This window comes from Podarcis filfolensis (assembly GCF_964270895.1).
Source record: "Podarcis filfolensis genome assembly, chromosome: 8".
Taxonomy (NCBI): Eukaryota; Metazoa; Chordata; class Lepidosauria; order Squamata; family Lacertidae; genus Podarcis; species Podarcis filfolensis.
This window is the reverse complement of record NC_139611.1, coordinates 83,819,098-83,880,609: the sequence shown is the minus strand read 5'-3', so window position 1 is coordinate 83,880,609 and position 61,512 is coordinate 83,819,098. Positions and strand designations below refer to the sequence as shown.

The 61,512-nt window shown below is 46.9% G+C and overlaps 2 protein-coding genes across 3 annotated transcripts; both read right to left on the bottom strand.

The window, feature by feature from the left end:
* Window positions 1-925: 925 nt before the first annotated feature.
* Window positions 926-27,332, bottom strand: ECH1 (enoyl-CoA hydratase 1). The gene is made up of 10 exons (XM_083627747.1): window positions 27,169-27,332; window positions 25,070-25,250; window positions 23,464-23,552; window positions 21,305-21,429; window positions 21,172-21,220; window positions 18,818-18,882; window positions 15,361-15,431; window positions 14,551-14,622; window positions 6,250-6,400; window positions 926-3,156 (listed from the first exon to the last, which is right to left on the bottom strand). Exons 1-10 carry the CDS (start codon window positions 27,299-27,301, stop codon window positions 3,052-3,054), a joined length of 1,041 nt encoding a protein of 346 aa, XP_083483873.1. The 5' UTR covers window positions 27,302-27,332; the 3' UTR covers window positions 926-3,051.
* Window positions 27,333-29,254: 1,922 nt separating this feature from the next.
* On the bottom strand, window positions 29,255-46,814 carry HNRNPL (heterogeneous nuclear ribonucleoprotein L). Of its 2 annotated transcripts, none has more exons than XM_083627330.1 (13): window positions 46,501-46,814; window positions 40,949-41,067; window positions 40,596-40,833; window positions 40,135-40,220; window positions 38,803-38,899; window positions 38,086-38,158; window positions 34,538-34,609; window positions 34,165-34,445; window positions 32,971-33,092; window positions 31,869-32,070; window positions 31,417-31,474; window positions 30,984-31,079; window positions 29,255-29,589 (listed from the first exon to the last, which is right to left on the bottom strand). In XM_083627330.1, the coding sequence occupies exons 1-13, from the start codon at window positions 46,522-46,524 to the stop codon at window positions 29,531-29,533; spliced, it is 1,527 nt and encodes a 508-aa protein (XP_083483456.1). In that variant the 5' UTR covers window positions 46,525-46,814; the 3' UTR covers window positions 29,255-29,530. The 2 variants fall into 2 exon arrangements, with proteins under 2 accessions (XP_083483456.1, XP_083483455.1); XM_083627329.1 differs by lacking the exon at window positions 46,501-46,814 and adding an exon at window positions 46,169-46,424.
* Window positions 46,815-61,512: the final 14,698 nt, after the last annotated feature.

Sequence of the window (61,512 nt, the reverse complement as noted above, 5' to 3'; positions counted from 1 at the left end):
ATTAGGTCCAGTCGTGGCCGACTCTGGGGTTGCGGCGCTCATCTCGCTTTATTGGCCGAGGGAGCCGGCATGCAGCTTCCGGGTCATGTGGCCAGCATGACTAAGCTGCTTCTGGCGAACCAGAGCAGTGCACGGAAACGCCGTTTTCCTTCCCGCCGGAATGGGAGCTCACCCCGTCGCGGGGATTCGAACCGCCAACCTTCTATGATGAGAGAAAAATTTTCAGTTTATTCCCTACACTGACTGGCTCCAATTCTCCAGGGTTTTTCCCCCAGTCCTGCCAAGAGATTTAGCCAGGGTCTGAACTTGGGATCTATTCTATATGCTCTTCCGTTGATCTATATAGACCTTCCCCTTGAACTAACCTTTAGCCTTTATTGCTTGTTTGCTAAGCCTCAGTTATCAGCCGCCCACAAACGGCGATTTCAATCTGCCAGAGGCCAAGGGGTGCGGTGCCAGCGGAACAGAACCTCTAAAATCCATGATCGAGGGTTATTTTTGAAGGTTCAGGCGCTAGCCTGTCACTGATGGGTACAGAGATTGCAAGATTGTGGGGATATTACCGTCCTAGTTCTGGGGGCAGGACTGGCCGACGAACAATGAATTTTGACGTGGCCCTCCCTAATATTTTAGGTCTCAGTTCTATTCAAAGATCCGTTTCCTGGAGAGTTGGTTCAGAACCCTGAAAATGCCATGGAAGCTGCTGCAGAATCAGGCCATTGGTTTGGCCTAGCCCACTATAGTCCACTCTGAACTCTAGGAGTAGCTTTTCAAGGTTACAGATGCTTTGAGATTCAGCCTTGAAGTTCGAAATTCCCATGGCTGAACCTTGTACAAGAACCAGCAAGGGGGAAACTGGTTAAGGCAGTAGCTCACAAGACTTTTCTTTCTGAGCCATACTTTCAGAATAAAAATTGGCTCGCACCACACTGGATTTTTTTATTGGCAAGAAATACATTGGAAAACAAGCAACAGCTCCTTGCTGTGCTTGATTTGTAACACAGAACACGACTGCTTTATAATATGATCACGGGACACCGGGAAAGTATAAAACAACGCAGCTACATAAGAATAGGAATCTTTCCCAAAATATAATGATAAACAAATCTGTTATATATGTATCTAGTATGCATGCAAACTCAGTGAGAGATGTGGGCTTGCTTTGTGCTGGGTAACCTCATCTATATTAGGTCTAATTTGAGACAAGCAAACTCCCATCTCCACATCGGCCCAAAGAAGCCTATCTCTATTTCTGATATCCCACATTTTGTCAACTTCCATATTTGTCAGCTGAAAATTCCTGTTCACATCAATATGTTGTGGAGAATAGCTCTTGCTCTCATTCTGAAGTTACCGATCCACATTCCACAAACAGAAAAATTAATTCTGATCCCAAGGGCAACAACCCATTGACACACGTCCAATTGACGCACGACGCAGAAGTGACTAGAAAAGGGGGCATCGCACACAAATCGGGGGTTGCTGTATACTACCCTGAAATGTTTAAATGTTTCTTTCATTGTCCTTGAATCTTCCCGCCTCTCACACCCTTTGAGAACCACTTGATTAAGGAGTGAGGGGAAGAGAGCCAGTGTCTCTCTGGGTATTATTGGACTCCAATTCCCTTCAACCCCAGCCCCCAATAGCCAAGGGTGATGGGAGATTGCATCAAGCAACACTTGGGAGAATCAAAGGCTCCTTGCCATTTGCTGGATTTCTCTGGCACACAAAAGGTCCCAAATCTCAAATTTGAAATGAACTGAGAGTCCCATGGACTGCAAGAAGATCAAACCTCTCCATTCTGAAGGAAATCAGCCCTGAGTGCTCACTGGAAGGACAGATCCTGAAGCTGAGGCTCCAAGACTTTGGCCACCTCATGAGAAGAGAAGACTCCCTGGAAAAGTGGAGGGCGCAAGGAGGAGGGGACGACAGAGGACGAGATGGTGGGACAGTGTTCTCGAAGCTACCAGCATGAGTTTGACCAAACTGCAGGAGGCAGTGGAAGGCAGGAGTGCCTGGCGTGGTCGGGTCCAGGGGGTCACGAAGAGTCGGACACGACTAAACAACAACCGCTTCCCGAAGACCAGCTGCTTCCCGTACTCTCAGAATTCCATCTTCCCCGTTCACAGCTACCAAAGAGAGCAAGGGAAGACTTTTGGGCAGGTCTGGGTGCCTTCTTCGATTCTGGACCAGGGTAAGGCGGTCTGGGGAACGCTATGCGTTCTGTCAAGGGCTGCATTCCCGCAGGGGCACTGTACACAAGGGCTGCAGGTGTGCAAAATTTGGCACAGGGTGTGCACGACTCAGCGCCCTACAGAGCACGCCGCCTAACTTCTAGTTTTCATGGATGCAAAAACAGGATTAGGTTGAGAGGTTGCAAAATAAATATCTGCATGCTCAAACTGCGATGTGTCAAGCCACCAGACAGACAGCACAGCAGAATTTTGATGTGTATTATTATTCCGCGTTCAAGTTTCAACCTGGTCTTGAAGACAGACCGGTGGGATCTCAGGGAAAGGAAGAGGTCAGCCTCTTATTTACTCAGGCAGAGGGAAGAGAAGGGCAACCTTCACTTTGTCATACACTTTTATGAATATATTTCCAGCTTATTTGTTTACCGATTTTTTTTTTACCTTTTTATTTGCAAACAGAATTAAAGCGGTACACCAATATAAGTAAGCAAACTGAGCTGAGAACCAACATCCTGGCTGCGGCGTTAACTGAAGCAGGGGTTTATTCTCTGCAGAAATCATCTCCTCTCCTCCCAGAGCGCTGATTGCGTTTTAAATGTTTATTTCCGGTTCTACCACTAACCTTCCTTTGGGTGGGGAAAGCACCATTTTTCAGAAGAAAGGCCTCTCTACCCCTCCCTAAGTCTTTACGTGCCACAGCCTAAAAGCTGCATGGCTGAGCTGGTATCTGAAGGCACTTGCTGCCCCCCTTTCTCTCGCAGGGGGGCCTGGAGTCCAGTCTCGCCCACGGCCAAAGCGGCAACCCACCCTTACTGCTCTTGGTGGGGGCTTGCTGCCTTCTGCTGCAAGCGCAGAGCAGCTACAGCTTGGAGTAGGTTATCTGCCTGGTTGTCTTCTTCTCCATGATGCCTTGGGCTGACTTCAAGATGTCTTCTGTCTGAAGCATGCTCATGTTCCAGGTAGCCTGCAGGGCAGAAACAAATCGGGCTCAGAAGAGGCCTGAGCGACAGCCTTAGCTGTTTGTTCTTTATGCATGGGCGCACCTCTTAAAATAAACTACCGCATTTTTCGCTCCATAAGACACACTTTTTTCCCTCCTAAAAAGTAAGGGGAAATGTGTGTGCGTCTTATGGAGCAAATGCAGGCGGGAGGCAGGCGGGAAAGGCCTCCAAGAGCCGCACACATGCTCCGCGCGGCTCTTGCGGGCTTTTCCCCAGGAGGGAGAAGGGCCTGACTGGCCGCGTCAGTCCCTTCTCCCTCCTCGTAGAAAAGCCCGCAGGAGCAGCGCATCCTTTAAAGAGCGCGCGGCTCTTGCGTGCTTTTGTGGGAGGTGGGGGAAGGGACAGAGGGCAGCCCCTCAGGCCCTTCCCCCATCTCCCGGAAAAGCCCCCAAGAGCAGCACTCCCTTTCACTAGCCCCGTGGAGCATGTGTGCAGCTCTTGGGGGTTTTTCTCCCTCCTGGGGAAAAGCCTGCAAGGGCCGTGCAAACGCTCCACGCGGCTTGTGAAAGGGAGCGCTGAGCAGAGCCTGGGATGCATTCAGGCTCTGCTCAGCGCTCCCTTTAAAGAATATTTTTTTTCTTGCATTCCCCTTCTAAAAACTAGATGCGTCTTATGGAGCGAAAAATACGGTAATCTAAAGAAAAACAGAGGAAGAAAGAAAAAGGCAGAGTCCTCTTTCAAAGATAGACCTTAACCCTTATGTCACACAGAAAGGTGTGGACCCTCCCAGCTCTTAGTTGGCAGCTTCCCATTCTCCTCCCAGCCTCTCACCCAAGACCCTTTGCCAACCACCTGTCACCTTCAGGTGTGTACAGTTTCAATGAAAACCCAGAGCAGAGGACACCAAGAAAAGGGGGAGGGGGGAGAAAAAGGAAGAAAAACGGAAGAGAGGAACAGAAAAAAGAAAGACAAGAGAGAGATCAAAGGGACTTCTGATTTGCATTTTTCAGTTATATACAAAAAATTATTCAAAATATTTTCTCTCAGCTAACATCCAGTTATTCTGCCTTCTGCTAAGTGATACTTACCCATCCTTCAGACCTAAACATCTCAGATTCATACGTTACAGTCAAACCTCGGTTGTCGAACATACAGTAGTACCTCAGGTTAAGTACTTAATTCGTTCCGGAGGTCCGTTCTTAAACTGAAACTGTTCTTAACCTGAAGCACCACTTTAGCTAATGGGGCCTCCTGCTGCTGCCATGCCACCAGAGCATGATTTCTGTTCTCATCCTGAAGCAAAGTTCTTAACCTGAAGCACTATTTCTGGGTTAGCGGAGTCTGTAACCTGAAGCATGTGTAACCTGAGGTACCACTGTAATCCGTTCCGGAAGCCCGTTCGGCTTCCGAAACGTTCGACAGCTGATGCGTGACTTCTGATTGGTTGCGGGAGCTTCCTGCACTCAAGCGGAAGCCGCGTTGGACATTCGGCTTCCGAAAAACGTTTGAAAACTGGAACATTTAACTTCTGGGTTTCCAGCGTTCGGGAGCCGAAACATTCCAAAACAGAGGCATTCAATAGCAGAGGTTTGACTGTATATGGACCCCGCTCAAGAACTGTTACAGGTGACACATAACCCTTGTTCCACATTTGTCAGAAATCTGTTTTTCAGTGGGGCAGCACTTGGGGGACTCCCTGCCTGCTCACCCCAAGCAGGGGCCTTCACTTTTCCCAGTCCCTGCCGAAAACCTTTTAACTAGAAATGTTGTTGTGGCTCAGAGCAAACCCCCCCTTAGCATTCAAGATTAACTCAGGCCCATTCACTTCACTGGGCTTGATCTGAGCAGAACTTGGCTGGACACATCGCTGAAAGTCAGCTGGGCACCTTGGGGTTTTCCGTGGCACAGCAGGAACAGCTGTCTGAGTGCAAAAGTCAGAGCCTGGAATTCCGCAGCCTGGCAACCATGTTGTGCAAATCACTTTATTGCTTTATTGCACTATGCTTGCTTCTGCTGGTGCCAAATCCTAGAGACCAAGGGCGGCTGCACCTTGTTCCTGTTGCAAAACGGGAACAAAGGGCGAAATGCATTTATGAGTTGCACGGAGCCAGTTGAGGTCTTCCTGCAAAGTGCTGTCTATCTCAGGGATGGGGAATGTATTTAAACCTGTGGGTTGCATGCTGGTGATGGGCGGGGCCAGAGGCAGAAGTGGGAGGAGCAACCCATGCAAATTTTGCTTTGTTAACAGTCGGCTAGTTTCTGCGCACAACCCTCTCGATCCTCCAGCCAGGCTTCACCCACCCAATAGGTACCGTATTTTTCACTCCATAAGGCGCACCTAGTTTTTAGAGGGGGAAATCAAGAAAAAAAAATCCCCCCCCAGCCCCAAAGAGCAGCAGACAGGCTGCGCTTCTCCCAGAGCTTCTGGGGCTGCCGGGGGAAGCCCGGGTTCCCGCCCCCCAGTCCCAAAGAGCAAAGAAGCCAAGACAACGAGTGGGATCCATCCCGCTCGCTGTCTTGGCTTCTGCCATAGCCGCGCGCAGCCTCTCCCGGCCGGAGGGGCTGCGCGTGGCTATGGCAATACTCCCACCTCCTGCAAAAGCCCACAGGAGCCGCGTACCCTTTAAGGAGCGCACGGCTCCTGCGGGCTTTTCTACGAGGAGGGAGAAGGGACTGACTGGCTGCGTCAGTCCCTTCTCCCTCCTGGGGAAAAGCCCGCAAGAGCCGCGTGGAGCTTGTGTGCGGCTCTTGGGGGCTTTTCCTGCCTGCCTCCCCTCTGCATTCGCTCCATAAGACACACACACATTTCCCCTCACTTTTTAGGAGGGGAAAAGTGTGTCTTATGGAGCGAAAAATACGGTACTGTCAGACTTGGAGGACATATTCCAGCCTGGCAAAAACAGGCAAGGGAGGTGTGAAGAAAGGCTGGTGAGGGGTGCAGCCCGGGGAAGAGTCCTGAGGGCCAGGTAGGAAGACTGGAGGGCCACTCTTAGCCTCTGGCTTGGCAGTGACTGCAGCCAAAGGCCTTTGAAATCTCTGCTCTGTTTCTTGGAGGGTCCGGGCGGCCAACCCGAGACCCCCTACTCTGCAAAGCCCCTGTGCCCCACGACACTCACCATATACTTCAGGCCTTCAGACACAGGGTGGTCCCTGGAGTAGACCAGGTTGACTTTGGTGCCCTGCACAGCAACCGGACTCTTGCTGGCAATCTCAGTGGCCAAGTCGAAAGCGCTCTGCATCATGGTCTCCTTGTCTTGGAAGACACGGCTGAGCAGGGGAGGGAAGAAGAAGAAGAAGAGGAGCTTGGATTTGATATCCTGCCTTTCACTCCCTTTAAGGAGTCTCAAAGCGGCTAAAATTCTCCTTTCCCTTCCTCCCCCACAACAAACACTCTGTGAGGTGAGTGGGGCTGAGAGACTTCAGAGAAGTGGACTTCCGGTTAGCGCCAGCGCTTAATGGCGGATCTCACCCGGAGCTCCGGGAGAGATCTGCTTCGTGGGTTCAGGTCCTGTCAGCTACGGCGAAGCGGGGACCCTCAAAAATCACAGGCGCGTTGCCTGTGAACCGGAGACTCGGCGGGCACCTTTGCGCCCCCCCGACGCTGTGAAATAGCCTTTTTAAAGGCTGCGGAGCAGCGGAGGGGTTTTGGAGCGGTGCTGAGAGTCGTCTTCACCCAGCCTGTGAAGCGAAGCCGCGTCGCCATTAGCAGAGAGCGCTGATTTCTTCCGGTGAAATTGGATTAAAAGAACAACTACCCGTGAGTAGGATTGACCGCTAAAATATAATTGGACACTAAAAGTAAAGAAATTGGGCACCGAGACGGACAAGCACTAAAAAGGAAGTCTGCTTTCCGTTCTGTAGCAAGATCAAAGCGAAAGGCACTCTAGCTGTAACTGCTTGAGAGGAAATTTGTGGAATTAAGAAATCCACCACCAAAGCAAAGAACTCCCTCCCCGAAGGCAGGAGGGGGGGGAAGAAGATTTTAAAGTGTTTCCCTGCCAATTTAAAAGAACTGAGTTAAGTACCGCTGCTCCTATACCTGGGATCGGACTGCCGGAGAAAAGGAACCGGCTAAGGACTGTTGCTATAAGAAGGCTAAAAAGTATCTTTAATTGACTTTGGCTACTCCCAACTTGAAACATTTATTTTGTTGCATTGTAAAGTTACTTACAGGACATTATTGATTGGGATCCCCTAGAAAGAGAAAAGAATAATTGGAAGGGACTAGGAAAACTTTTGTTTATTTTTTGAAGAGTGTGGGACTATTTTGAGAAGTAAAGAATTGACTCTACGCCCTCTAGAGGACTTACAAATTGTTTCAGCAACAAGTGGAGTTTAAAATCTGAGAACTTTTGTTTGATAGCTCAAGAGTGTGGGAATGACCTTGACTAAAAGACTTTGTTATGGCAGATGGTAAAGAGAAAGGGGATTCACAAGAAACAACCTTGAGATCTGGCAGACAATACAAAATTGACCCTTTCATGCAAAGAAGGGCTTCTGTAACAGGAGCCTCTGGAACTACAGTTGTCGCAAAGTCAAAAGTGAAAGCAATGTCTACAGAAGAATCATTTGCTAAGGTACTGGAGAAGATAAATGACTCTTTGGAGGAACTAAAAAAGCAAGGTGCAGAGACTAAACTACAAGTTGCTGAAACTAAAGTACAAGTTGCCGAAACAAATAAAAAAATTGAAGAAATCTCTGGGAAAATTGACTTAAATACAAAAAGTATAACTGACCTTGGGAACAAAGTGAACTCAAATGCAGAAGCAATTGGGAAATTATTGGAAGATTCATCTACAACACGAAAGATAGCCGAGGAAGCTAAGGAAATTGCAACTGCTGCGGAGGAAAAATTTCCACCAGTTTACAAGAAACTGGATGAGTATGAGCTGGCACTCTCTATGCAGGATATGCAACGTAAGGAGAGGAATTTAAGGATTAGACTTGTGCCGGAAAAGGAAGGAGACAACCTGGTGGACTATTTGACAAAAGAATTTTCTGATTTTTGGAAGCAGGAGTTGGAGAAAGAAGATTTCAAGATAGAAAGTGCATTTAGATTGGGAACAAGGCAGAAGAAGAATCGACCCAGAGATTGTCTTATAACTCTAAGATCGAAGGAGGAGCGAGATAAAATATTGAACCTGCATTACCAAACAACCCTTCGAATTGAAGACTTTCATATTGAGATCTTCAAAGACATTCCTAAGAGTATTTTGGACGCAAGAGGACACTATAAGGACCTGGTGATATGGCTGAAAAGGAACTACATACCATTCAGGTGGGAGTTTCCCCAAGGCTTGTCTTTTAAATACAAGGGGAAGAAGAGAAGAATAAAGACTGTGAGTGATAAAGACAAGTTCCTGGGAGAACACGAAGAAGACCTACAGAAAGAGACATTTCCAGGACAAGGGCATCCGTCACTGGACACGGACACGGTACCACCGACAGACGAGGAACAAAAACAGGGAGCTGTAGGAGGAAGGAGTAAATAATCCCATCATGGCTCTGCAACTTCTAACCTGGAATTGTAACGGTTTGAACATTCCCAGAAAGAGAAAAAATATATTTCACGCCTTAAAGAAAGACCAATTGGACTTGATTTGTCTACAAGAGACTCATGTGACAAGAGCACATAGAAAATTATTAATAAACAAAAGATTGGGACAGGAATTTATATCTTCAGACAGAGTAAAAAAGAGAGGAGTGGTGATCTATGCAAAAGAAAAGTTGCAACCGAAACAAATTTTTAAAGATGATCAAGGAAGATATTTGGCAATTGAAATTCAATCCCAAGGAGAGAAGTACTTGATAGTGGGAATCTATGCACCAAATGAAGGGAAAGCTGAATTTTTTAAGAAGTTGCATGAAATTTTGATGGACCATATGGATTACAACTTAATTTTGATGGGAGATATGAATGGAGTAGTTTCAACAAATATGGACAAAGCACAAAGACAGGTAATAACAAAAGATGGAAGACTACCAAAGACTTTTTTTGAAATGACTGACAATATGGACTTGATTGATATTTGGAGAACAAAACACCCATTAGAAAGAGAGGGAACCTTCTTTTCTGAAGCCAAAATGACATGGACAAGGATTGACCAAATTTGGGTGACTAGCAGTATGGCGCCGAACATAAAGAAAGTAGAAATCTGCCCAAAAACTTTCTCCGACCACAATGCAGTAAAGATGGTGATGAGGCAAACAACAACTGGTTCCTTCAGATGGAGAATGAATGACACCTTATTCAGAGATGAGGAGATTTGCAAGAAGGCCCAAAAAACTTTGAAAGACTACTTTGAAATCAACTTAAGGTCTAAAGTAGAAAAAAGAATAGTATGGGACGCAAGCAAAGCCGTGATGAGAGGGTTTTTGATTCAGCAAAATACATTAAAGAAAAGAAAGCAAAATGAGAGGAAGGAGAGAATTTTGGAAAAGATAAAAGAAGGGGAAAAACAATTAAGATCGAAGCCAAAATCCCAAGAGATTTTAAGAGAAATTAAATTTCATCAAACACAATATATGGAACTGATGAATCAAGAATTAGAGTGGAAAATTAAACAAATGAGACAAAAGACTTTTGAATCTGCTGATAAATGTGGTAAGTTATTGGCTTGGCAAATAAAGAAGAGACAAAAACTCAACACGGTAACAAATATAGAGGTGGAAGGAAAGAATATAAGCAACCCAGCGGAAATTAGGAACTGTTTTCAGAACTACTTTAGACAACTCTACACACAAGGGCCGCAGAATGAAATGGATATATAACAATTCCTCGAGAAAAATGGGCTGAAAAAGGTTTCGCAGGAAAGTAAAACAATTTTAAATCAGGAGATATCAGCACAAGAAATAGAAGATGCCATTCAAGGCATGACGCTGGGCAAATCCCCCGGGCCGGATGGACTGACTTCTAAATATTATAAAGTTTTGAAGGAAGGACTGATACAGCCTTTGAAGGAAGTCTGTAATGAGATTATGGAGGGGAGAAGGGCACCTGATACGTGGAGTGAGGCCTATATCACACTTATACCAAAGACAGAGACTGAAAAGACTCAACTTAAAAACTACCGACCCATCTCGTTATTGAATGTGGATTATAAAATCTTTGCTGATATCTTAGCAAAGAGACTGAAAAGAGTTTTGATGGAGGAGATTCATGGGGACCAAGCGGGCTTTCTCCCGAAAAGGCATTTGTTGGACAATGTAAGGAATATAATTGACATTTTGGAAAAGTTGGAAGTGAATATAAATACTAAGGCGGTTTTGATTTTTGTGGACGCCGAGAAAGCCTTTGATAACATTTCTTGGAGTTTTATGTTGAAGAACCTCCGGGGGATGGGGGTAGGCCAAGGGTTTGAGAATGGTATAGGTGCAATATACTCTGAACAGAAAGCGAAACTAATTGTAAATAATGTGGTTACAGAAGAGTTCAAGATTGAAAAAGGGACACGTCAGGGGTGTCCTATCTCCCCACTACTTTTTATATCGGTCCTGGAGGTTTTGCTTAATATGATTAGGAGGGACCAGTTGGTTAAAGGGATTCAGGTCGGAGCTAAACAATATAAATTGAGAGCATTTGCAGATGATTTAGTACTTACATTGCAAGAGCCAGAAGCTAGCACGAAAAGAGTTTTGGAAATAATTCAAGAGTTTGGTCAAATGGCAGGATTTAAATTGAATAAGTCAAAGACAAAGGTTTTGGAGAAAAATTTGACACAGGTAGAAAAAGAAAGGTTTCAGAACGAGACAGGGTTGACTGTGGTTAAAAAAGTGAAATATTTGGGTATAAATATGACAGCTAAAAATGTGAATTTGTTTAAAGATAATTATGAAAAAACTTGGAGAGAAGTGAAAAAAGATTTGGAGATTTGGTCTAATTTAAAGCTTTCCTTGTTAGGCCGAATTACAGTTATAAAAATGAATGTATTGCCAAGAATGTTGTTTTTGTTCCAAGCATTGCAAATAATGGATAAAATGGATTGTTTCAAGAAGTGGCAAAAAGACATATCTAAATTTGTCTGGCAGGGCAAAAAGCCCAGAATTAAATTTAAGATATTAACGGATTCAAAGGAAAGAGGGGGGTTTGCCCTGCCAGACTTTAAATTGTATTATGAAGCGGCAGCTTTCTGCTGGCTGAAAGAATGGCTGCTTCTTGAAAACACAGACATTTTGGATTTGGAAGGTTTTAACAATATTTTTGGGTGGCATGCATATTTGTGGTATGACAAGGTTAAAGCACATAAAAGTTTTAAAAATCATATTGTCAGAAAAGCACTATTAAATGTCTGGGTTAGATATAAAGACTTGCTGGAAAATAAAACTCCAAGGTGGCTGTCGCCAATGGAAGCTAAGGCAGTTAAAAAGTTAAATATGGAGTCCAAGTGGCCAAGATACTGGGAAATTTTGGAAAAGGAAGGGGACAAACTGAGATTGCAGAGCTTTGAGAAATTAAAAGGGAAGGTGAGAGACTGGTTGCACTATCATCAAATAAATGAAGCGTTTAAACTGGACAGTAAAATTGGCTTCCAGGTGGAAAAATCAAAATTGGAGACAGAACTGTTAGAATCCAGTACTAAGAATTTGTCAAAAATGTACAATTTGCTGCTGAAATGGAATACACAAGATGAAACGGTTAAATCAGCCATGATTAAATGGGCTCAGGACATTGGTCATAATATTTTGTTTGCTGATTGGGAAAAGTTGTGGACCACCGGGATGAAATTTACGGCATGTAATGCCTTAAGAGAAAACATTATGAAAATGATATATAGGTGGTACATAACCCCAGTCAAGCTTGCAAAGATTTACCATTTGCCTGACAATAAATGTTGGAAATGTAAAGAAACTGAAGGTACATTTTTTCATCTTTGGTGGACTTGCCCGAAGATTAAGGCATTCTGGGAAATGATCTATAATGAACTTAAAAAGGTATTTAAATATACTTTCTCCAAGAAACCAGAGGCCTTTCTCTTGGGTATTGTCGGCCAAGGGGTGTTAAAGACGGATATAACTTTCTTTATGTATGCTACAACAGCAGCTAGAATACTCATTGCGAAGTACTGGAAGACGCAAGAGCTACCCACACTGGAAGAATGGCAGATGAAGGTGATAGACTACATGGGCTTGGCAGAAATGACGAGCAGAATCCGAAACCAGGGAAGAGAAGCAGCGCAAGAAGAATGGAAAAAATTTAAGGACTATTTAAAGAAATATTACAAAGTTAATGAAAGTTAGAATGATGTTGGACTGGAAAGTAAACGGTTACTATTAGCAATGGTTAAGATAAGGAGAATAAGGAAGATTAGTTTAAATCTAAATTAAAATAAGGGAAGATTTGCTGAGTAATCGATAAGAATTTGGAATACAGAAAAGGGAGGCATGAGGAAGTCGGGGAAGTAAGGTACAAGAAATTAGGATATGAAATGGTACATGTTTTTTGTTTTGTTTTTGTCTTTGTATGTTTATGTATGTTATGTTTATATGAAAAAATTCTCGAATAAAAATATTTAAAAAAAAAAAAAGAGAGACTTCAGAGAAGTGTGACTGGCCCAAGATCACCCAGCAGCTGCATGTGGAGGAGCAGGGAAGCGAACCCAGTTCACCAGATTACGAGACTACCGCTCTTAACCACTACACCACACTGGCTCATCCTGGAAGCAGGATGGTGTGATTAAGCAAAGGGGGGGGGTCCTGACATTAGAATAATTGGAAGGGACCCAGGTGATCATCTAGTCCAACCCAGGGCAATGATGAAGGAGGGCATCATCTCACTTAGTTCTCCATGCCAAAGGTGGGGGAGTTAGCAGAAAACACACACACATGAAGTTGTCCTTCTAAAAGGGGAAATTCACAGACACCTCTTTTCAGGGAGGGGGCGTTATTTATAAGACATATTCAACACACTCGGAAAGTATTTGTAGTCAGTAACCTCCGAGGTTCCTTTTAGGAAGCGGTTCTCAACCTGTGGGTCCCCAGATGTTGTTGGACTACAACTCCCATCATCCCCGAGCTCTGGCCTTGCTAGCTAGAGGTGATGGGAGTTGTAGTTCAACAACATCTGGGGACCCACAGGCTGAGAAAGGCTGCTTTTAGGCATAACGGTTACTGAAAAGGGTCTCCTGTGAATTTGCCCGAGCCGTCCCTAAAATCACGTAAGAGAGCAGCCGTGTAAATCACAGCGGAATAAAGCAATTAACGCTCTTGATTTGTCGCCCTGCATCTCTCTGCTGCGCTCCTGCTTAGCTGCCTGAAGTTAACAAACCCTCAAGCACACTTCTTCTCCGCAGGCCAAACCCCTCAGCGCCCCACCTGGATAAATCCTCAGCTCATGAAGCTCACACTGGGTGACCGTGGAGCCAGTGGCTGCCTCCCAGCCAAACATACCTCGCAAGGATGTTGTGGAGATTAAATGAGGGGGAAGGAGAACCAAGCGTGCCACCTTGGAGGAAAAGGTGGAATATAAAAGTCATAATAAATGTGATCTTCAACTGTGGCCAGAGCTCCTGCTTACCTGGAGGGGCGAGAGTCACAGCCGTTGCCCCAGACATGCAGAATACGGCCTACAAGAAAACACGGTCCCTACCCACCCCGCTTGCCAACCCATCACCTTGCCAACAAAGGTCTGTATAGTTAAAGCTACTGTTTTCCTGGTAGTGATGTATGGAAGTGAGAGCTGGACCATAAAGAAGGCTGATCGCCAAAGAATTGATGCTTTTGAATTCTGGTGCTGGAGGAGACTCTTCAGAGTCCCATGGACTGCAAGAAGATCAAACCTCTCCATTCTGAAGGAAATCAGCCCTGAGTGCTCCCTGGAAGGACAGATCCTGAAGCTGAGGCTCCAAGACTTTGGCCACCTCAGGAGAAGAGAAGACTCCCTGGAAAAGACCCTGATGTTGGGAAAGATGGAGGGCACAAGGAGAAGGGGACGACAGAGGAAGAGATGGTGGGACAGTGTTCTCGAAGATACCAACATGAGCTTGACCAAACTGCGGGAGGCAGTGGAAGACAGGAGTGCCTGGCGTGCTCTGGTCCAGGGGGTCACAAAGAGTCGGACACAACTAAACGACTAAACAACAACAACCCACCCCGCTTCAGTTTTTCCTCCTGTTTCACCTCGTTCAAGTGGTTCTTTGTTCCGGATCTTTCCTGGCTCTATAAGTATCTTTTTTCTTTTTTGAGATGTGGGCAGGAGATTTTGCATGGCGTTAGGGCCATTAGCCACTCTCATTTGCATCCCCACCCCCAAACCCTTCCCCTAATAATTGCCAGACTCGTGACTTTGCTGGGCACAGGCCACGAAATGAAAAGGGGAACCTGCCTCCGTCAAAAGAGGGTTGTGGGCCAAGGAGGAAGTGCTGTTATCAGCCCCACACAATTATGAATAGGCGGACTGTCTGGGGGAATGTGCCACATACCTGACCAGGCCGCTGCTCTCGGCTTCAGGTGCCATCATCTTCCTGGCAGTGAAAGCCAACTCGTTGACCAGGCTGGGAGCAGGAGGAAAGAATCAGGAGGTCAGGAAAATTTCTCCTTCATGGAGAAGGAAGTGGGGCATTTTTCCCTGCAGGGCAAAGCCAAACTGTCGGCTGAGCTACCAACTCTTGTGGTTTTGTAAACCGTTCTCCAGTTGGATGGGACACCAAGGGTTTTATTATGCATTTTGCATTCCCATTTTGTCTTTCTGTTGTAGGGTGGTATAGTAAAGGTAAAGGGACCCCTGACAGTTAAGTCCAACTGCTCTGCTGGCTTCACAGCAAAGCGGGAGAAGGGATGGAATAGGTCTATATTTTTTGTTGTCACCCATATGCCGAAATATTTCATCTTTTTTTTTTTTTTTGATCTGCAACCCTGAGATTCTTCGTAGCTCACTTTTTTCTTGGTTCCCCATATTTTTAACTAATAGATTCGTTTTTTAATACTTTATCTTAAAGCCAGCTAGGTGTCCAAATTCATTTACACATTCTATTGCTCTTGGGATATATTCTATAGGATTTTCAGTAGTGGTGATCAAATTGTCCGCGAAGGCTCTTACTTTATACTCCCCCCCCCCATCACAATCCCTTTTAGAGTCTCATCTTTTCTAATTTTATTCATTAATATCTCTAACGCCAATATAAGGGGCTCGCTGTGCCCCAAATCAACGTCACCAATGCTATTACCTCCCTTACAAGCCATAAGAGGGAGGGAGGGAAGGAAGGGAAGTTGAAAGAGAAACAAACACTGACCTCCGATTTCCGACGATATGAGGTAGCCGTTGCAGAACGCCGACGTCGGCTGCCAAACCAACGTCCACTTCCTGGAGGGAGGAGGAGAGATGGGTTCAGGTATCCCGTGACACAGAAGGAAAAGGTCAAAGCACTTTGGACAGAGATAAAGGGAAGGGCTGTAGCTCGGGGGGTAGCGCAGAAGGTTCCATCCTTTGACACCTTCCTGGCAGAGCATGTTAAGAACGTAAAATGATCAGGCCATTGGCCCATGGAACCAGCATCCCCTTCTCACGGTGGCCAACCAGATGTCCTGTATACCTGAAGGAGCATCTCCACCCCCATCGTTCAGCCCGGACACTGAGGTCCAGCACCAAGGGCCTTCTGGCGGTTCCTTTGTTGCGAGAAGTGAGGTTACAGGGAACCAGGCAGAGGGCTTTCTCGGTAGTGGCACCTGCCCTCCCAGATGTCAAGGCAATAAACAACTACAGTGGTGCCCCGCAAGACGAACGCCTCACAAGACGAAAAACCCGCTAGACGAAAGGGTTTTCCGTTTTTCGATGCGCTTTGCAAGACGAATTTCCCTATGGGCTTCCTTCGCAAGACGAAAGCCCATAGGGAAATCTCCAGGACAGCGGGGAAGCGCAGCGCGTCTTCCCCACTGTCCTTGGACCTCCTCCGAAGGCTGGCGGCGGGAGGAGGTCTCTCCGCCCCACCGGCAGCCTTCGGAAGGCTGCTCCGAAGGCTGGAGGCGGGAAGAGGTCTCTCCGCCCCACCGGCAGCCTTCGGAAGGCTGCTCCGAAGGCTGGCGGTGGGGCGGAGAGACCTCCTCCCGCCGCCAGCCTTCGGAAGGCTCCTCCGAAGGCTTGCGGTGGGGCGGAGAGACCTTCTCCCCGCGCCAGCCTTCGGATGGCTGTCCTGAAGACTTGCGGTGGGAGGAGGGTTTTCCTTCCCACCGCCAACATTCAGAATGCTGTTCTGAATGTTGGCGGTGGGGAGGAAAAACCCTCCTCCCACCGCAAGCCCCGGGAACAGAGGAGAAGCGCTGCGCGCCTTCCCCTCTGTTCCTGGACCTGTCCTGAAGGCTTGCGGTGGGGAGAAAAGCCCTTCTCCGCACCGCCAGCCTGGCAAGCGGTCTCCATAGGAACGCATTAATTGATTTTCAATGCATTCCTATGGGAAACCGTGCTTTGCAAGACAAAAAACTCGCAAGAAGAAAAAACTTGTGGAACGAATTAATTTCGTCTTGCGAGGCACCACTGTATTTTACTTTTAAAAGACACCTGTTTAGGGAAGTTTTTAATGTCCGACGCTGTATTGTTTTTGATATTTGGTTGGAAGCCGCCCAGAGTGGCTGGGGAGACCCAGTCAGATGGGCGAGGTATAAATAATAAATTATTATTATTATATAACCTGCAAGCAGGACACAAGCAGCGGAGACCTCTCTCCGCCTGCGGTTTCCAGCAACTGATATTCAGAAGCGTTCCTGCCTCCGGCCACAGAGGCAGAGCATAGCCATCGTGGTTGGTGGCTGTCTTCTTTTAAAAGCCATCCAATACGGTGGCCATAATTGCTTTCTGCAGTAGCGTGTTTCATAGTTTAATTACAGACTCTCCAACTGTACACTAAGAAATATTTAATAAACATATATTTAAGTTGCAAAAAAACAAAACAAAACAAAAACCCTACATACTCTCCCAGTGTTCTTGCTTTCCAGGGACAGTCTTGAATTTACAAAAGCCATCCCGGTTTCTGATTTGATCCTGGAATGTCCTGCTTTTCCTTAAAAAAAGGTAAAGGGACCCCTGACCATTAGGTCCAGTCACGGCCAACTCTGGGGGTTCAGCGCTCATCTCGCTTTATTGGCCGAGGGAGCCGGCGTACAGCTTCCGGGTCATGTGGCCAGCAGGACTAAGCCACCTCTGGTGAACCAGAGCAGCGCACAGAAACGCCGTTTACCTTCCCGCCGGAGCGGTACCTATTTATCTACTTGCACTTTGACGTGCTTTCGAACAGCTAGGTTGGCAGGAGCAGGGACCGAGCAACGGGAGCTCACCCCGTTACGGGGATTCGAACCACCGACCTTCTGATCGGCAAGTCCTAGCTCTGTGGTTTAACCCACAGCGCCACCCGCCTCCCCTGTTTTTCCTTAAGGCGTCCCTATTTTCACCCAAGAAATGTTGGGAGGGTATGGCGAGACATCCCTGTTTTTATTGGAGAAATGTCGCGATGGTCTGGAGTTATGCGACCCCCCCCCCAAGACAAGTAACTATACAAACCTTCAAAAGACAACTGAAGGCAACCGTTCAGACCCTCCAAGTTTCCCTATTTTCCAGGGACAGTCCTGGATTTACAGAAGCTGTCCCGGTTTCTGATTTGATCCCAGAATGTCCCGCTTTTCTGTAGGATGTTCCTGTTTTCATTGGAGAAATGTTGAAGGGCATGGAGTTATCTGATCCTCGCAGCCCTTGTTCAGGGAAGTTTTTAAATGTTTTTATTAGGCTTCTAGATATGTTGGAAGCCGCCCAGAGTGGCTGGGGCAACCAAGTCGGGGGGATGGGGTATAAATAATAAAATTACTATTAGTGCTGTTGTCGTTATGGAACGCCACTTCCAAGCTGGAAAGGAGGTGGGGTTGCGGGCTCACCCCCTCCCCACGCATGCGGGGGCTGACTCACAGTCCCTGCGAGAACGAGGGAATCCTCGGGCGCGTCATCTCCCTGTCCAGCCAATCGGCTGGCCAGGGAGGCGTGGCCCGGGCTATTTAGGGCCGGCACGACCGAGGACCTCCCTCTCTGCTTCGTTCCAGCTGCTCTGGATGGGGGGGAAGGAATGAGAGGGGGGGAAGGAAGCGCCATCACCTGCCCCGCATATTGAAGGGTAGTCCGGCAAAGGATTCCGGGGGGCGTTGCCCTGTCCGAAGCCTACGGAGGTGTGGGCCTAAGGCACGCCCCCGAGTGGTGACCCCGGGGGGAGATCCTAGTTGATGTACATCAGCAAGACTCCCCCTACTGGTGGTTAACCCTTGCCGGCCTTCATGCAATCAGGCTGAAGCCGGTTAGTCGACAGGACCAATGCCTAAGCCAATACTGCTCAATTCCTGCAATCAATAAAGTTGTGGCCTTTCCCGCCCATTAACCTTAAATATTGTGTCCTGTGTCTTTATTTTCCAAGGGGGGAGGGGGGACTTGCCACGCAATAGGATGTCCCTCTTTTCATCAGAGAAATGTTGGAGGGTATGTAACTATGCACTGAAATATTTTCTTATATTTCTTCTGAATTTTCCTGAATGTCCCTTGTCTGGAATCCTGGAGAGCTTCTGCTGCTGTCAGTCACTGTAGTTAATAATGAGTTAGACAGACCAAGGCTATGACTTGGTGTAAGAAACCTTCCTCTGTTCCTAAGGGGCTTGGAGCAAGACTATCAAGCCAGGCAGGTTTCCTGGGAAAGAAAGGTGATAGGAGCTCTCACAACACACCTTAACCTGGAACCAGGCATCTTGAGTGCAGTAGCGGATATCGCAGGCGGAGATGAGATTCATACCTGCAGAGGGAACAAGAACAGATAAACAATGCTGTTCACGTCCCAATAGAAGGATGCTCAGCAGCTGAACATTCAGCACGTTTCCAGATCTAGGGCCAGAACATTTATACAGTCATACCTCAGGATGAGGGATGCGGGTGGCGCTGTGGGTTAAACCACAGAGCCTAGGACTTGCCGATCAGAAGGTCGGCGGTTCAAATCCCCACGGCGGGGTGAGCTCCCATTGCTTGGTCCCTGCTCCTGCCAACCTAGCAGTTCAAAAGCACGTCAAAGTGCAAGTAGATAAATAGGTACCACTCCGGCGGGAAGGTAAACGGCATTTCCGTGCGCTGCTCTGGTTCGCCAGAAGCGGCTTAGTCATGCTGGCCACAGGACCCGGAAGCTGTACTCCAGGTCCCTTGGCCAATAAAGCGAGATGAGCGCCACAACCCCAGAGTTGGCCACGACTGGACCTAATGGTAAGGGGTCCCTTTACCTTTACCTCGGGATGAATACGCTTCAGGATAAGCATTTTCAGGTTGTGCTCCGCGGTGCAGAGCACATTACTTCCGGGTTTCGCTGCTCGTGCATGCGCTCAAAATGATGTCACGCGCATGCGCGGAAGCGACGAAACGCGACCTGTGCAGTCGCATCTTACGTTCGCTTCAGGATGCGAACGGGGCTCCGGAACGGATCCCGTTTGCATCCAGAGGTACCACTGTATAGTTTACATGCTGATTAATACGGCAGCGAATCTAAATGGTTCACATAAAGCACGCTGAATGCAAAAAACAAAATTTTATTTTAATTTTTATTAGATTTATTTACTGCCCTTCATCCAAAGATCTCAGGGCAGTTCACAAGATAAAAGCACTAGATAAAAGCACAAATAAATAGTTGAAGTACAGTGGTGCCTCGGGTTAAGAACTTAATTCGTTCTGGAGGTCTGTTCTTAACCTGAAACTGTTCTTAACCTGAAGCACCACTTTAGCTAATGGGGCCTCACGCTGCCGTTGTGCCGCCGGAGCACGATTTCTGTTCTCATCCTGAAGCAAAGTTCTTAAACCGAGGTACTATTTCTGGGTTAGCGGAGTCTGTAACCTGAAGCGTCTGTAACCTGAAGCGTATGTAACCCGAGGTACCACTGTATTAGAAAAAGTCAGCAACGTACTGATAATGTGATACACTATGCAAACCACTTGGTGTGGTTTTTTTTTATTACAGTCAAGCGGTATACATGTTTCGTTAAATACCAGTATATAAGTGTGCTGCAATAATACTCAGCAGAACTTCGTAAAAACCGAGGAAAACTATTTATGTAAAACTGAGCAAGGAACACACGCACCAAAAGAAATTAAAAAAATAGGGCTGAGAGTCCAGGAAAGCCTGCGTTATATGTTTTAAACATTATATATTTAATATGTCTGGGAACCTGCAACCAGGTGCAGACCTGATTCGCTTCAGCTGTGTGACATCCTCGGGTGCCTTCAGATTACACCCATTTAAGAGAAAGGAAAGTTGATTATGTAGCTGAAGTGTGGATCAAGTGCTTTTCAGAATGGTTTTTAAAAATATATTTATATTTAAAAATAATAAACGTTACAACACTGCCCTCTGCAGTTGGGATAGCTGAGGGAGTTTAAAAGACACAAATTAGAAGCAAAAAAACTTGTCTTGATGAATTGGAAGAGCTGCAAAAAGATTCCATTGAGCACATGGATTGATAATATGGACAGATTAGCTACATACGAACGAATTGCATGTCGAAGCAAATTAAGAATGGATGAATATGAAGAGATCTGGAATGAATATTTAAGCGATAAGACGGATAGTGGTGGGAAGTAGGGGGAGGAGAGAGAGGTGGGAAAACATTGTTAAAAAGGTGTAGTCATAGGTATTCAAATTGGAGGTCCGTTCTTAACCTGAAACTGTTCTTAACCTGAAGCACTGCTTTAGCTAATGGGGCCTCTCGCTGCTGCAGCACCGCCAGAGCTTCTCATCCTGAAGCAAAGTTCTTAACCTGAAGCACTGTTTCTGGGTTAGCGGAGTCTGTAACCTGAAGCGTATGTAACCCGAGGTACCACTGTATTTAATAAAAACTAATGAAAAAAATGAAAAAAAAACAAGATCAAAATACATAATAAAGAAAAAAAAATAAAAGCCGCTGCTGAAATGCCAGATTTGGCCCACGGTTACCTGTTGCAACTTGCAACATCCACAAAACTACTGCAGTTGTGAGGGGGAATGGTGGAAGCGGGGAAGAGGGGGGGTTGTTTCAGGTTATTTATGACGCAAGTGTTGCAGACTCACCTCCTCCAATGCAGCCCCCGTGGACGGCAACAATTACGGGCTTAGGGCACTAAAAGACAAAGGAACGGTTAGCCGTGGATGGAGATGGTTTCTCATCCAAGGGTGGGGCCAATTGCAGGATCAGCCCACTCACCTTCTCCAAGACTGTGAAGGTTTCTTGGTACTCCCGGATCTTCTGGCGGATGTTCCAAGCCTTCCGGGCTGTGTCGTCTCCTGGTATCATCAGGAATGTGCTGCCCATCTCCATCAAGTCAATACCTGCCGGGCGAGAGCATGGGAGAACCAGGACGGTCCACATTACTCCCAAACAAGTGACACCCCGTCTCAATTCTGTGCCGCTGCTTTGCTCAAAAGAAACTTCCTGGCTTCTTCAGAAAACCTGTTTGTTTATCCTGATTCGCTTGCACAAAACTTACGCAGTGGTTAGGCTGCCTAAGCTTTACTGAGCATCCTTTTGTATATGGGACAGGTTATGAGACAATAAGCACTCATCCTCTCTTGCTTACATGGTGTTTACCCATTAATCAGTCTCTTGTAATAATAAATAATAATAATAATAATAATTTATTATTTGTACCCCGTCCATCTGGCTGAGTTTCCCCAGCCACTCTGGGCAGCTTCCAATCAAGTGTTAAAAACAATACAGCATTAAATATTTAAAACTTCCCTAAACAGGGCTGCCTTCAGATGTCTTTTAAAGATAAGATAGCTACTTATTTCTTTCACATCTGAAGGGAGGGCGTTCCACAGGGCGGGCGCCACTACCAAGAAGGCCCTCTGTCTGGTTCCCTGTAACATCACTTCTCGCAATGAGGGAACCGCCAGAAGGCCCTCGGTGCTGGATCTCATTGTCCAGGCTGAATGATGGGGTGGAGACGCTCCTTCAGGTATACAGGACCGAGGCTGTTTAGGGCTTTAAAGTTCAGCACCAACACTTTGAAAGCATGTCCCATGCTTTTGAACGCATTTCGTGGCCACTTTCCAAACGGCAAAGTCTTCTTTTTTAAAAGTGGATTTGTTGCGCTAGGGTGACGGACTCCTTTAAATTCACAACGCTAAAGTTACAGTATACGCATGAACTCCTAAAATTGCGGCAGTCTGTAGGTACCCAACGTTTTGTTCCAAAGACCTCCACGTTCTGCGCTGTGCAAAACGGTTGCACAACAGACACTCGTGCATGTGCAGTTTTAATGCTCCCCATAACAGTCAGAAAAACTGTTTTTGTGGTTTTTTTAAACGTACGTCTTTCACACGCACAAGACACAACAGACTCTGCACAAACAAAAGGACACACTTTACATCTCAAGTACTTTTGCCAGGCTGGATTAGATCCTTGCACTCCTTTTGTGTGTCAGGATGGAGAGGGGTGTGTGAGTGTTTCCAGCAATTGCCCTCCAGCCCATTTTCCCCTCTGCCTCCACCGACCACTGACATGTGGCCCTGAGAATGTTACCTGGAAGGGAATGAGGCCCTCCAGAGAGAAAAGGTTCCCTGCCCCACTTTGTTGTTGTTTAGTTGTTTAGTCGTGTCCGACTCTTCGTGACCCCCTGGACCAGAGCATGCCAGGCTCTCCTGTCCTCCACTGCCTCCCGCAGTTTGGGCAAACTCATGCTGGTAGCTTCGAGAACACTGTCCAGCCATCTCGTCCTCTGTCGTTCCCTTCTCCTTGTGCCCTCCATCTTTCCCAACATCAGGGTCTTTTCCAGGGAGTCTTCTCTTCTCATGAGGTGGCCAAAATATTGGAGCCTCAGCTTCAGGATCTGTCCTTCCAGTGAGCACTCAGGGCTGATTTCCTTCAGAATGGATAGGTTTGATCTTCTTGCAGTCGATGGGACTCTCAAGAGTCTCCTCCAGCACCACAATTCAAAAGCATCAATTCTTCAGCGATCAGCCTTCTTTTTGGTCCAGCTCTCACTTCCATACATCACTACTGGGAAAACCATAGCTTTAACTATATGGACCTTTGTTGGCAAGGTGATGTCTCTGCTTTTTAAGATGCTATCTAGGTTTGTCATTGCTTTTCTCCCAAGAAGCAGGCGTCTTTTAATTTTGTGACTGCTGTCACCATCTACAGTGATCATGGAGCCCAAGAAAGTAAAATCTCTCACTGCCTCAATTTCTTCCCCTTCTATTTGCCAGGAGGTGATGGGACCAGTGGCCAGGGGTGAGAAAAATTAACTTTAAGAAGAGTTAATTTTTTCCCCAGGAGCCAGCCTCTACAGCAGCCCAGGAACTTTCTACCCTAAAGCAGGAGAGACATCTTTCTAGTCCTCAGCGTCTCTCCTCACCTACCTGAGGTGAACATTTTCCCAGCGCCAGATACCACCACCACATGGCATTCGGAGTCCTGAGCAATCTTGTTGAAGCACTCCACCATCTCTCTAGGACAAGAGGGGAGGGTGAGAGAGAGAGAGAGACAGACAAAAAAAGAGGGTGAGTTTGGGAACACCTCCTGCCACCTGGAGAACACCTGTTAGCAGTGGGAGGAAGCCATTTGACTGAAACAGGTTGACGCATGTCTTGCCTAACAAGTCTTCTAAACAATTTCATGTGGCGCCACATGGAGGCGACAGCGCATATGACTGTGTACAGGGCTTCGACTTTAGAGAAGGGAGTACAATCGCCCATTCATTTTCTGCTAGCCCTACGCTGGGGCAGCATAAGCAGCCATCAGCCACGCCACCCACTGAGTTTATTCTGTGGCTTTTTCCTCCTCTGCAATCTCCAGTGTATCTTCTGATGTTGTGAAAAGGACCAGCTTCCGGGGGGGGGGGGGGAGGGAGCATCAAGAGAATACATATCACTGTTTCCTTTATGAATAATTATTACGATTTTTCTTATAAGAAGTAAGTAAGGAGGCCAGAACCAGGATAAAAGAAGTCTTTTATTTGGTTGCTTGTATTGTTGTATGTTTTGTTTATTGTATTTCTGTACTGGGGGGGTGGGGGGTTTATGTTATGTTCTAAATAAAATTTCCAATAAAAATTAAAATTTTCAGAATACGTATCACTTGGGCACTTCCTTTGCTGGAGACAAGAGAGCTGACATTTCATCTTATCCATAAAAGAAATTCTGAGCCCCGCTCCACCAGCCCCCACTGCCCAGACAATTTGTTTCCGTGCTCCCAAGCCTACACACCCAGCCTTCAAAAACTGGCATGAATTCAGCCCGGTTGTAAAACTGAAAAGATTTTTGCTGCTGACAAATCCAAGTTCTCGTTGCTTAAAGGTAAAGGGACCCCTGACCATTAGGTCCAGTCGTGGCCGACTCTGGGGTTGTGGTGCTCATCTCACTTTATTGGCCGAGGGAGCTGGCATACAGCTTCCGGGTCATGTGGCCAGCAGGACTAAGCCGCTTCTGGCAAACCAGAGCAGCGCACAGATACGCCGTTTACCTTCCCGCCAGAGCGGTACCTACTTATCTACTTGCACTTTGACATGCTTTTGAACTGCTAGGTTGGCAGGAGCAGGGACCGAGCAACGGGAGCTCACCCCGTTGCAGGGATTCGAACCGCCGACCTTCTGATTGGCAAGTCCTAGGCTCTGTGGTTTAACCCACAGCACCACCCGTGTCTCATTGCTTAGATTGCTCTAAAGCTGTGTTGGGGATGAGGATGGGGAAGAAACAAAGAAACAAAACAAAACACTTGCTGATGAAAATGATCCAAGGTCACATGCCTTAGTTTCTTATTCAATGGCTGAATGAATGCGCCTTGCTGTGTTAGGCTGCAAGTACTGGGCCAATGAGAAGCTGCAATGTTGCTGGGTCTTCTGCCCTTATCAAGCCTCTTAAAAAGCAGGTAGCTGGCGTCTTATCTACCATCTTCAAAACGCTCAGATGGTTGCATACTGAAAACAGATGCCCCCTCCTGCGATCTTTTCCATTACGTCCCTGTTACCTCCAGAAAGCAGCATTCATGGCGTTCCTCTTCTCCGGCCGGTTGAGCTCCACGTGCAAAACCTTGTCTTTCACCCGCTCCAGCTTCAGGGTTTCATAGGTGTCCAATGCTTTGGGCTTCTCTGGCGGTTGCGACGACATCGTCCTTAAACTGAGGCAGGGAGCAGGACGGGTCAGCAGGTCTGGGGGCAAAAACGCACTGTTAATGGGGAAACCAAGAAATATCAACAACCTCAGATATGCAGATGACACAACCTTGATGGCAGAAAGTGAGGAGGAATTAAAGAACCTTTTAATGAGGGTGAAAGAGGAGAGCGCAAAATATGGTCTGAAGCTCAACATCGGGGAAAAAACGAAGATCATGGCCACTGGTCCCATCACCTCCTGGCAAATAGAAGGGGAAGAAATGGAGGCAGTGAGAGATTTTGCTTTCTTGGGCTCCATGAACACTGCAGATTGTGACTGCAGCCACGAAATTAAAAGGCGCCTGCTTCTTGGGAGAAAAGCAATGATAAACCTAGACAGCATCTTAAAAAGCAGAGACATCACCTTGCCGACAAAGGTCCGTATGGTTAAAGCTATGGTTTTCCCAGTAGTGATGTATGGAAGTGAGAGCTGGACCCTAAAGAAGGCTGATCGCCGAAGAATGGATGCTTTTGAATTCTGGTGCTGGAGGAGACTCTTGAGAGTCCCATGGACTGCAAGAAGATCAAACCTCTCCATTCTGAAGGAAATCAGCCCTGAGTGCTCCCGGGAAGGACAGATCCTGAAGCTGAGGCTCCAATACTTTGGCCACCTCATGAGAAGAGAAGACTCCCTGGAAAAAACCCTATGCTGGGAAAGATGGAGGGCACAAGGAGAAGGGGACGACAGAGGACGAGATGGTTGGACAGTGTTCTCGAAGCTGCTAACATGAGTTTGACCAAACTGCGGGAGGCAGTGGAAGACAGGAGTGCCTGGCGTGCTTTGGTCCAGGGGGTCACGAAGAGTCGGACACGACTAAATGACTAAACAACAACAAATGGGGAAACCCCTCTGCGGACTCAGAAGGGGGTCAAATAAAATGAAGGGGATTGAGCAAGAAGGAGAGAGAAAACAATGTAGGCGCCACCTTGAGCTAGTTGAAGGAAAAGGCTGGATAGAAATACAATGCAATAAAGCAGCTTAGGGTTCAAAGTGCCTGGAAAGGGGTGACTCAAATAAAACTCATTTTTCTTTCTTTTTTTTAAGCCCCCAATGCACCCACCAAAAAAAAGAGAGAGAAGCCCCCTAGCAAAGTGTCCTCACAATCCTTCCTGGGTTCAGGAAGCCGTTTAAAAACAGGAGACCTTATTTACTGTCGAGTCACCTTTGCCCTACTTCGGAGAGCGGAAGGGCGACACGAAAGGCAAAGACGGGGGGGAAAGGTGAGGGGTAATAAATAAGTAAATAAACGAATGAATAAATAAATAAAAACAACAACAGAGTTTTGGGGTTCAGTGCCACCCGTTGTGCCGACGACACCATCTGCTCCATTTCTCTTTTCTGTTTAAATCCAAGGAAGCAGCGGTCATTTCTTATTGGTATATATCCTTATACCCTTGAACAGATTACATATACGCAGGTTATTATTATTATTATTATTATTATTATTATTATTATTATTATTACTATTATTATTAATTAATTTATACCCCGCCCATCTGGCTGGGTCTCCCCAGCCACTCTGGGTGGCTTCCAACAAAGTATTAAAATACAGTGGTCTGTTAAACATTAAAAGCTTCCCTAAAGGTAGTTTTTGAATCCTATTAGTGCCTAACCCCCCCCCAAAAAAATATTGTTTTCCAAACATACACATGCACACACCAAATCCCCCTATGTTTTAAGGCGGTTCTTGTTTTTAACCCGCAGGCTGGCTGCTTTGAGCCCCTGCAATAAAATAAAATAAAATAGAAATGATATAAAAATAAATATAAAATTAAATAAATATAAATAAATAAAATAAAAATAATAGGGTGAAGACCCGCCTTCCCTCCACATGGAGAGCAAAAAGAGGAGAGAAATAAGGCAGGTGAGAAGGAAAACCACCCCCTCCAAGGAAGTGGGGAGCCCCTCACTCACGCCTGGGCAGGAGACCCCTCAGAACGGCTCCCGCAGACACCGCCATGTCTTCCTCCGACTGACGGGAGGGCGAAGGTGGGCGGGGAGGCTGGAGGCCGCACCACAGAGTCGGAAGGCTAGAAGGTCCCCTCATCTAGCTCCGCCTCCGCTCCAGCCAGCCAATCGTCGCCGCCGCCGCCGCTCCCACTTCTTCTCTCTCTCTCTCTCTGCTCCGCAAAGAATATTGCAAGCGTAAGGGGCGGGGCCTATTCGCTCAATATCCAATCGGTTCGTCCCTTCTTGCTGCGCCGGAAGGAGCACGTGGGAAAGGGCAAACTGGAAGCGCCCTTTGAAGTTTGCCTTGCCATAGAATCGAAGGCCCATCTTGGAAGTCAAGTAGCACAGAAAAACTAAGTTTTAATTTATATATTTTTTTTTAACTGTTGCTATATCTGTTTTGTCCCTGTTATACCTAATTGCAAATTCAAATGTGTTTTATGACTTCCTTGGTATTGTATGTGGGCTGGAACTGGTCTGTGACCAAAATAATATTCAATATTCAATTCAACACAGAAGAGGGAGTTCAGCAGTTGATCTCCGGAGATTATCTAGTCCAGGCACGTCCAACAGGTAGATCAGGCATAGGCAAACTTGGCTCTCCAGTTGTTTTGGGACTACAACTCCCATCATGCCTAGCTAACCAGGACCAGTGGTCTGGGATGATGGGAGTTGTAGTCCCAAAACATCTGGAGGGCAGTGTTTGACTATTCCTGATGTATATCGTGATCTACCGGTAGATCACTGGACGTCTGTAGTAGATCACTGGCTCTCCCCAAAGCTCAACCATTTTGGCCCTTTGCCCCCCCCCAAGAAAAGCTCAACAAGTTTGACCTGAACCCCCCAAAAACGTGCCTTCCTCCTCCCTCTCAACAACGTAGACCTGAACCACCCAAAATGGGGTAGATCACTGCTAGTTTTTAACTGTGAGTATATGGCAGGCTCTTGGGAGTTGGCCACCAGATCTAGTCCATTCCTCTGCAATGGAGGAATCTCTCGCTCAACATCCCTGCTACAAGTCTCTGCAAGGGAGGTTGGGGGAAAGCTTTGGGGGGGGGGTGTTAAATTTATGCCAATTATGACTAAACTCAAGGCTGGATAGACATTGGTTTTTCACCGTTACAAAAATTGAAGCGTTGCTTCTGTTAAAATATTATGGTAGGGAAGATCAGGAACTACAGTCACACCACTACATTACCTGTTTTTCCAACGTTGGAGCAAGTATGAAAACTTAACTGGTACACAAACCAGTTGCAGGCAGGTGGAGGTCACCTCTTAGCATCCATGGCAGTTTTTGGCGGTTCGTTCATGACTGGAAGCCACTGAATTTTTAAAGCAGGCACTGCATATTTAGGCTGCAATGCTGTTAAATGCACTCTCTCATAAGAGAAATTCACTTCCAAGTAAATAAGGTTGGCCCTCGACTCCAGAACAGTTGAGCCCTCTGGGAGAGCACCATATGGAGTCAAGCAGATCACACACATTACCATTGCACTTTTTATTCCTGTAGTCTTTGCTTACGACATCAAATTCTCAGAATCAGAATATACAAAAAGAAATGGAAGATTCTGAGTCCACATTTGAATTAGTATGTCCTGTGGAACTCCCTACCGGTAAAAGATTGAAGGGAGAAGAGTGTTTTTTGTCAGACTTAATTTTGAAAACTTACATGTTTAGACAAATAGTATTTCGTACTTGTTTACCCGTATTTTATTTGTTAATCCAAGCAGTGTTTATGATTTGTATGTTTCTGTCGATTTTATTTTTAAATGCTGCATTCCACATTGCTATATTTTTCATGAAAGTGCAGATTATAAATCCAGAAAGTTATTCTAGTTAGTGTTTTTGATTTCTAAGCAGTCAGTCCTGACAGTTCCATTATGCCTCCTTCCATGAAATCAAAGGTTAAGGGGACAAAACCACACACCAAGGCCCCACACCAATACTAACCGTGTACATCCCTCCTCTGTACTTGAAAAATCCCTGACAAAGTTCAAGCAAACTTTTTCAAGAGCCCCACTACACCACCAATATAGACAACCACCAGAGGTATTTTCCAAACAGCTTTATTAAGGTGTGCCAAGTTGCACAGGCAGCACATTGTAAGACTGGGGTGGGGGGAACAAGTCACATGTACAATAGTTTTAAAATGTCGCCCGAACTCCACAGGGCTTCTTCTTCTTCCCAGCTGACATAGCTGCAGGCAGCCTCTACTTAAGCTTTTTCTTTCTTTTTTTAAAAAAAGGAATGCAGGGCACTTTGAAAAAACCCACACACACAAAAAGAGTAACGGAGGAAGTCTTCCTTGGCAGGAGCCAAACGAAATTTACGAGGCATGCTGAGCAGTCGAGAAGCACAGTTTCAGTGTGTACGGATACGGCCCATCTAGGCAGAAGAGGAGACATGCATCAGGGTCCTCTGAGATTTATTTGTTTTTGTGGCAACACAAGGGATGTATGTATTATGTGGGATGAACCAGTGAAAAGAGGGTTTTCATAAGTTTCCAGATTTGTTGTCTCCACACACTCCAACCTACTTAGAGTATGTGTCATGCCCATGGGTGCATATGCAGAGTCTAGGCCCCCACAAGCCAACCCCCACAGCCAACTTCTATTGTAGCCACTGGAAGCCTTTTTAAAAAACAACATCTAATTGCAATATGGGAAAATTCCCCCACTTTCAACTAAGCTTGGAAAAAACTCCTTCACTGGCTACAGAAGAAAACATTTTTTAGGGGTAACTACAATGGAGACAGGGACACGGGTGGCGCTGTGGGTTAAACTACAGAGCCTAGGACTTGCCGATCAGAAGGTCGGCGGTTCAAATTCCCCGCGACAGGGTGAGTTCCCGTTGCTCGGTCCCAGCTCCTGCCAACCTAGCAGTTCAAAAGCACGTCAAAGTGCAAGTAGATAAATAGGTACCGCTCTGGCGGGAAGGTAAACGGCGTTTCCGTGCGCTGCTCTGGTTCGCCAGAAGCGGCTTAGTCATGCTGGCCAAATGACCCAGAAGCTGTACGCCAATAAAGCGAGATGAGCGCCGCAACCCCAGAGTCAGCCACAACTGGACCTAATGGTCAGGGCTCCCTTTACCTTTACCATACAATGGATATGGGGCAATTTCCAGGCGGTGGGTGTCACTGCTGGGATGCCCCATGACAGTTCCTCCAGTCTGCGAGTGTGCTCATGGGACAAGTTTTTAAAGTTTGGCGATCTCTGACTTGGACCAATCTGATGGGACCTGCTTGCCTACTTACGTTGGCAAAAGCAATGGTATCAAGAGTATTGAAAGGGGGGGTCAGAAAAATGAGCCCATTACAATACAGGCTGAACCTCAAAGTTTAGGCCCAGTTGGCAGTGAGCCCATGCAGGAACCTGCCCTGCCCTTTTCAACATAGTTTATGTTCGTGGTAGTGGCAGCAGCAGCCCAACAGCAGAGCTTCTAGTAGGCCCTAGATCAGGTGTGCAGAAACTGTGGCCCTTCAAACATCACAGTAACTCCCATCAGCCCCAGCCAGTGTGGCCAATGGTAAAGGATGAAGTTGCAGGCCAGCAACATGGGGGGAGCATATAGATGATGCTGCCTTAACAATTCCAAAAGTGTCAGAAACCTATTGGCACCTACTCCACTTCCCACTTCCTGCCAGCAGGAAGTTTTAGGAAAAAAGCAGCTCACCCATTACCCATTGAGGAAACTGTTCTACATAAAATGAGACCAGAAAAAAATGAGTGGGGGGGGGGGAAGGCCTCCAGCCCACAACATGCACACCCCACAGAGCTTACTTGGGTTTTTCATCTGGTAATGGTTGAGGAATGCCAGAGTCTCCAGGGCATCACCCTTGGTTTCCCATTCCAGCAAGCCAGAGGAGCTCCTTTCACCTATGAAGATGTTAACAGTGAAGACATAGTTGGGCCACCATGGAGAATGTGCACAGGACTGGCTGGCTGGCTAAGAAAGGGGAACAATGCTGTTTCCCCACCCATACACCATTTAAATCTTCAAGGCTCTTCCCTGGCCCAAGTGAAAGCATGTTGCAGCCAGCCTTAGTTTTGCTGCCTCAACAAACACTGTTCTGAACACCAGTATAAGGTAAAATAGACAAGCTGATGTGGAGCCCGGTGTTTTAACTAGCCAGCTGAGTTGCACCCTCCAGCCCCTATTCCTGCTTGCTGAGTAGCAGCATTTCGAGGCTTGATAACTGCAGCATGTACTTACTTTTCCCCGAAAACACCTTGACTGAAGCTGGTCTCTTCACCCCCAGTTCATCACAGATCTGACAGGATAAAAATACAAGGCAAGTGTTAAGTTATGAAACTGATGGCAGAGTTTTTTATAACATGCATGTTAAGTCATGTTCCGTTTCCAAATCCCAGAGAAGAAAAATGCTTTTACACCATGAACAGTTACTTATCTACAATGCAAGGTGCTGGGGACATGACAAATAACTTGTAGTCCTATTTTCACAGAATGTTTTAGCACTGCCACATCGTCCCTTCCTTCCCACACCTATGATGTGGCAATCCGCCTAGGGAGCCAAATACCAGGCGAGGCCTGTGATCCATCTGGGCAGCAGGCCTTGGCACACCTCGAGACTCTCCCTTGGCCAGACCAACTGCCGAACTCCCCTTTCTATGTTACCTGACTCCAAGATGGGCCTGAGGCATTACCTCGTAGAAGTTATCTTCTGTCACCTCCAGAGGAGCATTGAAGAAATGAAGCACGTTACTGGGGTGCTGGATCCTGTTCTTGGCTGCTTGCTCTGGGGTTGAAAACCTGTTGTTCCGAGAGCCACTGAAATCCTTGTAGCTGCATGAACCGTCTTCAAGGCCGTAAGACTGGCCCGGCATGATGGCCTGTTGCTTGGAAACACTGTCGGAAGGAAACGCACAGCTTAAGAGCGGGCAAACATTAAGGGCAAGGAGCAGCCTTCAAGGGCAGAGAACGAAGCAGAATGAGCCCTGAGGAGAGAGAATTTGATGAAAATGATGTATAGATGGTATATTACACCAGTGAAATTAGCTAAAATGTATAAGACAAATAATAAATGTTGGAAATGTAAAGAAAAAGGAACATTTTATCACATGTGGTGGGAATGTAAGAAAGAAAAGAACTTCTGCGAAATGATATATAATGAGATGAAAAAGATGTTGAAATATACATTCTTAAAAAAACCAGAAGCATTTTTACTTGGTATTATAGGCCAAGACATTAATAGACAAGATGCCAAACTGTTCTTATATGCAGCAACAGTGGCAAGAGTATTGTTAGCCCAGAAATGGAAACAAGAAGAAATTCCGACAAAAGAAGAATGGCAGACGAAATTAATGGACTATGCAGAATTGGATAAAATGACAGGAAGGATTCGAAACCTGCGGGACCAGAGATTTACAGAAGATTGGAAGAAGTATATGAATTATTTGAAGAGCAACTGTAATCAACAAATTACGCTAGTAGGACTACAAGAAGTTTTGTAAGGAGAAATATACAAAGTGTTACAAAGTAGAAAAAGATAAGAGATATTGGTTATGAGTTTGACATGTAATAGGGAAAATAAGAAATGCATACTAGGAGATTAGATTAGAAAATTTTCAGACAGGACTGATGGAAGTCAAAAAGACTGATGGAAGATGTAAAAGTATGTTTAATTACGGTTGAAAATGATGTGTGTGTGTGTGTGTGTGTGTGTGTGTGCGAGAGAGAGAGAGAGAGAGAGAGAGAGAGAGAGAGAGAGAATGAGCCCTGATTAAAATTAGGGGTAGCAGCACTCACCATACATTCAGCTTTTGATCAAACATGAAGTTGTTGTTCAGGTGAGTGATTGCTCGGTCCACCGCATAACCGTCAGCCATCTCCACCATGGCAGCTCCAGGCTTGCTCTTCATGAACTTCACCTAACAAAACACATACCTTTGCTGAAACACAATCAACGGTTGGAGACAAAACCCCCCAAGGTACAGCCACAAACCTGCACTCATTTTAGGAGGCATTTACTGTGTGGACACTGGGCACAAGAGTGTATCAGTATTAACTTTCCTCAGTTGCCTGTAGATTCCTTAGCCAATCCCGCCACCATCTTTCATTTGGCCACTGGTTTGCAGGAGGCACATTTTTGAATTGAATTGCAAGTACGAGCTTCCCTTACTCAGCAACCACTTGCCTTTTTAAAACTCAGCCCTGTTTTCCAGGTGCATTACGAACGAGGTTCGATACTCTTGGCATTCTGGGTACTCTGGTTCAACTTTCAATGACTGAGAACCTATGAAAATTGTCTTCTCAAAAGAGTAAATTCCCAGTATCAGAAAGCCCCCGGAAAGAATCCTACTGCCGTCAAATTTCACACTCATCAGTTTCAGGGGTTGACATTATCAAGTATCTGCTTCAACCAACACCTCCAGGTGTCCCTTCTCTTCCTTTTTCCTGTTGCTGCCTGTTCATCTGACCTCAACAGAGAGCAGTGAGAGGAACAAGGAACAAGAACAGCAGCAGCAATCTTTGCTCGCTTTGCCCTGCTCATCACCCTGGGTGTGTTGGTGGAATGGCCCTAGAAAGATGGGGCACACAAGTGGGCTGTATGAACAGAGAGAGGAAGAGGAGATGGGGCTACTGAAAAGAGGTGGCCACCCTCTTATTGACTTAAGAGCCTGAAGACGAGACATGGAAGTAATCTCAACGCCGTATACAACTGCTATCATGACAAAGAGAGCTGAGAGTGTCTCTTTCCAGTGGCCTCAAGTTGTTTGCACAGGTCTGCATCCAAATCAAGGGGGAAGAGTAATCTGCTGCTGCCTAACCTCTACTGCTGAAAGATAATCTAGGCCCATCCATCATCACGATGGCAAGCAGAACTGCACTGTCGTTTTGCCAGCAAGCTCAACATGTGTTCTCCGACTGAGCTTCTCAAATTTGGCTAAAAGGAGCAAGACAGAGCAGGCTCTGGGAGAAGGAGACAGTCAGCTTAATTACCTTCTCCACGTTTCCGTACAGGCAGAAGACGTTGAACACTCTGTCACAGTTCATCTTGGACTGATCCAAGCCATACACCATCAGGACTGCGCTGTCAGCATGGGGGCCATACTCTGGGGGTGGGGGTGGAGGAGGGGGGTGTCCATACTGAGGCCCGTAGCGGCTCGGCCCCCTATGGCGGCCCCCGACAGGTGGGCCCATCCGCCTCCCTTCATAATGAGGCGGTGGAGGGCCATAGCCTTCATCGTGATAGTGCCCGTGGTAGCCACCGTGAGGTCCTCCTGGGGAGGGAACAAACATCGAGAGCTCAAGGCGAGGCTAGAGATTTGGGGTTTGTTCCCCCGGATGCTGATGCTGTGTGCCGACTTCTTACCATATTCGGCAGGATGGTCCCCAAGGAGAGGAGGCTGCCTCTGACGCTTGTTGGGGTTCCCACCTGGCTCACCTGTCCAAAAAGAGGAGGCCATTAGGAAAAGGCAGCAAAAGCTCGGCACTTGTATCTCTGGGGCACGTGTTGGATGCTAGAAAGTCACAAGTCCACCCCCATGGGTCTCCTCAAGTTAAATATTTCCAACACCTTGAGAATAAGATCTGCCTCCAGCCACTGGAAGACAGAAGGTGGCGAAAGGTCTACTCATTTTCAAGGGTCCAAAGTGCACCTAACTCTTCTCCTGAGGCAGACAAATAGCTCCACCCCACCCCCCAAACACAAACTTTGAGCTAGGGAGCAGGGGCAGCAGCTCTGGAAGGGGACATTTTGCTTTCTCTTGAAACGCTACAAATCCAGCCATTTTTTCTAGGCTGATATATGCCTTTTAAGCAGAGCACTGCCACTTGTCTGACCTACTCCGAGGTCGTGGTCGGCACAGGTTTGCATTTGGATCCAGTGTTCTCCTCGAAACAGCTGCCTTTTGGCCTAAGTGAAGTTCAATTTCTGCACCTGGTGGTGTCTGAGAGCATGCCAAAGCTTATCAACATGGAAACGAGTTACAAAGATAGGTGACCTCCGCTGAGGGGAGGAGGGAGGAAGAGGAGAAGGGAGTCAAAAGACTTGACAGTTCTACTCAGGGCAACAAGAATAATAATATAAAAAACTAACATCCCCACCCAACCCTACCAAAGGTAAAGGGACTAAGCAAGAGACTGAGGAGAGTACGCCAAAAGCAAAGCAAAAAAAAAAACAGCAGTCAAGTTAAAACACGTGATTGTATACAAGGCAGAAGAATTTAAGCAATCCATACAATATCACTGTTGCTCTAACAAAACAAAAAAGGGGTGTTTTGCAGTTTATTTCGATAGTCATTACAAAGATTGAAAAGGGCTACTTACAGCAGTAGTACACAGTACAATGTCCATTGTCACATACATATTCTGCATTTCTCTTACCATTGGACGCTTCAACAGTGTAAGCACAGTTCTGAAAGATGGCGTCCCATCAAACATACACTGCGACCCTGCGTTACATGGTTTCAGAGTCAAATACAAGTCAACAGGCACCAAACTGATACAATTTCAAGTAAAAAAAGTTTTTTTTAAAGTAAAAATAGGGCTCACAGAGATGTTTTTGTTTGTCTTCAGATGGTATCAAGGAAAAAAAGGACATAACAAAGGTGTAATAATGAGTGTCCCTTCCGTGTTGCATCTCCTGATGTTTTTGTCATGTGCTGTTAACAGGTTTGGTGCTTCTGGCTCTGTGTAGGTCTCCCGTGTGCATGTCTCTCCTCTGATAATGGAATGTGCCTTGGATCCCAAGTGCCCCCTGGAGCAGAAAGCACCCCCAAGTCTCTAGGGAGCTGGGGGCTCTGGGTACTTGGTGTTTTTTTGTCTGTCTCCGCTCGGCGCTGATAAATGTTGGCAGCCGTGGACTGCGAGAAAAGGAGTGATAAACTGCCCTCCCAAACCAAACCGTGTTGATATGGAGAGCGTCCTATGTCTTGGAGGGTCTCTGGGATCTACTCCGTTCTCCGGTAAGAGCGCTGGTGCATTTGTCTGTGACCCATCTGGTCTGTGTTTTCCTAGTTTCTGTGTAACATTCTTGGGTTCAAGGTTTGGTTTGTTTGTTTTGGATTTGTAAGAATGTCGTGGCCTGGTGCGTCTTTCTCTCTCTCATTCTCTCTCTGTCTCACTCTGTGCTTGTAGATGTTTCTTGGATCACGGTGTGGTGTTCTTGATGTAAAAGAATTGGAACTCAAATCTGCTGCTTTTCAGGTACTTTGTTAAGATGCTGCGTGTTTTCTCCAGGCAGAGCTAGTGGAAGGTTGGCTTTTTTTTCCTACACTGTGTGGTGTTAAAGCATGTATAGCAGAAGGCAGATCACAGGCAATTCAGGACTTCGGCTGCAGTAGCATACGGTTCCCCCAGGGTCATGTGTGAACGCACTGTTCAGAGCTGGGGAAAGGCCAGGTTAGTGTACCTCCTCTTTGCCCAGCCTAAAGACAGGAGAGCCAGGAGGCAGCTAACTGAATTGCACAGCCCTGCCAACTAGCCACTGCCAATCTGTACAATCTTCTAGTTATGTACCTTGGAGGAGAAAGTGAGTCATGTTCATGTCAAGTCATGTAATGCCATTGCTTGCTTTGCTATGGGGTGGGGCCCAAAATGACCTTGGCCAGCCCCCTTGATCAACAGCTTCCTCCAGCCCGTCCCCCCCCCCCACAACTGCTTCCCTGCAGCACTCGGTGATCTCTACATCCATGGAAGAAGGCAGTGCAACGCCGAAGTATTAAGGGTCCAAGACCACACAAACCCCATCTTTAAGCCAATTTAATGCCTCTTGTGTGAATTACACTGCTTGTGGTGTAACACACAAAAAGACAGCATCACCCTTGCACACAAGTCCCTAAAATAAGGTGGGTCAGATAAGACTTGCCACTCCCCTCCGGTTCAGAAACCAAGACACTGCTCTTCAGCCGATTGTGGGCTGATCTGGAGCATGTTAACGTTCTAACTTGTTCATCCTCCTTAATTTCACTTTCAAGGAAATGGCGCTTGAGACCACCAGCTGAAAGGCGACATTACTCGCCCCTAAAAATATCTGTGAGCTTAATGCACAGCTTTGCCTTCGGCCTGAGCAAAGCCCCCTTCCTTCACCATCTCTGTGCTATGTGCACAGCAAGGTGTCACCTGAGACTTCTCAGTGGGAAGGAGCCCACACCCAACCCACTGAATGGCAGGTGTGCTATGCAACCACCACCAGCTGGGTCAGGGTTGGGGCAATAGGCCATTTTGACGCTCTTGCTTTCAACAATGCACCTTGTTTTTCAAGCAGATGAGAACAGCCATTCCCTGAAGTGATACCTCCAGGATCAAGTCCATTTGGCGTTGCCTTTTGCAAAATAGTATTAGCGATGCCCGTTCTTCACCCTGGTTAGCTGTACCTTACACAGGCTCCACACGTGCCCTGAAGTTCAACTTCAGGAACCACCTCCTTTTAACTGTGCCACCATATTCCCAATGCTGTGTTCCAGTTCTCGAATCTTGCCACAAGTAGATTGGAGACTATCCTAGGCAAGGGAAGGGAAGGAAGGTGGAGCCAGAGAAACTGGCACTGTGACTGAAGCCTGGTCACATGGCCCTGCCTATACTGGGTGGAGGAAGTGAATTCATTGTTGTCCCAGAGATCTTAAACACGCCAGTGAGAATGCACATTTCCCTTCAAAACTACTTGTCACTATTTACAACTGCTTATCTTAAATGTCTTATTAGGCCTCCTTAATAAAAGCTCTGGTGGCCTGATAATGCCTTACAAAAAACATCAGAAGTCAAAGCACAGCTGCACTAGCTCAAGACTTCCAAAATCAGCCACAATGCTGGACAGCAGGCAAATGGCATTACATCACACAAATCAGATCTATGAAGTGTGCTACTCAACGGGAAAGGCAAGGGTTCATGTGTGGCTGCAAAGCAGTCTATCAAGGTTACCTTGTCCACTGAGGTTAGGGTTGGTGTAGTCCCATGTGTCTTGGTCGTTCTTGAACACATTCAGGCGGGTTGGCTAAAAAACAAACACACACAGCCATACAAAAGTAATGCAAGATGTCCAAATTATGTGGCCAACCCTTAGCTATGCCTCTTCCAAAAGCTTGATTGCACTGATGGTTGAGTGCAAGACAGTGCAGACCAACTAGGCCAGACCAGCAATTCATCCAGCTCAGTCTAAGAGCCATCAACAAGATACAGTGACCATTACTGACCCAACTTTAGCCCATTAGTAACTTTTTAGCAACATGTTCCACAGACTAGTCGGCATGTGAAGACTTTGTGCCCTTTCCACTTATGTGATTCCCCTTATGGCCAGCAGTAACATAATGTAGCTAATGCCATGTTGGATGAGAAAGCAAGACTCAACACAAATCAGAGCACAAACCAGTATGTTTTAGGAGTGGTTTTTTTGAGGGAGCGGCATTAGAAAGGGAGGCTTTAGGGCTGGAAAAAACATATTGTAGAATAGTGTGACTACCCACAAGCCCTGGAACAGGGAGTGACATACCTGAACTAAGGGACAGAATACTTATACACATTTTTGATGGCAAGGGTCATCTCCCTTTCTACAGGACCCTTTCAATTCACCAAGGATCACACAGAAGATCCTTCAGCGGGCACAAAGAACCCTATCAAATTCTTCAAAGCGACACTCACCTTTGCGTATTCAATCTTCAGAGTACAGCATCCAGAATAAATGTCAGCCCCATTCAGAGAAGCTTTTGCTCTCTGAGCGCTCTGCACAGAGTCAAATGTTTGTAGTGTTAAGGAAGCCTTGGAGAAATTGGGGCAGCCTTTTGGCCATTGGAAAAACTTAATGCTTCAACTTTGAAGTCCTTATTGTTGGACCCTTTCAGAAGTACATCAGTGTCTGAGAATTGCCTTCCCTTCCACTTTCACCTCGTATGTCCAACTTGAGATCACATGCATTCAGAACTAAACCCACCCCACTGAAACTGCAATTGCCTCTTGCCTTTTATTGTAGAGACTGCTCCTTCAGGTTAGTGGTGGAGATACCTGTGGTGTGGAAGCATAGTGCTCAGGTAATCAGGTGAGGGCCACGTGAACAAGCCTGACACAGTGTTCTGCCAATTCCCAGATGGCTCCAGGCCTTGACCAAAGCCAGAGGCTCAAACAGGACTTGAGGATTTGTAAACCTATGCTCTCACAGTAGAGCAGACTATCAAGGGCAGGGGTTGGCAAGGTTTACCTCGCCTGGGCTGGTTCACTCCAGCGGAGATCCCTCCATGGGCCGGATTACGCACGCATGTGAGCGCCCACGATTTCCGGTATCTGCATCTGGTGCAGACATGATTTCCAGCATCTGCGTAGATGCGATTTCCGATTTCCAGTGCTGCGGAAGCGAGCCCCCCCCCCCACCGTTCTGTGCAACGCGCAGGGACTCACCAAGTAGGCGGCTTGTGGGCCAGTTAAACAACCCCCATGGGCCGCTTGTGACCCATGGGCCTTAGGTTGCCTACCCCTGATCAAGGGAGTCCACAAAACAGAAGTACAGTGGTACCTCTGTTTTCGAACATAATCCGTTCCAGAAGTCTGTTCAAGTTCCGAAAGGTCAGAAAACCGAAAGCGGAAGTCTCAAAACGCAAGCCTCAATACGGAAAACTCAAAACTGTAGCCGTGTTTCCTGTTCGACTTCTGAGGTGCATTCGAAAACCAAGGTACTTACTTCTGGGTTTTCGGCGTTTTGAGTTCCAAAACGTACGACTATGGAGGCGTTCGAAAACCAAGGTACCACTGTAACTGTCTTCTGAGGAGCTGAGACCACTCACTGAAACTCAAATGAAGACAGAACAGTAATAATCTTTCTTCAGGCTAGTGGCACAGCAAATGTTATTGTCAAAAAGCCTGAGACAACAGATAAAAGCAATTTGTTTGCCCAAGCTGCAAGGCACTTATTTTGAACTATTCCAAGGAAAAACATGGTTCCATTACTACAGGCTTCCTAGACACCAGGGGGGAAAAGGATATTCCACCATAGCCTGGACACCATTCTTTCGGAAGATAACAATCCGCTGCACTGGGCCACATGGGTTGCAGATCGTGTACAGCACATCCTGTAAGATAAAAAACAATCACATATTTTTAAAACTGGGAACATGTGGCCCTTAAGATGTTGTTGGCCTACAACCCTCCTAATCCCTGATCATTGGCCACTAGTAGATCTGACTACTAGTCACAAGACCACAGGCAACAGAGAAAAGGCAACAGAGCATCTTCAAAAACAATGGAACACACTGCTGCCATCCACCCTAGGATCCAGGCAAGCTATTTTGTGGACCTGGATGGACTTGCAAGGACAGCAATTATCCTGGCAGCTATAATTTATTCATCTGCTCCGTGTATGAAATGAACCCTGGGGCCCCCAACAAAGACATGGACCAATTACGTTCAAGTGTTTCTGGCTGAGTACACGCAGCATCACTACGCACCGTTGTGATGGAGTAGATGGGGTTCAGGATGGTGAAGAGAAGAACATTGTTGACTCCCCTAGAATCATCCGAGTCGCCGGGGCGTGAAATCTTCTGGCTGGTGGAGTAGTTGACAAAGGCTGGGTGCCCAGCGATGTAGATCTGGTTGTCAGCTGCGTAGTTCACCGCGTTGCAGGCTCCCAAGATATCCTCAAACTCCACCAGAGCCTGCCTCTTTTTGGGCATCACCACCACATAGCTTGGGGAAAGAAAAAGAACCAGACTGCTTACACTGCCGAAGTAGTCAACACTACACAAATGTCCAACCATCCTCCATTCCATCACGTCAGATGCCCAATTTGCCCATTCCTAACCTTATGGGGCCAAATTCCTGCAGGGCCTCTACAAGGTCAGCTTCCACAACACCATCGATCAGGCCCCTGATGTGGACAACAGGGGAAGCAGCTGGTTTGTGGGGATCATCATAGTTCTCCTGCCAGGGACGAAAGAAGAGAAAAACTTTGTTCTCTACTGCAAACCATTCTAGCTGCAAATGAAGAATAGCCTATTTACACGAAGGTTAGTTCTCTCTAGGAATTGCCCCACAAGCAAAAAGACATGGAGCCTCCTCAGTGGAGTAATCAAACATTAAGGAAAAACTTTCTGTATTAACTTGACTCTCCAAAGCCTCCTTTGCTACACTCAGGCTTTTTATTTTATATACTTCACAATTAAGAGCAGGCTCCATCCTGATACTACACATTTCTAGATCGAAATATAGGCTTCATCTCCAACACCACAAATTCACTGTATTTCTGTAAGAAAAGTAACTACCCCTCCCAATGGCAAGTAAACTTGAAAAAACAACCGTGACTCTTTATTTTTTTTTAAACAAAACCAGTCTGAGCAAAGATAACAAAGCTGGCCTTGGGCAGCTGGAGAAGTTACTGCCAAGAACAGTAGAAGACAGTTCAAGTTATTTCCCCCAGAGAAATTAAGACTCATGCCTTCATCCGAGACTCGTTTTTTTTTGGGGGGGGGTAGACTACTTTGCAACTAATGGTTACAAAATTCTCCCTATTCTCAATCTGGGCACACTGTGAAAAGCACCCTCTATTCAAGTCATCATTATTTCCTCTCACCTCTCACAAGCCAATCAAACTCCTTCCTAAGATACCCATGTTGGTAGTAGCAGACAGCGAACTCTACTAGTTGAGGATCTCTGGATTTGTCTTAGTTTGGCAGCCTGATCCCAAGCACTTTTTCTGTCCCCATCCCAATTTTGGTGGCAGAGGCAAAAGGAGAGACAGTGCTGAGGTGGATGAGCCCAACACCCTGACGGCAGCATCACTTGATGAGTGGAGAAGGGGAAATAATCATCCCCCTTGGCTAATCTGCACAGATCAGCTGAGGAGGAGGCTGTGTACCTTTGTGTGTTTACCTGTATGTGCTAGCCGAGTATAGAAGAAGAGGAGGAGTTTGGATTTGATATCCCGCTTTATCACTACCCGAAGGAGTCTCAAAGCGGCTAACATTCTCCTTTCCCTTCCTCCCCCACAACAAACACTCTGTGAGGTGAGTGGGGCTGAGAGACTTCAGAGAAGTGTGACTAGCCCAGGGGTCTGCAACCTTTAAGGCAAAAAGAGCCACTTGGACCCGTTTCCGAAGGGAAAAAAAAACTGGGAGCCGCAAAACTCGTCATTATAAAAATAACTTTTTTGTCACTTTTTTATTATTTCTTTGTTTGACCCCTCAGAATTACTCCTCCTCATAGAAATAAACGTTAAATTAACAAGTTACCTTTTTGTGTGTGTGTGTTCTTCACTCCCCTTCAAAACAGCGACCAGCGTACATGCCCCCTTTCAATGCAGTGACCAGCGTACATGCCCCTTACAATGTAGCGGGCAGGCGGGAAGGTGACGCCGGGACGGTGCGTGACTAACGCACGCACCCCCCCCCCATGCGACGTCACAGCCAGTACAGCGCCCGCCACAGTGGGGAGTGTCGGGGCGCACAATGCGCCTCCTCCCCTCGCTAGTATACGCCCCGGAGCCACGGCAAAGGTGTAAAAGAGCCACATGCGGCTCCGGAGCTGCGGGTTGCAGACCCCTGAGCTAGCCCAAGGTCACCCAGCAGCTGCATGTGGAGGAGCGTAGACGCGAACCCAGTTCACCAGATTACGAGTCCACCGCTCTTAACCACTACACCATGCTGGCTCTCATACCCAAGTGTGGTGCAGCCACAGCCAGCACTCCTATGTGGCTCCAGGAGGGTGAGCTAAAAGTAAATGTGGCCCTCTGGTTAAAAAAGGTTGGCCACCTCTGGCCAATAGGTCCAGTCCTTATTTCAACACAAACCCTCATCCAAGGTTCCATGCCTGTGGTTCCACTGTGTTAGCAATGAACTGTCCTAATCCCATCAGAAATCTGAAAAAAAGCTTTTGTCCTGCCTAGCACCTCACAGTGTGTGGAGCTAGGTATTTATCCACCAGATTTATCCACCACTGTTATGACATTTTATTTCCTCCACAGCACAATGTACTGGGGGGCTAGCGGGGGGGGGGGTGTTTGCTTTTCTTGAAATTTGCTTTTGGCAGCTGAACTATAGCAAATTTGGGGTTAATTTTAAAAAACCCTAAACTTTCTCCTATTATCAATATAATTTTATTAGCAACACACTACTTTGCCTCTGTATTAAGGACGAGGCGAAGGAAAAACCCTGTGAATCAGAATGAAGGGCACCATCTTACTGAGCTTGCCATTTCCAATTGGTGCAGAATCGGAGGAGAGACGGTGACAACGACCCCATGTTCTGTGCCTTGTATCTGGTACTTGAGAGCTATGCTGCCCTATACTCCCAGGCTCTGCTTGCAAGTTATGAGTTAAGTCCCTCTACTTCACAGGTGTAATGTCTATTTTAAAGTGTCACATAGTCTACCAGCCATCAAAGCCTGTGGCAGTTGCTAAAGAGTTCCTTAGTGGAGCACAAAACAGTACCACCTCACACCTACTACTCTGTTCAATCACGTCAGTACATTCTTTCTCACTATGCTGCCCTCCATGTTTTGGACTACAACTGGTGCTGTAGTCCAAAACATCTGGTGGGCAGCAGGGTAGGAAAGGGCACACAAAGTGAGGCATCATGGGGGCATTCAATGTTAATCCTTCTCATAGTAGACCCTAGGAAGTTAATTGACCCAATTAACTTAGTTTCATAGGTTTCAATGGGCGTACTCCACTTCGGATTTCGTTCTGTATTCATTCAGAATTTCTAAGTGGTGGCGATTTTTTTTTTTTAGGAAAAAAAAAAACCAACCATCATAAAGAGAGTAAGAGCCATGAATATTCATTACAAAAGCAAAAGAACTACCTTAAAATACCTACTAAAATAAATGAGGCCTTTGCCATGCGCCTGACATTCAGCAGGGACTATTATGGGTTGCATCTTTGTCACCTGGGGGGAAAACCAGCACCCTCCCAAATTCCCCTTTGCAAAAAACGAGGCAGCTGAACTCCAGGTTTACACAGGTCTCCTTGTGTGCATTTATAAACATGTACAGTGGTACCTCGGGTTAAGAACTTAATTTGTTCTGGAGGTCTGTTCTTAACCTGAAACTGTTCTTAACCTGAAGCACCATTTTAGCTAATGGGGCCTCCTGCTGCTGCTGCCACACCGCCGGAGCACGATTTCTGTTCTCATCCTGAAGCAAATTTCTCAACCCAAGGTAATATTTCTGGGTTAGCGGAGTCTGTAACCTAAAGCGTATGTAACCCGAGGTACCACTGTATCTATATCTATCTACAGTGGTACCTCGGGTTAAGAACTTAATTCATTCTGGAGGTCTGTTCTTAACCTGAAACTGTTCATAACCTGAAGCACCACTTTAGCTAATGCTGCCGCCGTGTGATTTCTGTTCTCATCCTGAAGCAAAGTTCTTAACCCTTAATACCTCTTAATACCTTAATACCTGAAGGAGCGTCTCCACCTCCATCGTTCTGCCCGGACACTGAGGTCCAGCGCTGAGGGCCTTCTGGCGGTTCCCTCGCTGCGAGTAGCCAAGTTACAGGGAACCAGGCAGAGGGCCTTCTCGGTAGTGGCACCCGCCCTGTGGAACGCCCTCCCACCAGATGTCAAAGAGAAAAATAACTACCAAACTTTTAGAAGACATCTAAAGGCAGCCATGCTTAGGGAAACTTTTAATGTTGAATAGGTTATTGTATTTTAGTGTTTTGTTGGAAGCCACCCAGAGTGGCTGGGGAAACCCAGCCAGATGGGCAGGGTATAAATACAGTGGTACCTCGGGTTACAGACGCTTCAGGTTACAGAACTTTGCTACCCCAGAAATAGTGCTTCAGGTTAAGAACTTTGCTTCAGGATGAGAACAGAAATCGTGCTCTGGCGGCGCAGCAGCAGCAGGAGGCCCCATTAGCTAAAGTGGTGCTTCAGTTTACGAACAGTTCCAGGTTACGAACGGACCTCCGGAACGAATTAAGTACTTAACCCGAGGTACCACTGTAATACATTACTATTATTATTATTATTATTAACCTGAGGTACTATTTCTGGGCTAGCGGAGTCTGTAACCCGAGGTACCACTGTTTATGCATGTGTTTACGTTCCGTACATCCGCATGCACTACACCAAATATGAAATCCAAAGCATTTTTAGGGTTAGATATACAATACGATATCTTTATTGTCATTGTCCCATACAGAACAATGAAATTGAAAAACTACACAAAACATTCAAAAATCCCTAAAAACTCTGAAACCCCATTTTAAAATACACTATACTATACTATACTATAAAAACCCCTAAGAGCTCTGAAACCCCATTTTAAAATACACTATACTATAGTATAAAAACCCCTAAGAACTCTGAAACCCCGTTTTAAAATACACTATACTATACAATTAAATATACTATACTGAAAAATACATTAAAAAATTTTTTTTCCTTCCAGTAGCACCTTAAAGACCAACTAAGTTAGTTCTTGGTATGAGCTTTCGTGTGCATGCACACTTCTTCAGATACCAGCCGCGATCTGAAGGTATCTGAAGAAGTGTGCATGCACACGAAAGCTCATACCAAGAACTAACTTAGTTGCTCTTTAAGGTGCTACTGGAAGGAAAAAAAATTATTTTTTTTTTTTGACTATGGCAGACCAACACGGCTACCTATCTCTAACTGAAAAATACATTATACTATAGAGACCCCTTATGCTGCGTTTAGAACCAGAATTGCATTCGCGTAGAATTAGGGCCCTTGTTTCCCCCTTAGGAAAGCCGGCGCATGCGTGGAAAGGCCGACGCCCGCCTGCCTCTGGTAGACTGCTCCCGCACGTGGAGGCTCCGCTCTTGAGCTTCCGCTGCGGCGCGCGAGGGCGCGAGGTTCTCGGGAGTGATAGGCTGCTCCTGCGCATGGAGGTTCCGCCGGGGCCGCCAGTAGGCCCGTTTCGCTTCGTTTTCCACCCTGCGCGCGCACCTCCCCCTCCCCCTTTCTCTCACCCCCCCCCAAGTACCGCCGCGCGGCCTTCCTCCTCCTCCTCCTCCTCCTCAGGCCTATCCCGCCCCGCCGGCCCCGGCTCTCCTCACCCCGCCTCCGCCGGCCGCTCCTCCCGGGCCGTGATCCGCGTTCTCCGTTTTCTGGCGCTTGGGCGCGCGGCCGCCGTCAGGGCCTCCCCCATAGTAGCGCCCCGACCCGCCTCCTCCGCCTCCGCCGGCCATCTTCACCATCTCTCCGCCGCGTCCCGAGCCGCCGCCGCCGCCCTCGCCGCTCTGCGAACCGCGCCACCTCCGCCGCGACATGGCGCCCGCACTACAGCAGCCCACCCTCGCTCCCACCTTAGGTACGCCTCGATTGGGCGCGCCTCCCGTCATTCAGCAGCGCCCAGGCGCCCATTGGGTCCAGCGGCTCCCTTACCCACCTGCGTCCCGCCCTCCGACGCCATTGGATCGGGTGTCTCCCGCCTGCCGGATTGATTCGCTTTCGTGCCTGCTTTTCAAGAGGCTCGGCGAGCCCGGTTGGGCGGCGGCAGCGTCCATCAGACGTCCCTTCAAATTAATTGGACGGAAACGACGTCTCTCCAGTCGGCATCCCGCCCCACCGCATTGCCTCTCGTGGAGCGCCCTCCTTCTTCTCCAGAAAACCGTTGGCTCCCCGAAAACGCTGCAGTTCCCTCCTGTTATCTTATTGGGTACTTGGAACATCCATCATAGCAACGCAAAGTCTGATTGGGCCATATCGCAAGAAGACACCCTCGTATGTATTTGTTCCTATAACGGAACGCATTGTCTCCCTGCGTCAATTTTATTGGCTAGTTGTTGTGTCCTTCGCCCTGCTCGCTGAAAACCATTGGACGTAAAGCCCGTGCTCTTTATTTTAATTGGTGAGCGCGATTTCAGTCCCCCCCCGTCCCTTGTGAGTTTGAGCCAATAAAATAAAACAGGAGGCGGGATTTTCCCTCCACAAAAGGCCTATCCACTCTAATCGTTAAGACGAATCCCGCCCACACATCTCAGGCCGAGGACAACGCAAAGGATTGTGGGACTTTTCCTGGATGTTGGCCAAGAAAGTCAACGGGCGTCTAGCAGCAAAGGATTGTGGGAGTAGCTCTTCACTTTAGCCAATGGGCTTCTTGGCTGAGCAAGATACTGCAAGACACTGGGTAGAACCCAGTCAGGTTGCAAAGGATCATGGGAGCCACCATGCCATTAGGACTAGGGACCCAATGAGCTTCTGGCACCAGTGCAAAGGATTCTGGGAGCCACCTGGCACTTTGGCCAATGAAGCCAGTGGGCCTCTGGTGTGACCAAGGGCATATTTGGCTAGGTTTGGTTAAGTTGCAAAGGTCATGGGAGCAGCCAATGGGTGCACAGCTGCAAAGGCTTGTAATAAAAAAATTAAGGTTACATATATATTTTATATATATATATATATATATATATATATATATATATATATATATACACACACACACACACACACATATACATCTATATATATATATATATATATATAATTAGGGACGCGGGTGGCGCTGTGGGTTAAACTACAGAGCCTAGGACTTAATGATCAGAAGGTCGGCGGTTCGAATCCCCGCGACGGGATGAGCTCCTGTTGCTGGGTCCCTGCTCCTGCCAACCTAGCAGTTCGAAAGCACATCCAAGTGCAAGTAGATAAATAGGTACCACCCCAGCGGGAAAGTAAACGGCGATTCCGTGCGCTGCTCTGATTCGCCAGAAGCGGCTTAGTCGTTCAGGCCACATGACCTTCATGTTCAGCCAATAAAGCGAGATGAGCGCCGCAACCCCAGAAGCAGTCACGACTGGACCTAATGGTCAGGGGTCCCTTTACCTTTATATATATAATAAATGTTCATAAATGTACCAACCAAGCACGTACATAGATATGTGGACTACATGTCTGGAGCAGCGCAGGAAGACCGTCCTGAAACCATTTTGACTCCCAAACTGACCAAATGTTTTCTCTGGAAGGAGGGAGGGGGTGAAGGAACCTTCCCATTGTCTCAGGAATTTGGAAATCACCATCTCAAAGGAATGGGCAGACTACCAGGAAAGGCAATCAGGAAAGCTGTTATCAGATAACCTGACAGACAGGAAAAACAACAACATTCAAATTTCTGTTGTAGACCACCTTTTCTGTGATGTAGGTTTGATGTTTGTTTGGGGTGGTCTTGGGTTACACCCCTTCTGTGATGTCGGTATGATGTAGGGAGGGGTGGTCTTGAGCTCCAGGGAAGGCAATTACAGTGGTACCTCGGGTTAAGTACTTAATTTGTTCCAGAGGTCCGTTCTTAACCTGAAACTGTTCTTAACCTGAAGCATCACTTTAGCTAATGGGGCCTTCTGCTGCCGCCGCACCACTGCCGCACGATTTCTGTTCTCATCCTGAAGTAAAGTTCCTAACCCGAGGTACTATTTCTGGGTTAGCGGAGTCTGTAACCTGAAGCATATGTAACCTGAAGTGTATGTAACCCAAGGTACCACTGTATAAGGGCAAGCACACCTTTGTTCTGGGTCCTTCTCCTGCGTGTGAGGGGAGACCCTGTTTCAACAGTTCAGTAAAGATCAGGCTTACGAGCTGCTTTGCTTCTCAATATTCTCTGGTTGGCCTCTGTTATTTTCTACAACCGATGGAGAACCTACAAAGGACTCTATAAGGGCTCTTTTGTCCCCCATAAGGGAATAAGGGCAGATTTTGTTTATTACACTAGGTTAGGGTTGCCACAATGGCATGTCTAGGGGCTTATTCTTTTTTTGCAATTGAGTTTTATTATTATTAATTTCATTTCTATACTGTTTTATATTTTAAAGAACAAATCTCAAAGCGGTTTACAAAACATTAAAACATAAAATCAAACAATCCTGAATAAAACAAATCCAAGCTTCCAGGAAAATATTTCAGATCTTTCTTCAAGTGACATTTTGTATTCCCCAGTCGCCAAACTGGCATCCAAGATCACAGGGTCGCAGTTGGATCCACATCAGTTGCAAAACACGCCTGGTGCCTGGCTAATTTTTCTCACTGTCACCTGCGGACCCTCAAGGCCTCTACCTGGCCCCCAGGACTCTCCCAGGCTACACCCCTCACCAGCCCTATTTCTTATTTCTCCGTAAGTGTTTTCACCTGGCTGGAATGTGTCCTTGCTTGTCTGAAAGGAAGTTAGTGAGGGTCATGGAAACCAGCCTACTATTCAAGGAGAAAATGTGCTGCTCCGCCCACTTTTGCCCCTGGCTCCTCCCTCCACTGGCATGTGGCCCCCACAAGGTTGCCCAGGAGGAAGTGTGGTCCTCAGGTGGAAAAGGTTCCCTAGGATGTGTCCTGAGAGCATAGCTGTCAACCTTCCCTTTTTTTGCGGGAAATTCCCTTATTCCAGCGCTGTTTCCCACTGCTATCCCGGATTGTTAGATATCCCGTAGACTGTCCCCGGGACAGGTGAGGCTGCTGATCCCTTATTTTCAAATCTGAAAATTGACAGCTATGCCTGAGAGCCCTCTATGGCCACACGGGGGCCTGGATAGCAATAGTTAACTGTGTCTGCGGAGCAGGATTTACGGAGATTGCTCAGCAGTTTAATAGCAGGGGATTACTATGCAGCCAAAGGGATTACTCAGCAAAAAGGAGGCAGCACAGCCTGTTCTACTGTGGCTATTTTGAGCACCACCTCGCCCATCTCTGCTATGGGAGGGAGGACCCCTTGCTTCTTCTTTTTTTAAAAAAAAGATATTTATTAAGATTTTTTAAAGTATTACAATAAAATGAAAAAAATAATAATAACAAAAATACAAAATAAAAATAATTAAAAACACACAAATTTTCCATTGCTTATTTTCCTTTAGCCTGTTTCCCAGACCTCCTCATACCTCCCTTTTTTGTATTCCACCTCAAATTGTTGGTTCAGCAAATCCTTACCATTATGTTTTTACCTGTTTATAACCCTTTTTTCATATTCTCTTAAAGCATTACAGCTGGAAACCACTTAATTTCTATCCAACATCATTCTAACATTCGTTAATTTTACAATATTTCTGTAGATAATCTTTAAATTTCTTCCAATCTGCTTCCACCGACTCTTCTCCCTGGTCTCAGATTCTGCCAGTCATTTCTGCCAATCCCATATAGTCCATCATCTTCATCTGCCATTCTTCCAAAGTGGGTAAATCTTGTGTCTTCCAATACTTTGCAATAAGTATTCTTGCTGCTGTTGTAGCGTACATAAAAAAAGTTCTGTCCTTCTTTGGCACCAATTGGCCGACAATGCCCAGAAGGAAGGCCTCTGGTTTCTTCAGGAAGGTATATTTAAATACCTTTTTCATTTCATTATATATTGTCTCCCAGAAAGCCTTGATTCTTGGGCACGTCCACCAAAGGTGAAAGAATGTACCTTCAGTTTCTTTACATTTCCAACATTTATTATCGGGCAAATGATATATTTTTGCAAGCTTGACTAGGGTCATGTACCACCTGTATATCATTTTCATAATATTCTCTCTTAAGGCATTACATGCCGTAAATTTCATACCTGTGGTCCACAACTGTTCCCAGTCAGCAAACATAATGTTATGTCCAACATCTTGTGCCCATTTAATCATAGCAGATTTCACCGTTTCATCCTGTGTATTCCATTTCAACAGCAAGTTATACATCCTTGACAAAATCTTAGTTTTGGGTTCTAACAGTTCTGTTTTTTTTAAAAAAAAAATATTTTATTAAGGGTTTTCTTGTTTTACAGTGTAAGAGTAATGCCTCGTATTTTTTTTTCTTCCATGTAACAATTTTACAAATCTGTTTCATTTGGTGAGGCATTAGGGAGAGAAGAAAAGAAAAAGGAAAAAAAAGGAAAGGGGGTGGAGGGAGGGGAGATGGATGGGGGTGGGGTCGGGTAGCGGTGTTTCTGTTATGCTTAAGGTATGTAGAGTTTGGTGTCAGCGTGCTTGTGTTGTTCACTTGTGTTCCTTTGGTGGTGAGAGAGGTTGGGGTTGGCCTAGGGTGTGATTGTTTGTTTGTGATTGGCTGTGGTGATCTTTGTTTTCGTGTGTGAGTGAGGTGGGTGGGTGTTTTGGATCAGGTTAGCCATATTGATTTGTATGCTGTTGGTGGATTATTGTCGTTGTCCTGTTGGGCTGTGTATGTGATAAAGGGGAGCCATACCGGGGTGAAGGTGTCTTCTTCTGTTTGTCCCCATGTCAGTTTCAGTTTATTAGTTAATTTTTCTAGTAGGGCTGTTTCCCATAACAGTTCTGTTTCTAATTTTGATTTTTCCACCTGGAAGCCAATTTTCTTGTCCAAATTATATGCCTCCATTATCTGATAATCATGAAGCCAATCTCGCACTTTGTTTTTTAGTTTTTCAAAACTGACCCCTTGCTTCTTCTGTTCAAAGCTTCGTCAGACTAGAGCAGGCACCCCCAAACTAAGGTCCGTAGGCCGGATAAAGCCCGAGGGACTCGTTTATCTGGCCCATGGCAACCCCCGCCACCCGCTGTTACTGGTGATGTGCTGCGCAGCTGCCCACTTCCGGGTCGGAAGAGCACCAGAAATAGCATGTGCGCATGCGCAAGCATTATTTGCACATGCGCAAGCATTATTTCCAGTACATATATGGGTCAGAGGAGGCCCGTGCACATGCACACAAGCTATTTCCGGTGCTCCTCCGACCCGGAAGTGTGCCGGAAACAGCATGTGCGCACACGTATGGGCACACACCCTCCAGCCCGCCACGTGATCGGCACTGGAGACACCGGTCCGAGGCGTGGTAAGTTTGCTGACCCCTGGATTAGAGCCAAAGGATGGAATGGGGGCAGTAGACCCCTCTGTATGCTTTTGTAGCATTTCTGAGGTTTTGCCCCTCAGTTCTCTAGGAAAAGGGACGCGGGTGGTGCTGTGAGTTAAACCACAGAGCCTAGGACTTGCCGAGCAGAAGGTTGGCGGATCGAATCCCCGCGACAGGGTGAGCTCCCGTTGCTCAGTCCCTGCTCCTGCCAACCTAGCAGTTCGAAAGCACGTCAAAGTGCAAGTAGATAAATAGGTACCACTCCGGCGGGAAGGTAAACGGCGTTTCCGATGCTACTCTGGTTTGCCAGAAGCGGCTTAGTCATGCTGGCCACATGACCCGGAAGCTGTACGCCGGCTCCCTCGGCCAATAAAACGAGATGAGCGCTGCAACCCCAGAGTTGGTCATGACTGGACCTAATGGTCAGGGGTCCCTTTACCTTTTTTCTAGGAAAAGTGTTCTCTCTCCCTGCGATTCTGCAGAATTTTGGTCGCGTTAGGAGGCAAGATATATCCAAAGGAGAGTGAATCGGACGACTGCTGCTATAGACCATCCGATTCTGTCTGAAAGGGTGCGGGTTTCAGGTCATAAGATTATCATAACCAGAGCAGAAACATCTAAAATATTAATACGCTCTGGTAACCTCGAGGTTAGATTACTGCAACACGTTATACGTAGGGCTGTCTCTGAAGGCGGGTCAGAAACTTCAGCTGGTCCAGAATTTAGCAGCCAGGTTGCTCACCCGGGCAGGACAGTTTGAGCATATCACATCGATCCTGGCCCGACTGCAGATTAGTTTCTGGGCCCAATTCAAAGTGCTGGTTTTGACCTATAAAGCCTTAAGCAACTCAGGACCACAATTCAAACTACCCTACCCCAATCAAACTATCCTGGATTTTGTGTTCATCCTCTGAGGCCCTTCTTTGTGTGCCTGCTTCGTGAGAGGTCCAGAGGGAGTCAACACAAGAACTGGGCCTTTTCTGCTGTGGCTCCCCGTTTGAGAAATGCTCTCCCCAGGGAGGCTCACCTGCCACCTTCATCATGCACCAGGCAAAAACGTTCCTCTTCGACCAGGCCTTTGGCTGATAAACATCAGATACCCTTTTAAATACGTTTGTGGGAAGGGGGTGGGAATAGCATAATGGGCTTGTGGAAAGGAGACGTCAGGCTGTGCCTTTCTGTTTCACCCGCTGTTTCCAAGCCTCTTTTTGAAGGGAGTTGTCAGGGGCTCGGGAGCAGGAGCACAGGGGAGAGAGGAAATGGAGAGCGAAGGGGAAGAATCCGAGGGCAGCGTAGGGGAGTATGACAGTGACCCGAGAGATTCCATGAGCTTCTCCAGCGAATCAGAAGATTCCCAGAAGGGGGCGCCGATGGTCAGGGCAAGGGGGGTCCCAGGGGGGACGCACCAGAAACAAGGAGCCAGCGGGGAACCCCAAAGCAGCAGCGGGGGATCAGGACCAGTTTCCCCACCAGAGCGTAGTGGGGGAGAAGAGTCACAGGTGTCAGGACCAGCGTCTCCTCCAGCGGCGAGAGAAGATGAGTCAGGGCTGACCACGCCTCCATCGGAGAGTGGGGGAACGGAGGGAAGGTCAGTTGCAGCTAGCCTCCCCAAAGGGGGAAGCAGTGACAGCAGCAGTGAAACGGTCAGGAGGAAAGTTGCTGGCTGGGCGCGCGCGCCAAGTTCAAATGTACAGGCGCGAGGGACAGCAGGAGACCCGGATGGGGAACCAGCTCCTAAAGCCCGCCGGAGGGAGGGGGAAGGCTCAGGGGATTCAGCGTCAGAAGAGTCTAGAAAGGGCGAGACCCCGACGGACAGGCGGAACCAGAGGCGGAAAGAGCAGAGGAAGAGGTGGAGTAAAGCTAGAGTCTTAAACTGGTGTCTGGGGGGAGGAGACTCAGACGGAGCTTCAGCGGTCTGAAGTTTGAGACGTAGAGCTGCACGCTGCGGCTCTGGAAGTGAAACTGAACTTCAATAAAGACTTCCGTACTTAACAACTAAGCGGCGTTGGTCCTTTGTGAGCTGGGACCTCGGGCAGCTCTGACAGGAGTGTTGTAAACAAAATCTGCCCTTATTCCCTTATGGGGGACACAAGAGCCCTTATAGAGTCCTTTGTAGGTTCTCCATCGGTCAGAGAAAATAACAGGGGCCAACCAGAGACTATTGAGAAGCGAAGCAGCTCGTAAGCCTGATCTTTATTGAACTGTTGCAACAGGGTGCCCCCTTCACACTCAGGAGAAGGAGGTTACAGACGCTTCAGGTTACAGACTCCGCTAACCCGGAAATAGTACCTCAAGTTAAGAACTTTGCTTCAGGATGAGAACAGAAATCGCACAGCGGTGGTGCAGCGGCAGGCCCCATTAGCTAAAGTGGTGCTTCAGGTTAAGAACAGTTTCAGGTTAAGAACGGACCTCCGGAATGAATTAAGTTCTTAACCCGAGGTACCACTGTACAAAAATGCTTTGTGCACCTGCATCTAATCTTTCCCCTTTGTAAAATTTACGTACAGAAGTACCTCAGGTTACAGATGCTTCAGGTTACAGACTCCGCTAACCCAGAAATATTACCTTGGGTTAAGAACTTTGCTTCAGGATGAGAACAGAAATTGTGCTCCAACAGCAAGGCGGCAGCGGGAGGCCCCATTAGCTAAAATGGTACCTCAGGTTAAGAACAGTTTCAGGTTAAGAACGGACCTCCAGAATGAATTACGGTAAATTCTTAACCTGAGGTACCACTGTATTGGTGTGTGTGTTTCCTTTTTGTAAATCTACCAAAGAATTTTTTTAAAAGGGATTAAGGGGTTTCCGCAGGACGGCGGAGGGAATGTGTGTTGTGTCCTCTTCATTCAGTGGTAGTGGATATATTTTTGAGGGGTGTGTAGTAAATAAAAATATGCCCTTTTCCCTTATGGGGTATCCAAGAGCCCATATAGAGTCCTTACATAGGTTCCCTATTGGTAGGAGAAAATAACAGAGGCCAACCAGAGAATATTTGAGAAGCAAAGCAGCTAGTAAGCTTGATCTTTATTGATCTGTTGCAACAGGGTGCTCCCCTCACACGCAGGAGAGGAAGAGGACCCCCCAAAAGTGCTGTGCAAGGGCTTATAAAGACTTTTGAAATTCCCATCCTCTAGATCAAGACCACCCCCAGAAACATTATGCATTCATCACAGAAGGGGTGTAACCTAAGACCACCCCTCAGATAAGGCGGTCTAAAACAGAACATTTGCATGTTGTTTTCTCCTGTCGCTTTGTTTATTTCCTGTCTGGCAGGTTACTTGATTGGATTTCTTGGGGAGCCTGGGCAGTCTTTTGTAATGATAAGGCTCACACCCTTATTCAGACACAGATTAAGACAGGATTTGTGAAGGAAGACACAATGGGGAGGCTTTTCCATTTTGACCATGCAGAGAAACATTTACTCAGTTTAGGAATCAAAATGGTTCCAGGTTGGCTTTCCTGTGCTGATCTATGTACGTGTGGTTATGAACGTTGCCATATATCTAAGACCATAAAATTCCTATCACAGGTGGAAGGGCAAAAAAGGAGGGTTGAGGAGAGTCAGTTGTGCAGGGGAGTGAGAAATGTCCCTCTTTTCATCTGAGGGATGTTGGAGGGTTATGTTATGCTGTTCCGCTTCCACCTCCTTCAAAACCAGCTGCTTCAGAGGGCAGTCTGTTCCGCTGCCCAGAACAAAGGCCCGGCCAGGTCAGCAAGTCAGGCAGAAACACAAAGATTTGACCTCCTCTGTGGCAGGTATTTCTTATATTCTCACAGTGTAACAGGAAACCTCTCTCTGTGTGTGCATCTGCATGTTCAGAGTGGACTGTGCCTTCCATTTTAATCCAGGAAGAAGAAGCGTGCGGGGAAGCGTGCTTCTGCTATCAGAAGTTTGGGGAACCTGCGGGTTTTGGCGTTTCCCAAACAGCCGACTGTAAACGGTGAAGGAGTCTGTAGCCTTTGCGCTGCATCGTGCCTGTTTGCTCTGGATTCACAGCAGCGAGGTTCTGCAGATAACCCTCTGCTCCTAAATCCTGCTTACTCGAGTAACCACAGATTTAACTGACTTGCGATATGGAAAAGCAGACGAGGCAGCCAGAGGGAGGGCGAGAGCGGCGGAAAGTTTGACGCAGGCAACACTGGCTTTCAACGCTCGCAGGGTACCAGTGGAGAGACAGGTTTCAGGGCTCCCTCCCCTTTTAACCAAAAAAGCTTGAAGAGATCTCACTTCTAACACGCAGTCTCCCAAGTGTCGGCTGCAGCTGCAGAAGCCTCACACCAGTGATGGGATTCAGGGACAGCTGCCCAGGTTGCAGCTGTTACCAAAAACAGTCTTTCTCTCTCCCCCCCACTCCCAATGCAATCCCCTTTTCCTGTTCATTCAAATCCTATTTGGAGTAAAATACATTTTTTGCTACCTAGCTCCTGAAATAAAATTTTTTAGGTCATATATATAAAATGTGAGAGCTGGACCATAAAGAAGGCTGATCGCCAAAGAATTGATGCTTTTGAATTATGCTGGAGGAGACTCTTGAGAGTCCCATGGACTGCAAGAAGATCAAACCTATCCATTCTGAAGGAAATCAGCCCTGAGTGCTCACTGGAATGGCAGATCCTGAAGCTGAGGCTCCAATACTTTGGCCACCTCATGAGAACAGAAGACTCCCTGGAAAAGACCCTGATGTTGGGAAAGATGGAGGGCACAAGGAGAAGGGGACGGCAGAGGACGAGATGGTGGGACAGTGTTCTCGAAGCTACCAGCATGAGTTTGACCAAACTGCGGGAGGCAGTGGAAGACAGAAGTGCCTGGCGTGCTCTGGTCCATGGGGTCAAGAAGAGTCGGACACGACTAAACAACAACAACAACATGAGTTACAGTCATACCTCGGGTTAAATATGCTTCAGGTTGAGCATTTTCAGGTTACGCTCTGCGGCGACCCGGAAGTAATGGAACACGTTACTTCCGGGTTTCGCCGCTCACGCATGCACAGACACTCAAAATTACAGCATGCGCGGAAGCGGCGAATCGCAGCACACGCAGACGCGGGTTGCGTTCGCTTCAGAATGCGAATGGGGCTCTGGAACGGATCCCGTTCGCATCCAGAGGTACCACTGTACTTCCGTTGAAATTTATAATTTGATACTATGAATAGTGTACCTATTAGAGTGCCAGTGTGGTGTAGTGGTTAAGAGTGGTGGACTCGTAATCTGGTGAACCGGGTTCGCTTCCCTGCTCCTCCACATGCAGCTGCTGGGTGACCTTGGGCCAGTCACACTTCTCTGAAGTCTCTCAGCCCCACTCACCTCACAGAGTGTTTGTTGTGGGGGAGGAAGGGAAAGGAGAATGTTACCCGCTTTGAGACTCCTTCGGGTAGTGTTAAAGCAGGATATCAAATCCAAAACTTTTCTCTCTTCTCTTTCTAAGAACACAGCCAGTTATGTCTCGTGTGTTTATTGGGCGCTGCTTCGCCAGCACATAGGTGATGCTCTGATGAAGCAGGCCTCCCTGCCCACATGGGACCACCCACCTGTCGGCCACAGGACGCAACAGAACGATCGAGTTGGAAGGGACCACAAGGGCCATCAGTTCCAACCCCCTACAATGCAGGACTCTCTTGCCCCATGTGAGACTCGAACCCACGGCCCCAGAGATGAAGATGCTGTACCGCCTCAGCCAAGAGAGGGGGCCCCGTGCACCTGTCAATGCCGACCAGTTGGCAACCCTGGACCGCAAAGAGAGGAGACCCATCTGAGCACTGGCTTCTGCTGCAGGAGGGCAAGTTGCATCACTCGGCTGAAGGATGCAGCGCTTTGAAATAAGCGCTTGCAACTTGTGGCACGAGCTGATCTCTGGCACGGTCCGTCCCCTGTTTGCCGCCCCCTCTGCAAGTTCAAAGACCAGCTGACTGAGCAAACTTAATGCCAGGAAGGGCATCAGTTCACGCTTTGATGCCCGGTGGAACATTAACCGCCGTTAACCTGTTTGGCTGCTTTTTCCTGGCACGCACGCTCACCTTGTGAGATGCAAGTCCGTTCAGAGGCAGATTATATATTTTTCTCTTTAGATAACTTTTTTATTCAAAATTAAAAAAAACATATTATCCAGAAAGATGTTGTTGTTATTCTTTAGTCGTTTAGTCGTGTCCGCCTCTTCGTGACCCCCTGGACCAGAGCACGCCAGGCACTCCTGTCTTCCACTGCCTCCCGCAGTTTGGTCAAACTCATGCTGGTAGCTTCGAGAACACAGTCCAACCATCTCGTCCTCTGTTGTCCCCTTCTCCTTGTGCCCTCCGTCTTTCCCAACATCAGGGTCTTTTCCAGGGAGTCTTCTCTTCTCATGAGGTGGCCAAAGTATTGGAGCCTCAGCTTCATGATCTGATCCAGAAACATATCATCCTTATTTCCTCCCCCATTTTTCCTCCCCCCTGCCCCCACAGAAACCAACCAACCCCACCCCACCCCCGACTTCCCTCAGTTCCAGTCTTTGGTTTCTCTAAAAATGCTGTTTTCTGCATGTTTCCCAGTTGTATAGATCCTCAAACTATTTAGCTGATTATTATCAATAAAAGGTTTGTGAATGTTTATTCAAAACCAGCCAAGGAGTCCAGTTCGCTTTGTTGTATCTTCAAATACTTTTTAAAGGGCTCCCATTCTTCTTTAAAGTCACAGTTATCCTTGTCCCGTAGCTTGTGTGTCAGTTTTGCCAGTTCTGCATAGTCCGTCAATTTTTCTTGCCATGATTCTTTAGTTGGGGTTTCTTCAGTCTTCCATCCTTGTGCTATTAAAATTCTCGCGGCCGTTGTCGCATACGTGAAGAAGCAGATTATAGAGCCGCTGGCTCCACCCTGTCTGCTGTCACTCTAAAGCCCAGAGATTAATCCGAAAGCAGGTTTCATTTTCCCACCTCCTGCAAATTTGATCACCTGTCCTTTTGCGGCGTCAGCGCTCTTCGCGCTCAAGAGCCCTGTGAGATACCTTCCCATTGCAGCGAAGAGAGAAAGGGACCTGCGTTTCCCTAAGGCCACCTAACCAGGCAATGCATGGGGTAACACGGAGACAGCATGGTGTAGTGGTTAGAGTGTTGGCCTAGGAGACCAGGGTTCGAATCCGCCCTCGGCTGTGAAGCTCAGTGGGGTGAGACCGTGGGCCATTCACTGCCCCTCAGCCTAACCTACTTCACAGGGGTGTCTTGGGGATTAAATGAGACGAGGGAGAACTAGGTCTGCCACCTTAAGCTCCCCGAAGGAAAAGTTGGGGTATAAAAGAAATACATTTGAACACAAATCTTCACATATCTCAAGGGCTGTCACATGGAAGAGGGTAGGAATCGAACCAGCAGCTTCAAATTACAAGAAAGGAGATTCCAACTAATAATAATAATAATAATAATAATAATAATAATAATAATAATAATGTTTTATTTATACTCCGCCCTCCCCGGACAGAGCCAGCTCAGTGTGGCTAACACCAGTAAAATTACAGTAAAAACATAATAGGGGGGAACCTATTTAAAATACAGGTTAAAATGCAATTTAAAATGCAGCCTCATTTTAAAAGTAGCCCATAGACCAAAACCATAAGGGGAGGGAAACATAAGGGTCAGCCCAAGTCCAAACCAAAGGCCAGGCAGAACAGCTCTGTCTTGCAGGCCCTGCGGAAAGATGTCAAGTCCCGCAGGGCCCTGGTCTCTTGTGTTCTACCAAGTCGGGGCCAGTACTGAAAAGGCCCTGGCCCTGGTTGAGACCAATCTAACCACCTTGCAACCTGGGACCTCCAAAACGTTGTCATTTGTGGACCTTAAGGTCCTCCGCGGGGCATATCAGGAGAGGCGGTCCCGTAGGTACGTGGGTCCTAGGCCAGGATGAACTTTCTGACAGTTCGACCGGGAAACGGTCTCCCTCAGGCTGTGGACTCTCCTTCCTTGGAGGTTTTTAAGCAGAGGTTGGGTGATTACCTGTCATGGATGCTTTAGCTGAGCTTCCTGCCTTGCAAGGGGTTGCACTAGATGATCTTTAGTGGCCCCATCCAACTCTACAATTATATCATTCTATGAACACCACATCCTCTGCGTCCGTGCACCATGCCAGCTCCTGTTAAATCAACAGCCCTGTAAGGTGGTGTCACTATTATCCACATATTGCAGAAGGAGGGCTAAGAGACAATTCTCTCTAGCCAGCTTCCCAAGTTCGTGGCCAGGGTGAGATTTGAATAATGGATTCCCAGAGCTGAGAGGGACCATTCAGTCCGATGATGGAATTTTCAGAGCTGGCCGACCTGACTGGAAGAGTCCGCGACCAGAAGGAGGAGGATTACCAGGAAGAATGGAAGAAATTTAGAGACTACTTAGCGTATTTTTCGCTCTATAAGACGCACCAGACCACAAGACGCACCTAGTTTTTGGAGGAGGAAAACAAGGAAAAAAATATTCTGAATCTCAGATGCCAGAACAGCAAGAGGGACTGCTGCGCAGTGAAAGCAGCAATCCCTCTTGCTGTTCTGGCTTCTGGGATAGCTGCGCAGCCTGCATTCGCTCCATAAGACACACACACACATTTCCCCTTACTTTTTAGGAGGGAAAAAGTGAGTCTCACAGAGCAAAAAATACGGTAGTTAAATATGTTAAGTTAAATTAATTGGAAAAGCTTGCAAATACCGGATAGGCTTAGGATTTAGATATGTAATGTGATGAATTAATATGTTTAATGCTGAATTGGAAAGAAAGAAAGATGTTAAGTGTTTACCGGTAAGTAATTTTTTAAAGAATTTAGGTTTTGGAAAACCGTTAAAATGTCAAACACTGAAAGTCAACCAGGGGGATACGAGGAAGTCACTTAACAATGATACAAAGTTTGGTTTAAATACGGTTGAGATTTATGTTTGTTTGTTTTAAAAAAAATTTGGAAAAACAAAAAAAACATTTTTTTGCAGGAATCTTTTGCCCCATGTGTAACTTGAACCCACAACCCTGAGATTAAGAGTCTCGTACTCTAGCAAGTGAGCCATCCCAGCCAGTCAAACACCCTGGCTTCAATCTCCAGTTAAACAGTACTGTGCCAGAGGGATGGTCGGTCCAACTCTGTATAAGGTAGATTTCCTTTGTTCCAAAGCGGCAGGTGCCGTCCGGAAAGACTTCTCTGAGATCACGGAGAGCCAACACCAGTCAGAATAAATACCAGTCATACTTCACAAGCCTGACTCAGTCTCAAAGGCGGATTCTTGGGCTCTTGGGACCGGTTACACACACACACACACACACACACACACACACAATCGTCCCTTTGCGGTTTTGGTGGAGCCACGAATCTGCAACCTCTTTGCCACCCACTTCCTGCCTGATGCATTCGCTCTTCCTTTCTGCAAAGGTTCCTCATTTTTAAGAAGATGTTGCTACAGGGGAAAAAAATATTTACTGCATGCATATATATATATATATATATATAATCTGTATATCATTTCATAATATCCTGCATCCACAAAAAAATGTGAATTGCGGTTTAGGGAGCATTACATAACTTATTAGGTGTCCTTGGTTTCCACTATATTTTAAGCAGAAGGTCAAATCATACGAGAGAAAATAATAGATAAGGTTGAGCGGTCACGGAACTTCACCTTCTGATAAATAACGTTTCCCAGTACAGTGGTACC

Coding starts and splice junctions, on each gene's coding strand:
- HNRNPL (XM_083627329.1), bottom strand. CDS start 46,381: ATGTCGCGGCGGAGGTGGCGCGGTTCGCAGAGCGGCGAGGGCGGCGGC. Junction 34,610..38,085: donor CCCTAACCTCAGTGGACAAG/GTAACCTTGATA, acceptor CTTTTTGGACAG/GTGAGCCAGGTGGGAACCCC. Junction 34,446..34,537: donor GGACCATCCTGCCGAATATG/GTAAGAAGTCGG, acceptor TTCCCTCCCCAG/GAGGACCTCACGGTGGCTAC.
- ECH1 (XM_083627747.1), bottom strand. CDS start 27,301: ATGAGGGGACCTTCTAGCCTTCCGACTCTGTGGTGCGGCCTCCAGCCT. Junction 21,430..23,463: donor TGGGAAAATGTTCACCTCAG/GTAGGTGAGGAG, acceptor CTCGCCCGGCAG/GTATTGACTTGATGGAGATG. Junction 18,883..21,171: donor CGGGGGCTGCATTGGAGGAG/GTGAGTCTGCAA, acceptor TTCCCTCTGCAG/GTATGAATCTCATCTCCGCC.